The sequence below is a fragment of the Medicago truncatula genome, chromosome 8, assembly GCF_003473485.1.
Source record: "Medicago truncatula cultivar Jemalong A17 chromosome 8, MtrunA17r5.0-ANR, whole genome shotgun sequence".
Classification (NCBI taxonomy): domain Eukaryota; kingdom Viridiplantae; phylum Streptophyta; class Magnoliopsida; order Fabales; family Fabaceae; genus Medicago; species Medicago truncatula.
In genome coordinates this window covers 30,392,916-30,465,004 of record NC_053049.1, presented here as the reverse complement: position 1 = coordinate 30,465,004, position 72,089 = coordinate 30,392,916, and the positions used below count along the sequence as shown (strand labels likewise).

Sequence of the window (72,089 nt, the reverse complement as noted above, 5' to 3'; positions counted from 1 at the left end):
TCTAAACTTGTCTAAAAAAAATCGTCCAAAAATTTAAGAGTTTATAAATAATTAAACAAACTTTGTTGTAAGAGGGACTAAAATTAGAAGTAATTTTTTTTTTTGTGGGGACTAAAAAATCTATTAAAATTAAGTAAGGATTACACTTAGAAGTTCCCAATTATATGAACCAAAAACATATTGAACAAAAAAAAGTATTGTTCTAAAAAAACTGACCCATTTCGTTTTTCAATGCAATATTGATTACTTTTTTTTTAATTATAACTTTAATTAATACTATTTTCGACATTCCCAATTCAATGTATTATACTTTGCATTTATGATAATAGTAAATGGATCAATACTTGACAAGAACATTTAAAACCATTTTTCTCCATTCTTCACTAATACATTTTTTTTAATAAATGTGAAATGAACAAAATGTTCACTTAAATTGGAACGAAGGGAGTAATCTTTTTATTTTATTACAAGAATCTTACCTTTTAATAACTACTTTTTTTTATTCCTCCATTTTATCATTTCTTACCAATCAAATAACTTAATATTTTTAAGAATAAGACAATACTTTACAACTTTTTTTTATTTGTATTGATGAAAGTGGAAGGAAGAGCACATTCATGTCTGTCTTGACGCCGCTGCTTTATGATAAGGGCTTGTCTAACATGTGCAATGTTACACAAGTTAAAATAACTTATTGCAGTAACTTTTTTTTAAAACAACAATTATTTATTCAAAAGTTTTATATTTAATATTAAATGTACAAGTTCCAATACAAAATTTCTATTTTAAACTTCTTAACATGTGCAAATTTGCACATGATAGAAAAACCCTTATGATAATGATAATGCACATATATTTAATAAGGATGATTTATTATAATCATTTTTTTTTATATGTATAAGTGAAATTTTCAAATATCACAAAATTCATTCCTTATGTATCAATTTTGGAACATGTTGTTGGAGCCTTTTTTTTTTATTATTTGAACAAATGTTGATGACTTTTATGTTGGGGTCTTTGTGCCAGAATTTATTATTGGAGGAATTATTGTTGGATGCTTATGTTAAAGATTGAAAAATATTCCGCTGCAGTGTATTGACATTTTAACAAAGTTGATTTTATTAAATAGTATTTTTATTCTATTTAAGAAATTTTGAAAAGCAGTGTGACATTCCCGTTTGACGGTTGAACTCTGATTATTTTATTTAATGTTTAGCTATTGAGATAACGGAGTGTTACAGCAACTAGGTTATCTGATTCTGTTTTTCAATTTTAATTATTTATAGAAGTATTGTATGATTCTGTTTTTAGATATCAATGAACTTTAGATGATTATATGAGAGCAGAGGAATAGTGACCAATTAGTTGAATACTAATTTATGCTAGATTAGTGTATGTATATATGCTACCAGTGCTGAATATTTTCCATTTGTGATGTAATTTTATTTGATATGAATGGATTTGCTGATAAGAGATATGAAATAATCATATGCTTTATCTTTAGAGTGTTATTTAGTATCTTTCAAATGGACTTCTTTATGGGCCATGTCGCCAGCTATTTAACAATTGATACTCACTATGCAACGTGTTTGAACAATTGCATTAGTCATTAAAATAATTTACCATTGATGTTAATTTCACTAAGACTTGCGGTTGTTTTTGGTAAAACGTAAAATTTCATATAACCATTGATGTTAAGTTCGTTATATAATTCTGTTTGAGCATAAGAAAGCATCCGTGTTATTGAACTCCGTTGAACATGTATGATATTGCTGCATAGCGTGTTGAGAACAGAGCTCATGTCAATTTCCAGAGTTTTCTCAAATTTGTGTTTCAACCACCCTAACATGTAATATATAATCAGAGGTCTGTCCATTATTTTTTCTGGCAGCAGAAATGTGATACATTATGGTCTATAATTTTTGTTTCTTAAGTGTCATATTTGCATGTCTTATATTGATCCCTTACGCTCCATGGTGTTAAATAGTATGATAGTAATGTAAATGAATTGATAACAATGGAATTGATAACATCAAGTTTACTTCTAGATAATAGCAAGTTTTTTAATGAAGTGAGTTAGGCTTGCATAAGGCGTATAAGTTCTAGTTGATACAATAAATTTATTTATGTTAATTATGTGTTTTCTATATGTTCTTATGTTGTTTTCATAATTATGCCAGGGATGTCTGGGCAAGACAAGGATGAGGGTAAGGCTCATGTTGTAGAGGACGAGGAGGATGACTACCTTGCACCAATTTAAATTGAGTTTGGGTGAAGTTGTTGCGATACTGGCGTTTTTTCTGTGTTATTGTAGTGTTGTTGGTTTATTTGGGTAAAGTTGTTGGGATACTGGTGTTTTTCTAGACGATCTAGTGGATTGTTGGTTTATATAGGTAGAAGGTTTGGAGCTGTTTATTTTTCCTGATGTGTTTAGGGTTTTGGGAATTATTAAATTTGAAATTTGGGAATTTTTTATTTATTAATTTAATGGTTTCCTAGGAAAAGTTTCCTTGGAAACAATTATTAAAATATTTAGAATGTTTCCTCGGTAGTTCCTCGGAAAACATGTGTCAGTTGTGTCAGTCTGTACAAAAGTTAATTTCCTCGGTAATTCGTCGGATAGCATCTGACACAAAAATTTCCTCGGGAATTTGCAGGAATAGATCCAAAATTTCCTATGAAAATGTTCCTCGGTAATTTTCTCGGAAATCACAGTTTCCGAGAAAAATGGGCTGTTTTTCGAGGAATAATTCCCTAGGAAATTCAGTGATTTCTTTTAGTGCTATAGTTACTCCTTCCACCATTGAAGCTGAGTATGTTGCAGCAGCTTCATGCTCTTGTCAAGGAATTTCGCTAAGAAGAATTTTGGATCACTTGAGCGAAGTTCAAAAAGAAGTAATTGTAATTCATTGTGATAACAGCTCATCAATTAAGCTGTCTAAAAATCCAGTCATGCATGAAAGATGCAAGCATATAGACGTCAAGTTTCATTTCTTGAGGGATCTAGCTAAAGATGGAGTTATAAAACTGAAGCGTTGCAATTCATAAGATCAATTGGCTAACGTTATGACAAAGCCATTGAAGCTTGAAACTTTCTGCAATTTGAGAACTAAGCTTGGTATTGAAGATGGTTTAGATGAATTAGACTAGCATACTATATGTAAACTGATTTATGATGTTTCTCATTTTAGCGGAGGGATTGTTAGGAGCTAGTGCTTATGCTTTAAGCATGATTAGTGAGAATTGGAGTTAGTTTTGCTTAGTTACTTGTAAAGCAAGCTAGCTTAATTACTTGGATACTTTTGCTATAAATAGGTATCAAACTATTGTATTTCCAACTTGAATGAATAACAAATCGTTTTCCGTTTACATGTTTGGGATGTCCAAATATCATTGTTGTATAGTGAAATACAAGCATTTTTATTAACAAAAAAAAAAATGAATATTCTTATTTCATCAATTATGATAGATAATAAGGTTAATAGTGTTTTTCACCCCTGTAATATATGTCATTTTCGGTGGGCTAAGTCCATACAGAGCTTGCTCTGGCTTTGAATGGGGCCCCCGCAAGTGGGCGGTGGGATTGGTTCTCTCGGATTAGTCGATTCTTGATCGGATACCGAGTTTTCAAAAAAATAAATAAATAAAAAATAAAAAATATGTATGTCATTTTTGGTTTTCGCCCCTATAAAATTGTCGGTTTGATTTGCACCATCGTAAAATTTTTATTTTCCGGAAAACACCTTTAATAGGCCATTCAAAAATCAAAATTTCTTGAATTTTTTTTTTTGAAAATGGCCTATTAGGGGTGTTTTTCGAAAAATAAAATTTTTACGAGAGTCCAAATCAAACCGAAAATTTTATAGGGGCGAAAACCAGAAATGACATATATTACAGGGGTGAAAAACACTATTAACCCTAGATAATATTCTTGAAATCTTAGCTGAAAATTAACATTCTTCTCGAGCAAGTGTTCTCAATCCCGAGTTCAAAAAGCCAACAAGTTCTACGGTTTCGTTTTGATCAATTCGCTAGCACCTTCTTTTGTTTTCATTCTTCCAATTTTTAAATTTTTTTTAGGGAATCGTTCATTCTTGAGAAATGCTAAGGACATACTATCTGTCACACTCTTTTTATCACACACTCTCATTCACCGGTCCACGTCACCAATATTTTAAAATGATTTACCAGTTACCGGTTCTGCCTATTTGACAAAAGCATAAAAATGGTTACTCTCTCCAAAAGCAAAGGGCCTTAAAGGGTTCTTTTTCATCACTAATATTTTAAAATGATTTACTAGTTACCGGTTCTGCCTGTTTGACAAAAGCATAACAACCACAATCTGCAAAAGCCAAAAGCCTTAAAGGGTTCTTCTCTCTCTTAAATTCTTACTACCTCGACAACAAAACCTTCAAAAAAACTTCTTGGATCTGTTTATAAAAGAGATAAAACAAGCAAACACAATGGTTAAAAAGATATTTTTTCTTCCATGAAGTGAATCGATATGTATTGCCAGTTTAGATGGAATTGCCATTTCCGTCAATCAGACAGACATTATTATATTTTTTAACCCATTGACATTCACCCAGGAAAAACAATGGTTGTTAGAACACTAGCTTGTGGGGACGAAACCAAATGGTGCATTAGAAAGTGTAGAAAAATTGAATCTCTTATCAATTATTTACCACCACCAAACAATTATGGCTTTCAATTAATAAGCCTAGTATACATTCAAAACCGCTACAAAGTTTCAAAGGTCAAACAAATTAACAATTTTAAAAGTTTAAGTCTTCAAGAGAAAGGAAATTTGGGGTAATAATTCAATTTTTTTTAACCAATAATACCATATTTTTATATGTTTGACCCCACTATAATATTCTTCTTTAAAAAAACTCCATTTTAATTTTTTAGGTTGCTCACACATAACTTAATTTATACACTTGAGACAAACAATATAAACTATTGTATTATATTTATTAAAAATAGTAGTACTACATTTACTTTATACATTAAAAAAATATTAAAATAAAATTAATGGTCACAAACTCACTAGAAGATGAAAAGTAATTTTGCAAATTGGCCTAACGGTAGTGTTTTGTAATTGTACCAAACAAAAAAAAAAGATGAAAAGTTAAGTAGCTAATGAACTAGGGTGTGGAGAAATTTCCAACGGGCGTGGCTTGAATCAAGAAAGTACAATAACAAGGACTGGAGATACTAGATGGGGATCATATTATGGTACATTACTAAGGTTGGCTTCTTTGTTTCCTTCTGCGTGCGATGTGCTTAATATGATTTTGGAAGATAGCTCAAACTCAGACCATCGAGTTGAAACTCGTCTATTGTTGAATAATTTGCAGTCTTTTGAATTTATTTTAAACTGCTTTTGATAAGAAATATATTGGGAATTACTAATGATTTATCTCAAGCATTGCAAAGAAAAGATCAAGATATTGTAAATGTTGTGTCATCAGTTAAAGTTTCAAAGGATAGATTGCAAAAGATGAGAGAAGATGGTTGACATAATTTACTATTTGAAGTGTCATTGATTTGTGAGAAGCAAAATATTGACATTGTAAATATGGATGATGCATTCGTGTTACAAGGAAAACCAAGGCGTAAACTTCAAAAGGTTTCAAACTTGAATCACTTTTAAGTTGAGGTATTTTATCATGCGATTGATAGACAACTTAAAGAGCTTAATAATCGATTCATCGAGGTGAGTAGTGAATTGCTTATTTGTGTAGCAAGCTTAAATCCAAGAGATTCATTTTTTGCATTTGACAAGGAGAAGTTGGTTAATTTGGCTCGATTTTATCCATCAGAATTTTCTTCTTTGAAGGTTACAGGAATAGGCAATCAACTTGAAAATTATATCAAGGATGTTCGTTCATGTGAACAGTTTTCTTTGATTGTATATATGCATGTACTCTTTTATATATAAAATATTGATGTAGCATTAAAATATCAATAAATTTTTTCTTATTTTTAATATAAAAGGAAAGAGGTCTCAAGCTAGCTGATATGGTAAGCAGGTTTAAGAAAAAAAAAAAAAAAAAAAGCATTTTTTTTAAAAAAGATTATGGATTTCACATCAGTGGGTAAAAGGGCTGATGTGAAGTATACATGTTTAACTTCAGTGTCTATCATAAAACTGATGTGAAAACCTGCTGTTAAATTTTAAAGAGATCGTACCACGTCAATAAAATAAAGGCCAGATGTAGAAAAATAGATTTCACATCAGTTCGTACCTGATGTGAAAAGATGTGAACATACTACATCATATCACCTTACATCAGTTGCCACCTGATGCGAAAAGTGTTTTTCAGCTGATGTGAAAAATCTTTATGTAGTAGTGTATATTGCTTATCCAATGGTTTATTTACTTTTGAAGTTAGTATTACTTTTACCTGTGGCTACTGCAACTGTTGAAAGGAGTTTCTATGCTATGAAATTTGTGAAGAATCAAATGCGCAACCGTATGGGAGATGAGTTTTTGAATGGTTGTTTGGTAACATACATTGAGAGTGATATATTTGATAGTGTTGAAAATGAAAAAAATCTTGCACGCTTTCAAAATATGACGCCACGAAGAGGGAAATTGTAATTCTTCATGTCTCTAGTTTTTTGATATAGTCATATACTTATTGTAATTTTCACTATTTTGCTTAATGGTAATGACTTCATCATTTTAATGGTTATGGTTTTATATATTTTTGTTTAAATATTTATGATAAACGATCTTGACCCCACTTTCTGAAATTCCTGGATCCGTCCCTGAATGGAGTTTGCACCGTAGGAGCTCTTTAGAACGAAGGACCAAGGAAAAGGGTAGTATGAAAGATTGTGCAATGAAGGGGACAATGATGATTTTTTTGGTTACTTTCATTTGGGACAATGATGATTTGAAACACATTAAAGTAAAACAAAAATATATAAAAAAAAATGCAGGAATCATGTACAAACGGTAAAAAGGTGAAGGGTAGAAAAAAAATTAGATGATATGGCACAATAGTTGAGACTCTGTCAAAAAGTGTGTGAGAGAGAGTTTGTCCATAGCATTGCTCTTCATTCTTTTCTTCCAATTATAATATTGTTAAATAAAAAATGAAAGTAACACAAAAAAAAAAAAAAAAAAAAAAAAAGCAAAAATGGAAAGAATTATAATCATCCGGTGGACATAAGAACATAGTTTTTCATGATAGTGCATCAATTTGCATGAACTTAACATTGTAATTGTAAATATATTATTAATTAAAGTTTATAATCATATCTTATTCTTGTTTATAATCATATCTTATTAAAGTTTATAATAGGAGCATCTTATTCTTGTTTATAATCATATCTTATTAAAGTTTATAATAGGAGCAGAGCTATAGATATTATTTAGGCTTAATTGCTCTTTTGGATCCCTATCTTTCTAAAAGTTGCAGTTATGGACTCCTAACTAATTTAAATACAAAACAGCCCTCTATGTTTTGATTCTTTGGCAGTTTTGGACCCTCAAGGAAAAAAGAAAAAAAAATTTGACACGTGACACCTCACTTAGGGTGCCACATCAGCGTTGACCGAGTCAACAATGGACTGGAGGTCTAAAACTGCTAAAGAATCAAAACATAGGGGGCTGTTTTGTATTTAAATTAGTTAGGGATCCATAACCGCAACTTTTAGAAAGATAGGGATCCAAAAGTGCAATTAAGCCTATATTATTTATTATTTATGAAGATATCATTATAGGCTTGGTGATGACCATGAGATACAACGCCGTCATTATTTCCAATATGCCCACCTTCACGGCACTATCCACCAAGAATTGGACCAACAATAGGCAGTATTCCCACGATGCCTACAACAGGAAGTCCACCACCACCAGGCAGTCCTCCACCAGATCCTACAACAGGAAGTCCACCACCAAAAGGCAGTCCTCCACCAAATCCTACAACAGGAAGTCCACCACCACCAGGCAGTCCACCAGATCCTACAACAGGAAGTCCACCACCACCAGGCAGTCCTCCACCAAAAGGCAGTCCTCCACCAGATCCTACAACAGGAAGTCCACCACCACCAGGCAGTCCTCCACTAGATCCTACAACAGGAAGTCCACCACCAAAAGGCAGTCCTCCACCAGATCCTACAACAGGAAGTCCACCACCACCAGGCAGTCCTCCACCAGATCCTACAACAGGAAGTCCACCACCAACAGGCAGTCCTCCACCAGATCCTACATTAGGAAGTCCACGACCACCAGGCAGTCCTCCACCAGGAAGTCCACCACCACCAAACAGTCCTCTAGATCCTCCTTGGGAGAGTTTTCTAGTAGCAGAACACATGCTTAAACCCAACAGCACAAAGATAGCAATGCTTAGAACTTTCGAAGTTGCCATATGAAATTTTGTTTGAATCTTACACAACTGAGCCGTGGTTTCAAGATTCATGAGACAAGTATTTATAGGAATGAAATAACAATTTGAAGAATTTTAAATCTTAAAATGTAAATTATTTAACTTGAATAATTTGAAGGCTCTAAGCGGTAAAAAAAAACTTAAAGATTACTTTATTACAATTAAATAATATAAAGAAGAAAGTACTAAAAAAACTTAAAATCAATTTGTCATAATTTTTTTTTTTGAAGAAGTTAAACTAGCTCACTCAAATTGATATTAGAGAGAATCGAACTTGAGACTTTGAGGAGGAACAAACTCCAAGATCCCAAGCCAGTTATAATTAAATAACTTTAAAGGACATTTAATCTAATTTAACCTTTAAAATAACCCTTTAAAATTTATGTGTGCATTAATTATTTCTTTACTAACATATACTTAAAAAAATGCTTGATGGCATGACATTGTTCATAATTTATACATATTAGCGTAAAAAATAGTGGACAAACGATCACAAAATGTAAGTCTCAACGCTACGGTGATCATAAAACTCATGCTATTGTGTATTGGTGGATTTTCAAATATTAGTTTAGTTTATATGGTTAGCGAACATTAATTCGTCATTATAGCTAGAAATATCATATTTGTTTGTTTAATACGCAACATGCTAATATTCTATCTGCATTTTTTTTTGTCAAGTAGTCTGGTGACTGGAGTTCACAAATTTAAAATGTGAAGAAGTGAATTGTTTGAGGTTCGAACCCCGTTCCCTGCATATATTATATAATGTCTCTACCAATTGAACTAAGCTCTATATGTATCCTTCATTACAAGAACTTCAAGAAAATAATTATTCCTCACTCCATCTATTAGGTATTCCATTTGAGATTTACATGATTAATAAGAAAATAATTAATTGAGTTAATTTTAATAGTAAAATATGTATTTTCTCTGGTCACTATGATAAGAAAAAAAATGATCTTTTTAGATTCATTGAATAATTAATGTATCTGGTCTACATTATAGACCAGATGCTTTAATTATTTAATGATCAATTTATAGTGTTTTTTTCCTTATAATAGTGACATGAGAGAGTATCATTTAGTAAAACAACCTTATTAATTGTAGTTAGTAGAATAGTTATAGATGGTTGAAATGCAATAAATAAGGGTATATGAATGGAAAAGAATAAAAAATATTGTATTGATATTATAAAAGAGACAAATCATTTGAGACAAAGAAAATTAGAAAAGAGGACACCTAATTTAAGACGGATGGAGTATTCAAGAGAAAATATTTTTTAATATTTTCATTTGTGATTAAATAGCGATATTTTTGTAAAAAATGACTAATGCATTGTAAAATTTTGTAAATTATCTTATATTAAGGGACAAATAAAATCAAGTTATTGTGCTTAAGTTGTTTAATAAGCTCAACCAAGGGTGAATCATTAGGAAAAACTCAAGTTCAATTATTCGTGTAACAATTCTTGATCAGACTTTACTTATCTTCCGACGGAACTCCAGATCATTAGAGTCCCTTTCCCTAATTATCAGACGGTTAACACAAAAAAATATCAAAGGACAGTTAAAAAGTGAAAAATGACTTTCTTATAAATAAAGCAGAGGGAGGAAAGTGTTTTTTGTGTTAAAACCCTCCACTTTCTATGATAATGAAATTTTAATAATCTAAAATTTGATTAAAAGATAAATTAAGTGAGATCAAGAATTGTTTCACTCACGAATTCAAACACAAGCAACTCCAAACAATTTGTTGTCATTTAGTAAAGTTTATTAATCTCTTGAAAACAATCACTTAATTAAAGGAGTAATAGTGTAATATTGATTGTCTACCACTTACATGCATAGATTATTTATTATTTATTATTTTTGTTTGTTGATTAATTCGTCCACACAGATAGAGAAAAAATTATAGGATATTGTTTTGAAGATGTTATTTTCTTTTAATTTAGGTAAATAATACCTAAACCTATACATCTATGAAATTCGTACTCTAGCTAGTTTTTTGACGCCGTATTCTAGCAAGTTACGGAGTTTAGATTTCGCAAATTATGTACACTAAATAAAAGAGCAAATCTTCCGTGTTAACGAGGCAAAGGGTTAATTTTCATTAAGAAAAGACAAAAGAGTCTAGGAAAAGGTAAAGAGTTAGACTATCCATAATGGATTGTTTAAGTGGGTCTTACATGTACATGTCATTTATTTTATAAATTTTTAATGTTAATATTTAATAAGCACTCAATCTCTCTAACACAGCATCACAACAAAATTTACTTGTAGGTCTCCCTACCAATCATGGCAGCACATACCTATCAGGGTTGTGATTTCGATGCCGGTGATTGCAATCCCGGTTAGGGTTGCGGTGGTGGTGTTTGTTGACCTTTTGAAGAAATTAACTAGTTTATTTTTAGATAGTTTTATTAACAACTTTAGGAACTTGTGAAACTTGTTTTTTTTTTGGATGGTTTTATAGATGACTTAAACTTAGAGACTTTATGAAACTTATGATTTTGTGCGTTAATTTTAGTTTTTGATGCTAAGTTGAGCATAACGTTTTATTGTGGTAATTTGGTATAATTTGTCGTTGTAATTAAGTCATATTTTACATTATTGATCTATTTACAATATTATATTACACTACTAGAAAAAGCAAAATTAGCGAGGGAAATTAGTGATGGAAAAAATGAAATTCCTCACAAATTCTTTGGTCGCAAAATTTAGTGACGGAATTAGAGAGAGATTTCATGTTTTCCCTCACTAAATATCTCTCACTAATTTTTGTTTTTTTAGTAGTGTTAGCTTATATATGTCATGCATATAATAAATTTTATATAATTTTATTTTTAGGTAAACTCGTTCGAGTTCTCGAGTCGAATTTACGAATCGAATTTACCTAAGCAAAACGAATTGAGGTAAACTCTCGAATTGCAAAACCTTACTTATAAGTATAATGTGTGTCAATAAGGATCTAAAAAATTTACAATTTTACATACATAGTCGAAATGAAAGGAAACAAAAAGAAATTAACATATACCCATACACCCAAATGGGTTCTACCAATTATCTTTTAATTTATTATATTTTGAGGAGTTCAATTTACATCTATACTATTAATAAAAAGGTACATAATCTTTTTAATGTAACCTATTTTAAATATATCTAAATTATCTTCAAACAATTTTTATTTGTCAGGTAGTATAATGGCTAGAATTCACCTTATAAGGAGAATAAATGGGATGTTCGAGATTCGAACACCAACCCCTGCATATAATAATGTATTATTCTACCAACTGAGCTATGCTCATGGGACACCTTCAAACCATTTTACTCTTAAGTAGATTGATTATGATTCAATTGCTGAAAATATACATTTGTTAGCTCTCTTTCTTAATCCTCGTATTTACGTTATTGAATATTGAATCTTATGACTAAGTGTATTTATTACCATCAAACTAATCTCATATACCATGTCTTATATTCGTTGCGTCCATAATGAGTGAGTATTTTGTAAAAAATGTATTATTCTAAAACCTGACCTATTTCGTTTTTTAATATAATATTAATTACTTTTTTTCAATTATAATTTTAATTAATACTACTTTCATCATTCTCAATTCAATATATTCTACTTTGCATTTATGATAATGATAAATGGATCAATACTTGACAAGAACACGTAAAACCATTTTTCTCCATCATTCACTAATACATTTTTCTTAATAAGTGTGAAATGAGCAAAATACTCACTTAAATTGAAACGAAGGGAGTATTCTTTTTATTTTATTACAAGAATCTTACCTTTTAATAACTACTTTTTTTTATTCCTCCATTTTATCATTTCTTACCAATCAAATAACTTAATATTTTTAAGAATAAGACAAAACTTTGCAACTTTTTATATTTGTATTGATGAAAGTGGAAAGAGGAGCACATTCGTATCTGTCTTGACGCTGCTTTATGATAATGATAATGCACATATATTTAATAAGGATGACTTAGTATAATCATTTATATATATATATATATATATATTCTGTTCTTAATATATGTGAAATTTTCAAATATAACAATTATTGTGAGATAATGCTTCAAATCAACCATGTTGGGGCGCTTGGATAAGAATGTCAAAGATAGTAGGGGAAATAAGTTTGTCTAAGCAATAGTTACACCATTTTTTGATGTAAACTAACTTATTTTAGTATTTTAATCAATACTTCAAAGATACTCGTTAATATTTTCCGTAAAAAAATTGTTAATTTTGTGAGGCGAATTAACCGTATATATATATATTTTTTCGATAAATTTACAGGTTAGAGTTTTTTCTTGAGTGGATTCAAAAGTTAGTGTGTTAAGCACATTTGAAATGAATAAAACTCTTTTTCTTTTGAAGCAGTTCAACTTTTGCATCTTCTTACAAAAATGCAAAACCCTTACACTAACCATTCCATTCTTCATTACAGACGTTCTAGAAATTTCAAAGGCCACATGCAAACTAAAAAAACAATTCTTTACAAATTTTACCGCGAAATCATTAATTATTCATTCCTATTCAAGATTATTTTCGAAAAAAAACCGTTTTAAATAAAAAGTAAAGCAAAAACATACATTGTAACATAGTTGTTTTTATATGAAAATATGGATGAATCACGAGAGTTGGTGATGTAGACTTTACGTCTTGATATTAGTGATCTACACACCTGCTTTTTGTATGCTCATTCACTAAATAGGAAGGATGAAAGTGTAACCTCAAAGAAACTCTTCTGTAAAAATAAGATATGATGTATGCATATTTAACTATGATGAGCTGAACAAGTGATCATACGTGAGGGTGAACTGTGTGAACTCATACAATCCAGTTAGTTGATATCTTGATTGAAGTTGTTGTTAAAATCGTATTAGGATATGTGTTACACGTCGGTGTATTGAATCCTGAGATAGGAGGAGGCGTCTTTTTAGGTAAAATGAGCTGCTTGATGTGAGGAACTGTGAAGTCACTTCCGATATTCAAAAATGCTCATATGCTTATCTTTTGGGATGATGTTGGAAATAGGTTCGATGCCACTTCATCCCCTCTACCTGACATATAATTATTTGTTCAAAAAGTTTTCTTGAAAACAATTGAACTCAACAAGTAATCTAGGATTCAATTTAAATCCTTATGAATGACTCTTACTTGATAGGTTTACGTGTAACAAACTCAAAGTTGTGAATCGAAGAAACGTGTAGGTTTTCAAAGTTGTGAAAATATATATGTATATATTATGAGCTTTTTATACATCATTCTTTTAATGCTTTTAGTAAGAGCATTGTCTTGTGGGGAAGGATGTGATTCTAATAGACATAGTTTTGTCGAACGGAAATGAACTTATTTGTATACTTTGACTTTACAATTTATAGAATAAAAATAAACCAACTATTAGTATAAATTTATGGTTAAATTTTTAGAGGTTCGTTTCTCTTCGGTGTCAATTTGGATGGATAAATTTAGCTTCTTCAAACAAAAAAAAAAGGTTAATGATATAGTATAGCGAGAATATCACGACTCGGGATAAAAGTTTTCTAGATAAATAGCATCACTCAATCTCACGTGCCACACTTTTTTTGTTTTTTAATGGACAAATGTCATGTAGCATTATGTCACACAAGTGTAATCCATGTTGAACGTGAATATACAAAGCTAAAATGATAGGCTTTTTCGCAGCAGGCAGCTGCGCTATTTCAATGCAATTTCATTAAAATCCAATGTGATACCAAACTTATGCTAAATGAATTCTTGATTAAAATTGTGTTGCAATTGCAGATAACTTAAATTTGTGATGTTACAGTTGAAATTACAATTGCAAACCTCTTTTAAAAATTGTGGTAAATGTTTTAATTTTGTTCCAATTTGCTAGAAAGAAGCATATAAAAGAAACGGGATTGCAAGATTATCTTTCCAATTGCAATAATTTTTTGTGGTAAGTGTTTAAAAGGAAGCATTAGAAAGTGTTTTGCTAGTAAGATTAGTGGAACCTACAAATAGTTGAGCGTGTATTTGAAATTACATAGGAATGAAAAGAAAATTAAGCAATAAGTTGCGTTGCTAATGCTACTGCAGATCAATCAAGAAGTTTACAAACGTCTCCTTCATCATGCTTCCGTCCACCTAAATATATCAAAAATGACATCCATCATAAATGTTTTTGAAGCAAGAAAGCTTCTTACAACTGCATACTAATCAAAGGTAACCAAGAACCAATGGCAGATCCAAATATATATCGGTGTAGGGGGAAAAATAGTCTATAATTATTACAATCTCTTACAAATACTTAATTTTATGAAGAAAGAAATCTCCAAAATAGTCTATATAATATAATGTATTTTGTAGCACTTTGTGTGCTTACTGCTTAGTATTAAAGAAGTGATCAAACTTAGAAGAATAAATGATTAATATTAGTACTAATTTATTATGTTTAATCTATTATGACTTTCTACGTTTATTTTCTTAAAAACAAATTAAATAACTATTATTTTATGAAGGAGAAATAAAATTTATCAGTGATTTTTAAAGGTTTTTTCTTTTCTTTGTGGGGGCAAGATCGCCTCCAAACACATTTACATTGATTGTTCATGCCAGAAACGCCTAAAGGCAAATAAGGAAAACCTCATCAAGTGTTAACAAAAAACTAACTAATATGTTGCATTGATGACAATTGTCATAAACCACCTAAAAACTTCTTTGACAAGTTTCTTCCGATGTTTTGAATCTTGAATTTTGATAACTTCTAAAGTGAAACCACCAATTTGAAATTTCCCTGCACTCTTTATTTGATGATTTGGAACGTTTCAAATCTGCAACTATCTTCAAGATTAGCTTTCTTCGAATTATATTTATATAATTTTCAATGACAGTCTTCTTTGAGTATATATGATTCGTTTATGATACAACCTATTTTGAATTATTGTGGATGTAGTACAAATGACTTGGTTTCGACTACAACACTTGAGCATTTCATAAAGCCACATTAATTGTCACTTAACTTTGGCTTATTATCTTTTTTGAAATGTAATTTGAATTTTGGGTGTAATAGATGCCCCCAAAATGTTAGTTATTAAATAAAATTTGAAATTAACATTTTAATTTAAAGATAATTGGAAGTTGAGATGTTTCGACTGATTTCATAGACATCATCAATGTATACCATGCAATTCGAATGAATTTGTCTTTGATCAATCATTCAATTTATGCTTTAATCTTTGTGATGACTGCATGTACAAACCTTCTTGGTCTTGCTTGATTGACTTCTTTCCTGGCTTTAAAGGCAATCTATGATCCACCGATTTCGATCTAACCCTAGCATGTCTTTGTAATCCCATGCAAAACAATATTTGAGTTCTAAAAGAATTTGAATAATTTCTCTTCTGAGGTTTTCATCAAAAGTGAAATAATGTAAGTAGGTCTAGGTTTTTGACATTCTTTCGCCAAGTCTACTCATGACTGTGCATCAATACTAGTTTTTAGTTATGTTTATGTCGTTTTTATGGCATTTAGAGAGACAACTGCTTGTAATTTATGGTGAAATCAGACCAAAATAGGAACAAGAGCTCAAGAGAAGAAACTGAGAAAAAGATGAAAAATTCCTAAGAGTGAAGAATTGTGCCACGTTTAAAGTAGATCGTGGCACGATACGAGAACGTGGGACAAATGATTCAGCACTGGAAATTTCGTGGCACAAAGCAATATGCAACGTGCCACGATACGAGGTTTTGTGTGCTGCCACGTAGGATTAATGAAGGCATCGTGCCACGATTGGATCGTAACGTGGCACGATGGTGGGCTTTCTGAAACCCTAAAATTCTTTCTATATAAGCCAGCTGCGGCCAAGGATTAGGGTACCGATTTTGATTGCGATTTTGAGCATAGAACACACCAGGAGACCGAAGAACTAGCCCTGAATCTCATACCAACTCATAGTTGGTCCGAATTTATGTATGTTCACTCTTGTTTATGCTTATAATTGTTAGTTATGAGTAGCTAAACTCAGTTTGATTGAGCCATGATGAACCTATTGTACTATATGAATCAGTAGTTGATACTCTCTTTATTATTAATGTTATTCAGTCTTTATTCAGAATTACTTGTGTTCATTGCTTTTTATATGATTGTTTTGTATGACTATTAACCCTAGCTTCTTGCAATTACATGAATTGATCTTAGGAATTGAATGACTATTAACCCTAACTTTTAATCCTGAAATAGTAATTCTGTTTGATTCAACATAGGAACCTAGGGATATGAAATTGAGGATTAGGACACGTGAATTAACGTTCTTTTATCTCTTCCACGATTATTCAATCGGTTTAAGAGATTAAAATGTTATAACTTAGGAAAGGGTTTTGAGTCAAGAGATTGATCAAAACTATTTAGTTAATTTGTCGTAAAGATTGAATAGTAATTAAGAATAAAGGGAGGTAAAACTACTCATATAGAGCAATAGCGGATTCATCGGCTTAATCATTCATCTCCAATCATCTTTCAAACAAACTTTTTTTCTTACTTTTGTTACACTCAAATCTACTGCCTAGGGCAACCAAAATACTTTTACATATCCTAACTAATAACGTACTTGCCATAATTGGAATTAATACAGTCCTTGTGGAACGATATTTATTACTACTTCGATATTTTTTGATACACTTGCCAATATTCTACCATCTACTTCGTCAATGACTCTTGTGCTTCCAATTTCCATTTTTCATCAGACCAATTACTTTCGAATCCCAAAGGGAAATCATCAAAAATAAAATCAAATGATTCATACTCTTGCGATTTTTTTTTATCTTCATTATGAATAATTTCTGAATATGATAATTCATCAATAACCTTAGTGCTATTGTCTTTTAGTTCTTCATTTGAAACCACGTCTTTAGAAATTTGTGGTATGTCTCTTAGTTCTTCAAGATTGGCTATTAGAGCCATTTCTTCTTCAAGATTGGCTATTAGAGCCATTTCTTCTTCATGATTTGCTATTAGAACCACCTCTTTTGAAAGTCGTTCTCAATTTGTTTTCAGCTACATAAGACGAAATTCAAGACATGAAGCTCAAGCGTATCATAAAAGGATCCAATTGTTGTCGGAATCACAACCTACGCTTTCTTCCTCATCATCATTTTTACCAAACTTCTTATGACCATTGAATCTCTTCAACAATCTAGCAATGTTTAATATTCCAGCATGCGTGCCTTTGTAAATGGATTGATATGCTTCTACATGCTCCACACAACCTTCTTTGTCCCAAATAATTGATGTGTTGCAGAAGGAACATCACCAACAACATGTATCCACTCTCGAACTAACAATAATTTTGAAGTGTGTGAAAGACATGGATGATGGAGAACGTGATTCCGTAATGCTCCGGTAATGTATTGATGAATATGATTCTGGTATTAATAAAAGTGACAGTATAGTCCTAAATACTCGGTGTTTTTTCATTAAAATCTTTGATATAGAAAAGATATATGGTTAATGATATGAAAAGATATATGGTTAATGATATATATGGATCTGAGTTGACACATCAAATCTCACGGGGAATTGATAGTTATAGCGACAAATAGTATAGCAAGAATTTCACGACTGTATGGCTGCTAAATACATTTCCTACATTACACCCATCACCTCCCATGATTTTCGGACAAGAAGGCCTTTGATTGGCTAAAACTTTTTCGTGGTCCTCTCTAGATAAATAACATCACTTAATCTCACGTGCCACACATGAATTGACAAATGTCACGTAGCATTATGTCACACAAGTGTAATCCATGTTGAACGTGAATATACAAAGCTAAAATAATAGGCTTTTTCGCTCCCGGCAGCTGTGCTATTTTCAATGCAATTTCATTAAAATCCAACGGGATACCAAATTTATGCCAAATAAATTCTTGATTAAAACTATGTTGCAATTGCAGATAAGTTAAATTGGTGATGTTACGGTTGAAATTACAATTGCAAACCTCGTTTAAACATTGTGGTAAAGGTTTTAATTTTGTTCCAATTTGCTAGAAGCAGCAGCATATAAAAGAAACGGGATTGCAAGATTATCTTTCCAATTGCAACAATTTTTTGTGGTAAGTGTTTAAAAGGAAGCATTAGAAAGTGTTTTGCTAGTAAGACTAGTGTAACCTACAAATAGTTGAGCGTGTATTTGAAATTACATAGGAATGAAAAGAAAATTGAGCAACAAGTATGCTAGAGAAAATCAATCAAGAAGTTCACAAACGTCTCCTTCTTCATATTCCCGTCCGCCTACATATATCAAAAATGACATCCTAACAAAGCTATGTATGTTTTTGAAGCAAAAGCTTCTTACATTAAACTGCATACTATCAAAGGTATCCAAGAACCAATGGGGGTGGGGGGGTGCTTAGTATTAAAGAAGTGAACAAACTTTATTTTTTGGAGGAAAGAAGTTATCAAAGTTAGAAGAATAAATGATTAATATTAGTACTAATTTATTATGTTTAATCTATTATGACTAAGATGATGGCTGCTCTGCTAGGGTTATAATTATTAGCATCGACGCCGTTATTTAGCATTTCAATACAAATTCATGATTTATGATTGTTATGTTATCGCTACAATCCAAATTTATTCCAATACAAGCTGATATCTTTTCCAATTGGTGGTATATTGGTATGCTGGAGAGTCATAGCAACTTCTTTTTTCTTTCTACACAAGTTCAGGTTCAGCAATCCAATTTGGTGCAAGCATAATTATCACGATTGGCGTACAAAGTCCATTACCGCAGCCCAACCATGGCTTTTGATTGGCAAACTGAAATTGCCGTTCCGGTGTTTCCTTCCTCACCTTCATCCTCCGCCGTGGTTTCTCCTCCAAAACCTCTCTCTTTTGTGCATGCTGTTAAAGTATCTCAGGTACAATTCAGTGAAACGCTTACAACACCTTCAATTCATGGAGACACTCTTTCGATTGAGATTACGCATGAGGCATATGTGCGAGGGTTAGAGGCTTGTAAGGTTAACCTTTGGGGTAGACTACTACTAAACAAAGGGGATAAGCGATACTGCTCCAAGGATATTGTCACAAAGCTTCAGAAACTGTGGAAGACAGCGTGGCGATGGCGTATGCTTTCGTTGGGGCGTTGCTATTATGAGTTATCTTTCTCCACCTATGAAGACTTGCGAGCAGTATGGGCATCAAGCATGATCAATTTGAAGCCGAGTGTGATGCGTCTATTTAAATGGACGAAAGATTTTAACGCACATACTCAAGTTTGGATACGACTGTGCGAATTGCCACATGACTATTGGATAGAGAGAACCTTGTATGAAATAGTGGGGGCTATCAGAACTCCGTTGATAATTGATAATGTTACTAAAAACATGTTGATTGGTCATTAAGCCAAGGTTTTGGTGGATTTAGACCTTTCTGAGAACATTTTTATGAAGTTATGGTGGAACATGAAGGTTATGCATTCCTAGTGGAAATTGAATACGAGGGGTTGCCTGACTTTTGCACTCACTGTAAAAGTATTGGACATAATGTAACATCTTGTCGGTGGTTATATTCGAAAAAATTTGACAAATTAAACAAGAGAAGGTTCTTCCAGTTGATAAAAGGGAAAAAAAATTGAACTTTCACAGAAGCGGTCCACACATGGATGGAAAGTAAAGGATAATCCCTCCAGCATAGGCTCCTCTACAGCCTTTGAGGCTTCAATACAAGCTGCTCCTTCTCCCCATCATCAGCAGGAGGTGCACGCAGACCATGGAACTGAGGTTGTAGATTACTCAGCACGAGCAGCCAACAGACCATATTGACGCGTAGGTAGAGAGTCATATTTATGTTATTTCTATTGATACAACCCCGCAACATATTGAAAAGTTTCAGACTTTGCTTCATATGTCGTCACATAACGTCTCTAATGAGCTAGTTATGCAACAATCACTATTACATGACATGACCTTAGTGCAGGCTGCCCATGGTGTCCATTCGGTTCTCACTTTGGCTACAAACTTTGTGCCAAGTATTCAGAATATTACTACTGGTCATGAAGACCCGGTGGATCCAATTCTACATAAGGAAATGAATTTAGTGCAAGATTTATTAGCTCAAAATGCCTCAGCTGAAGTTTCTTTCACTCTCTATTTGTCGAACGCACAGAAGCAGAAAATAGTTAAGGTAACATATCAAACCCGATCTAAGGATCCATCTCTATCACCCCCATGCTTGCCTAACTACCGTTTTTCCTACGATTTATATTGTTTATTTTCTTTTTCTGCATTTTTTCGGAGAGTTTTGGCCTAGTCCCCCCCTCTTGTATATGTATTTTCCTTTTTTTAATAATATATATGGAATAGGCGGTAGAAGATGGAAATTTCCTTGATGTCCAACCTACTTCTTGCCATATAAAAAAAAAAATCTATTATGACTTTCTATGTTTATTTTTTTAAAAACAATTATTATATAAACAAATTAAATAGCTATTATTTTATGAAGAAGAAATAAATTTAAGCAGTGATTTTTAAAGTTTTTTTTCTTTTCTGTGGGGGCAAGAACCCCAAACACATACAAATTGATCTGGCCATGCCAGGAATGCCTTACAGCAAATAGTGAAAACCACATCAATAAAAAATAATGAAGTTATGAGACGATGTCCGAGAATAGTATGATACTTTACTTGTGGTGATATATGCTCTTTTATTTTCATCTCTCTTATAAAAAAAACATCCAAAATTAAAAACATAATTGGATTTTGAAGATAGCCTGATTTAGTTTGAATTGAGAACTGCTAGTTAAGTTGGATTATTGAATTTTGGTTAAAATTTATTTTAAGTCATTTATCTTTTTGTTTTAAAAGCAAAGGGAATTGCAGGAAGTATACTATATATTTTAAACTCAACGCAACAAATTATGATAGCCTCTTTACATGCAAACTGACAAATTCAAAGGTACAAAGATTACTCTATCACGAATCCATCACCAATTATTCCTGCACAATTTGATCGATTCTTAATTAGTTTGCTTACGATTAAAGTTTTTTTTTTTTTTAAGTGTGAAATTTCTCTTTCATGAAGTTCTCTATAGTCCAGTGGAGTTTCCAAATCCACCTTAAGTTGCTCCGTTCAAGCATTTTTTTTTTTTCAAACTAAAATCCAGACCTAAAAATATGCAGTGTCCAATCTCGATCCAACAGTTATTGATGTGGTGACTACGCGAATTAAGTAGATCACATATTAGTATTTTTCATATTGTAAATATATTATTGTAGCAACATTAAATTAGTATTTTTCATATTGTAGTTCCAGATCAATATACATTCATTCAAGATTCAGATATACATGCAAAGTAAATATATTATTAATCAAAGTTTGTAAGCATCCTTACAACAGTATCTTATTCTTGTTGATCTATCTATATATATGAACCAACCTATATATATATATAATATGGTTACGAGGAGAGCTAGATATTATTTATGAAGATATCATTATAGATTTAGTGATGACCATAATTATATTATACATAGCCTCTTTCATCAGGCAGGACTCCATCTTCAGTACCAGACAGTCCTCCATCTCCTCCTCCACCAGGAACTTCTGCACCACCGGGTTGATAGCCGTCTCCACCAGAATTCACACCACCAGGCAGTCCTCCAAGTACTTTTTCATCACCCAAATCTCCTTCACCTGGTACACCACGAAGTCCTCCGGGCAGTGCTCCAGATCCTATACCACCAGGAAGTCCTCCAGATCCTTCTTCATTAGGACTTGGAAGGGAGTCGCCCTCGGGATAAAAGCCGTCTCCATCAGGTTTGATATATTCACCAGGCAGTCTTCCATCACCCAAACCTCCTTCACCTGTTACACCAGGCAGTCCTCCAGATCCAGTGATTTGTGGAACTGGAAGGTGATCACCTTGGGGTTGAAAGCCATTTTCATCACCATAGAGTTTTCTAGTAGCAGAACACATGCTTAAACCCAACAACACAAAGAGAGAAATGCTTAGAACTTTCGAAGTTGCCATATAAAATTTGTTTGATTCTTACACTACTGAACTGTGGTTTCAAGATTCATGAGAAGGGTATTTATAGGAATGAAATTGGCATTTTGTGATGCGTTGTCTTGCGGAAGTGATAATTAATACTACACTTTTTTTTTTCTCAATAAATCTTTGAGTTTGCTACACTTTTTGAATTACACTCCCTAATAGATCCTTAAATTACTCTTCATCCTCTTCTCTATTAAGTTATACACTACACTTCCTTAGTAAGTAAAAAACTAGAGTAAATTACGATATCATATCCTAAGAGATGCTTTAATTACAAAAGTCTTCCTTATTAAAAATTAAATATATATACTACATTTTATTTAATTTTAACTTAAATAAATATGTTTATGATATTTACTAACTTCAAACCACCATTTAAGGAAAAAAATAATTTCTTTATAATTTCAATGTCCATAATTATTAAATTTTAATATATTGTAATTGATTTAATTATTTAAATATAAAATTTATTTTTAAATAGTCATATTTTACCGGTTTTAGTAATTTTTACATTACTTTAATTTTATTTTGTATTGTTTCATATTTATATTGTTTTATACTAGATGTTAATGATATTGTGAATTAAAAATGAAGAAAAATATATATTTGAATTTTGATTATATTAAAGAGGATGTGTAATATTCCAATTGTTTTGTACTTTTTGTTAGATTTTTGTCGCTTGATTGTTAGAAATAAAATACTTATTAATAAATGAATAATTCTTGATCGACATTACTTCGGTCAATCTCAAAAATGCGAGAGACCCCTTTATGAAAACCAGAGGGTAAACATCGGAAAAATGCTATTAATGAAGGAACTTTATATTTTAAAATAGGTTTAAATATGTCTTTCGTCCCTGCAAATATAGGCCATTTGAATTTTCGTCCCTGAAGTTACTAATCATTCCAATCTGCCCTTGCAAATATTAATCATTTGACTTTTGGTCCTAATTATGTTTTTTTGCTAAGGTGGGCTGTCATTGGCGACGTGGTGCCCATGTGGCAAGTGATGATTGAGCGAGGTGGTTTGCTTAAATAGGTCTTTCATCCCTGCAAATATAAATCATTTGAATTATCGTCCATAAAGTTAGTAATCAAATGTAATTAAGACCAAAAGTCAAATGATTAATATTTGCAGGGGCGGATTGGAAGGATTAGTAACTTCAGGGACGAAAGACCTATTTAAGCCTTTAAAATAAGATGGGGGAATAATGTAATTCATGCATCTCTCGAAAATGGGGAATGCAATTTTTTATAATATGTTATGTTTAAGAATGGAGGAAATGTATGTTTTAACACAAGTGTTGGATTATATGGGGAGCTCGATGGACCATCTACATGAGGCAAGAACAGCCACACAAGTGAGTGAAATACCACACATTCACCCAAATATTTTAGGAAATGTGTTCATGGATTCTCTCACTTATAAAGTGCTCAACATCTATGTTTTTAACCGATGTGAAACTTCTAGCTCATACTTTTAATCACAACAATCTCCCCCTCAAGTGTGAGTCCATCAAATTCATGATACCCTCAATCGGAAGTTGTGTCATCCGCATGCACATTCACTTGTACCGTTGTTGTAGAGGCACCAATGGAACCCGCCACCAAGGAGTTGTTTGAACCCTTGCCGAACCACGTCTTTGATACAATTGTTGGGTCACCAATGGAGCCGAGGGGTCACCCACATTAGGAAAAATAAACCACAAGTGAGAGAGACACAACACTTTTATCCAAAATCTTAAGGCAGTGGGTTTATGAGTCCTCTATCTTATATTGTGCTCAACCTCTACTTTTCCAATGCATGTGAGACTTCTAACTCATACTTGCTTAGGTGTGGAAATAGGCTAGGCCGGACCGGGCTTTGTAAGACCTAAGATTGACCTACTTAAAAAATTATAGGCCTAAGTCTAGCCTATTATCCGTCATAGGCTCATTTTTAAGGTCTAACTTGACCTTTTTAATGCCTGATGAAGCCTGAAAGCATATTTAATAGGAATTTTGCTCTTCTCCCAACTGATTTTTCTCATTCCCAACCAAATTTCCAAAATTACACATCCGTGAGTTAACTCACGCTAGTGTTAATTCTGCGTGACTTAATTCACGCTGCATAACTCACGCTAGTGTTAATTATGCGTGACTTAAAGCTTGTACAAATTGAATTGGTCACACATATGTCATTTGAGTTTGTAAACGTTTTCAATTTAATTCTTCTATTAATCAGACATTAAAAAACGATGATGTGGCAGAAGGACTAAATCGAAAACATTTAAAAACTTAAATGATTTATATGTAACCAAAACAACTTAAGGGACCAATCTGCTACAAACCTCGAACTTAAATGATTTATGTGTGTTCAAAATAACTTAAAGGACCAATCTATTACAAACCTTAAACTTAAAGAACCCTTGATAAATTTTTTATTATGGCCAATTACAATCATCCATGTTATAATATAATTGTAAAGTCATTATATCTAGGTCAAAATTGGTCTAAGGCTAGTAATACATAGATAAATATAAGGGGTCATAATTGCGTAATAAAATTAAGAAGTCCATATAAAAGATAAAAATTAAGAAGTCTGAAGTAAAATAAAAAAAATTGAAACTAGAGAGATCAAAAGTGTATGTTATACTTTTTTTTAATTTAAATTAACTTCTTTTCAACCAAAAAACATTTAAATGTGATGATACGACTCTCTTCTAGTTTAACCAAAGTCCTGGGTTCGCATTCAGTTTTGAGGAAACAACATCGTTAAAATTTTTAGGGAGGGTTTACCATTCATTTGGGTCCGAGAAATCTTGAGGAGTAAAACTTTTAAAGAGAGCTTGTCGTTAACTTGGGTCTCAAAAATCTTGATGGATTAGTATATGCAGTTGCACGCGAAGATATCCAATTTACAGGGGAAAGGAAGCTTTCTTTTAAGGAAGCAAGAACTTGTTTTTTTAATGGTGGAAGCAAAAAACATGTTATTAATGTAAACCTAATTAATTTCCAGCTCTTGTTTCCGTGTAGTGATGGATTTTCGAATATTAAGTTTTACACGCTATGCAAACATTAATTCACTGTTATAGCTAGAAATAACATATTTGTTTGTGTAATACGTAACAATTAAATAAAAAAAGAGAAATGATATTTCAACAACGAATTTTTGATAATTTTTGTGATAACTTCTTTCTCATACTCACATTATGTTTTTACTTTCTCTCTATTGTTTTGATTTTTGTGCCAATATTTAATTTTCTTTGTAAAATTTTAATTGTCTTAAAAGTTATCATGAAAATGAATGTTCAAATAACACTACTTATAAAAAAAATTGGTATCTGACTCAAAGATGAACTAATTTGAGGTGTCTATTTTATCGTCCATCTTATGAAAACTCTATTTAAAGTCAACAAAGTTTTTTATGGACTAGCCACCAAAATTGACATATATTGGTGGTATTGAACCTAGCTAAGACATTGAGAGGAACTTTTTCTCATAAGATGTTAATTCTTTGACATATATTGGTGGTATTTATGTTAATTCCTATCTAAAAAAATGCATCGCACCAATTTCATTCCTATCCTCTTGCCTTTTTTTTTTTTTTAAGGAAAAATTTTCTACACTTATTTGATGCTACACGTTTATTTTAGAAAGTATGAACATATCAATGATCACGTTTGATGCCTTCTATTTTATACTTTAATTTTTTGTACACTTTCTTTTTTAAGGAAATATTTTGTACACTTATTTAATACTAAAAAAATACATCGCACCAATTTCAATTCTATCCTCTTGCCTTTTCTCTTACTTATAAATGTTAACTCATCTCGTTATACTTAACCTAATTTTAACTTAATTTTTCCCTCCACACCTTTGCATTTAATGTTTATCTAAAGTAAAATAAAATTATGTTCCTAATTATATGATGTTTTTTTGAAAGGAATAACTGTTAACTCGTCTCGCTATACTTAACATAATCTCTTACTTATAAATGTTAATCCGTCTTGCTATACTTAACCTATTATGTTACGTTACAGTGTCAAGGATGATGTCATGGAAAATTATGTTATGGTACAGTACCAACGTCTATGCTTCTTAATATTATGAAATACTATATGACAATCATAACATTCATCTAAACTATTTTGTTACCTATTACCTTCAATATGACCCGTGCGTTAGCACGGGTCGATGGTCTAGTTGTTTATTAATTTTGTTATGTCTGTAGCAATTTAACCTAATTTTTTCCCGCTCATTTACTTTATTAGGTTTGCAATTATTTAACCTAACAAATTCCATCTAAAAAAATGCATCGCACCAATTTCATTCCTATCCTCTTGCTTTTTTTTAAGGAAATATTTTCTACACTTATTTGATGTTGCACGTTTGTTCTAGAAACTATAAGCATATCAATGATCACGTTTGATGCCTTCTATTTTATATATTTTTTTTTGACAATTTTTGTACACTTTCTTTTTTAAGGAAATATTTTGTACACTTATTTAATACTAAAAAAATGCATCGCACCAATTTCATTCCTTCCTATCCTCTTGCCTTTTTTTTTTTTTTTTACAATATTTTGTACACAATACTAGAAAAATTCATCGCACTAACTTCATGCCCTTTTTTTTTTTGACAATATTTTGTACACATTTTTTTTGAACCAATTTCATTCCTATCCTGTTGCCTTTTTTTTTTTACAATATTTTCCACACTTATTTAATACGTTTACAAACAGAATACCCTAATTTCCATGTAAACTTGGTTATATATACCAAGCCCTAAACATGTTTCTCTAAAAACAAACCCTAAACCGTGGTAAATTTCACACACAATACAAAAATCATATATTTTGATATTTAGAGCTTTGCAAATAAAAATATGTGACCTTATAACTTATTTTTTTCACTATTACCAGTTATATATTGCATTTTATTATTCGTATGTTAATCTCTTTACAATAAACTCGAGCAGAGCACGGGTCAAAAATCTAGTGATTGTTATAGATTAGTACTCCACGCGTCTCTTATTATAAGGACTTTAGAAGAATTAAGGGTAGTAAAAAAAAAGTTGCTGGAGTAATAAATTTGTCAAATGTGTTATATTTTAATATTTATCCTATATTATAATTGTTAATATCATAAGAGAGATAAAATAGTTATGTTTTTCAATGTAAATTAATACAGTAATATTTTTGTATAGAAATAATTAATGCATGTGAAATTTTGTAAATGGTCTTATATTAAAGAGAAATCATGTTAGTTTTATGCTAACTATCTGATTCTTATGGGAAGAGGCTTCTGATAGTACATAGTTTGGCCTATTTGTTAAAGTTTGATCAACATTTATTTTATTCATAGATTGAATTTGGGTTCTCTCAAATAATTTGTCTTTTGATAAAGTTCATTAACCACTTAAATTTAATCATTTGGTTAGAGAAAAAAAATTGTAATACTTTGTCAAAAAAAAATTTGTAATACTTCTTGTCTAAGTTTATTGTCAAAAAGAAATCATGTGAAGTTATTATTTCCTATTTCGTATTGATGATAATGAATTGATGTTTCATAAGGATAATTTGTAACTCTCAAAAAGGATAAATTAGCAATTTTATTATTTTCATTATATATCATATTTTTTAAGAGGTATATATATCATATTCTTAATTTGTATGAACTTGTTAAATATCACAATTATTTCCCTAAAAAAAATATCACAATTATCATGGGAAGATGCTTCAAATTGACTATGCTGGTGTGTATTGATAAGAATCTTAAAGATTTTAGAGGAGATAATTTTGATGGCCGAGTCTATATATCTATATTTCATAATAGAGCTTCTTCAATTAAGTGATATTAAAAGGTTTTAAATTTTTTTCAAAGATGATATTATAGGGACTAGGGTTGAATTTGTGGGCAGTGAATGTATACACTGCATCATCTCTCAATTAAACATTACGCACTCTGCCCAAAACAAGTGTTGTATTTGATAATTTACACAGATTAAAGTGATACTCAAAACAAGTGTTGTATTTGATAATTTACACAGATTAAAGTGATACTATGATAACTAAAAGAAAGAGCAGCTATTTTATCAAATTATCTTTATTAACTACTTCATCCATCTCAAATTTAAGTCGTTTTGGCAATTTAACATAAATTAAGAAATATAAGTCGATCTCTATGATAGAACTGGACTCTACATAGATAGCTATTATTTTATATATTTTTTTTATTACAAAGAGGGCCGAAGCCCGGAAGGAAAAGAGAACTAAATAGGAATCAAACGGGGGATAGAAATCCCTATTACATCAGCTGCGAGCACGTGACTAAATTGAGCCGGACAAGACTCAAAAATTGTAATTTCACCCGTTAGAGAGCATCCAAAATTTGCTAGAGCATCTGCACATTGGTTAGCTTCCCTATAAGAATGCTTCACCACAATCTCCCAATCTAGATTAATTAACCTCTGAATCTCGAAAACCAACGACCTCCCGCTCGAGCTACCATGCCCCTTTCCATTAATACAATTCGCAACTACTAAAGAATCCACATTCACTTCAACGGCCCGGAAACCCAAATTTCTAGCGTAATTCAAGCCTTCAAGAACTCCCCATAATTCTGCTAAATAAGCGCAACACATCCCAATACTTTTAGCGAATCCCCCTAGCCATTCACCATCACAACCTCTAATAATACCTCCACAACCGGCTACACCATTACTGCTACAAGCTCCATCGGTATTCAATTTAACCCACCCCTCCGCCGGAGGCTTCCAACCAACTAGCACCACACTCCGGGGCATCTCCAAGATCACCTTATTAGCCTGCATGGCAAGTTGATAATCATGAATACGCTTACGCACAACCTGATACGGATTTGTTGGTCTAACAAAGTTCTCTTCATGAACCTCCTTATTCCTCCAATACCATAAACAATGACAAGCTATAGCCCAAAAATCTTTCCAATCAACCTCAAGCATCCACCCCTTCTCATTCCTCATATTAAAAGTTATCCACTGGTAAAGATCCCCTATAAAGAATCTATCTCTCATCGAACTTAATAGATAGATAGATAGATGCAAGAGAAAAGTTAGTGATTTAGTAGATCCCACTGAGCTTTCATATGTGTAGGTATCTCTCATAAATAAACAATAAATGAAGCAAAGCTGAACTCACAAGCTTGATATTTATTTAGGAATTGCTTTTCTAAAGCATGGCTAGTTGTTGTTAGAGCATCCATAAGGATTCATGGTTTAGCCCATAAAACACTAGGTGAGCAAAACAATAAGTTTATAGTTATATGATTTTTTGTTATTATCTTAGTTTCAGATATAACTAGAAATTAATAGTATCTAAGATAAGTATAATTTTTGTTCAGATTTGCAACGCTACCCGCTTCTACACATTTTTTCTGTGTTTCGAAAATAATCAAGGTTTAGCCCATAAAACACCAAGTGAGTTTCTATGTTTGTAGTTTTTATTATAAATAATATTTCTTTCATAGTTTAAGATATTCAAGGGATGTTAATGATTTTTTTCATGGATTTCAGTACAAATTTCATGTATCTGAGAAGTAGATTGCCATGTTTTACCATCATATTGATGGCTTTTTTAGCAAGTGCACGGTTGTTCTTTCTCTTTACTCTCTAATGTCACTCTACTTTTTGTGCCATGTATTTTAGAAAGAATGAACAGAAGAAGAGATAGCTAGCAAGATTACTTGATGTACAACTTATTTAGTAAGATGAATTTCTAATCACCAGACTATTTGATTAATAAATAAAATAAAAATAATATATGTGATCAAACTTAATGCAACAAATATTAATAGCTACTTTGCATGCAGACTAAAAGATCACATCATATATAAATGCAAAGGTACAAAGATCATAACTATATATCATGAATCGAACAAGAGTTATCCCTTTCTGCACAATTGGATTGATACTTAAGGGTAAAGATAACTATATAGCCACTTTCCATTTTTGAAGATATGAAATTTCCCCCGCAACAAGTTTCAAACTCCACCTTAAATTGCTCCTTTCAAGCAGACTTTTTATTAGTTTTAAAAAAATTAAAATCCCAATTTTAAAATAAGCATTGTTCATCCAGAAGTCCTAACTCAACTGACAAAAATGCCGAAATTGTTAGGCCGGATGCATGACCGGGGTTCGAACCCCGGTACCTCCACTTGTGTGTGTGAGTTTATAATGGCTTTGCCATTTCGTCTATCTACCAAAAAAAAACAAAATAAGCATTGTTCGATCTCAATTCAACGATCACCTACATAATAACAGCTACGATGCGGGGATTATGTGACGAGAGGGAATTCAATGTTTACATTTTACTAATTGATTCTTCTTCGTCAGTAGCATTATGGATATGTTTGGCATAATATAATAAATATTGAATAAGTTAGCAAATAGATGACATGTTAGCAAATGGAATGTATAAGAAAAAAAATTAGCTAATAATTGAATATGAAGTATTTGGTAAAAATTATTGGCTAAACTAGTTAATAAATATTAATAGACACAAACTAATGAGTTCCAAAGAAAAAATTGAAATGAAATAATTAGCATCTTGCAAGTACGGACCTCCAAAAGTGAAATACAAACATTTTTATGAAAGAAATTTTAGTATTCTTGTTTAATTAGTTATGATAAATCACCATTTTTTTTAAGCCTAGCTCAAAATATTAACCATCTTCTTAAACAGTTTTTTTCAATCCCTATAATTTAAAAAGTCAATCATTTGATCTACAATTCAATTTTGATTTATTAGCTTTCACCCTCTTTAATTTTATTTCTTCAACTTATAATATTCTTAGTTTTAAATCTATGGTGGACATGTACTAATTTTTTTTTTCTTCAACCGTATCAGTGGTGCATCAATTTGAATTCATTCAACATTCAACTTTAATGCAAGGTTTTTTCAAAAGAAAACTACAATGCAAAGATAATTCATATGCCCTCACAACCATATCTTATTCTCGTTTCTTTATATATATATATATATATATATATATATATATATATATATATATATGGTTAGGAAGAGAGCTAGGTATAATCTTTACGTAGATATCATAGTAAGCTTAGTGATAACCATCATGACCAACAGGCCAACACCATATATAAAAACAAGTAATTTTTCTAGCGTAGCCACCACCACCACCTCCACCGGGATAACCTCCTCCACCTCCACCATCACCACTTCCTTCACCAGGTCCAACAGGAACATACCCAACGCCTCCTTTCCCTCCTTCACCAGGAACATCACCACCTCCTTCGCCCGGTCCACCAGGAACATACCCACCACCTACATCACCTCCTCCACCAGGAATATCACCACCTCCTTCACCCGGTCCACCAGGAACATGTCCACCAACTCCTTCACCCGGTCCACCAGGAACATATCCACCGTCTCCTCCACCAGGAACATGTCCACCAACTCCTTCACCCGGTCCACCAGGAACATATCCACCGTCTTCTCCACCAGGAACATGTCCACCACTTCCTTCACACGGGTAACCTGGGACACATTCACCGCCTCCTACCCCAGGAACAAATCCACCACCTCCTACACCCGGGTAACCAGGAACAAATCCACCACTTCCCGTACCTGGTCCATCAGGACCATATCCACCGCCTGCTTCGCCTCCTCCTCCTCCTCGAGAAACACCATATCCATCACCTCCTTCGCCTGGTCCGGCATATCCATATCCTCCACCTACATCCCCAACAATGAGTTTTCTGGCAGCAGAACTTATGCTTAAGCCCAACAACACAAAGAGAACGATACTAAGAACTTTCGAAGTTGCCATTTGTAAAATTGTTGAAATCCTACACAACTGAGGTTTAAGAATTCATAAGACTGGTATTTATAGGAATGAAACTAGGCCATGAAGTAGTGCAAATGCGCATTTTGTGACGTGCCGTCCCACATATTAGAATGGATAATTAATACAAGATAGAATGATACTATTAAAGACTAATTAAAATGAAAATAGAAAAACTTGTTGATATAGAACACCGAAGAATTTGTACCGATAGTAGCGCAACATAGTGTGATTTTAACGTGCATGATAGATTTTTTTAAGGGAATTTCTAGGGTACGCTCACAAAATGAGGTGTACCAGTACTTCTGTTTCTTAATTTTATAAATGGACGATCATTTTTTATGTAGTAAATAGCTATTTATCAATATTTATATTTTATATAACAATATTTCATAAGAAAAAATATCATTTAATTGTTTATAAGAATCATAGTAACTTTTTTTTACATATTATCGTAAAAAATAATGAATGTTCTCAATTATGAGTGATAAAAATTTAAAAAAATAAAAAATTATTTCACTGACACTTTTGATGAATGTTCTTCAAAAAACAACTCATTTAACTATGAATTTAAAGAGTGAGTGTATCGGTACACTCAAATATAGTAGGTGTACCATAGAATTTAATGTTTTGGTGTACCAGTACACTCAAAATATTGGATGTACCATAGAATTTGCCCCAATTATAATATGATCAAGCTCTTGTTTTCGTGTATTGATGGATTTTTTCAAATATGAAATTAAGTTCACACGCTTAGAAAAAAGATCAATTCGCCATTTTAGCTATAAATATCGTATTTCTTAGTGTAATGGAGAACGTGTTAATTACCCTTATGCTAAATATAGTAAATAATGCTGGGTGTCTACCACTTGCATAAATTGATTTTCAAATGTCGGAAAAAGATGAGTGGACACTAAAAACTCCTACACACCTTGGGATAGGAAAGAGATTTATTTATTTTGGGAAGAGAAAAGACGAGAGAGAGTCATGTAATAAATGTGATATGTTGACGACACTAGCGTATCCGCAACCCTAAGTTAGGGTGCAAACATTTTAACTTAATTATTAATATACACACACATTAATATTCAAACTCATATCCATTCATTTGATCAGGAATTTCCTTTTTAACGGAGATCACATCGGGAAATTCCTGTCTCTCCTTACTTGTACATTTTGTGCACCAAGGGCCCTTCCGCTCTTATCAAACATCACGAGTTCACCAGAAAAACTCATGGTATTCGTACTTGTCGACAAGCACCTCCTATCAGTCACCTTCTTTTTGTAGATGACAACTTTCTCTTCTGCAAATCGACTACAACGGAAGAAAATTATCTCAAAGATATTCTCTTGATCTATGAAGTTGTGTCTTGTCAAGCCATGAATTTTAGCAAGTCAGTCGCGACTTTTAGTAAGAATATATCTCATAAGGTAGCCGCTTCTATCTCTATATTGATGGGTGTCACAAAAGTCATTGGCAACGGTAAATATCTTGGTCTCCCTTCGATGATTGGTAGGAGTCAGAAAGCAATATCTAACTACCTCAAAGATTGAATCTGGAAAAAATGCCAATCTTGGAGCTCTCGAGATCTCTATCACAGGCACGTGTAATGAAGTTCTCATTAAATATGTTGGTCAAGTTATTCCACCTCATTGTATGGGTGCCTTTTTCCTTCCTTCCACCTTATGTGATGAGAGTGAACGAATAATGAATTCATTCTATTGGGTTTCTTAGAAGAATGGTCGTGGATGCATTAATTGGATGAGATGGGATAAGTTTACCTTGCACAAAAGTTCAGGTGGACTCGGTTTCTGAAACATGGAAGCTTTCAATTTATTTATGCTCGGTAAACATTGTTGGAAACTCCTGAATAATTTCAGCTCCTTACTTAGTCGTACCCTAAAAGCCAAATATTTCCTTAGGAGGGATTTCTTGGATGCAAATATTGGTCACAATCCAAACTTTACATGGAGGAGCATTTGGAGTTCCCAAAACCTTATCACTTTGGGTGGACGACAAAATAAATTAGAGGTGTATGTATTATTGTTTTTGGGAGTCAAAGAAAATTAGAGGTGTATGTATGTATTATTGTTCTAATGCGTTTCAAGCATAGTTTTAAAACTCGGATCGGTCATTGACTCGGTGAAGTTACTGGGTTACTGAGTCATTGGTTGAACCATTGGGTTACTGGTTGAACCGTATGATAGAACCGGATTAAACCGGTCTTATAACGCGGTCATTAAAAAAAATTATATGTATATTAAACTAGATCAAATTGAGTGACTTGACATGTAAAAATTTATTTAAAAAAAAAAAACTCATGACATCTATACAAATGTAATTTTTTTTTTTTTGACAAATTAACATAATTTTACAATCTCATTATAAAATAACATAAGTATGTAAAATATTCCCTATCTTTTTGTTAGTTTTGTTTAATATATTTTATGATTAATCAATAACGTAATAATTATAAAAGATATAGGTGTATAAAATTATTTTGAAGAAAGGTGTACAATATAAGTAATATTTAAAAAATAAAGTCTTGACTCTTGAAGCAAAATTGAAAAGGTCAAGTAACAGTAATTGTACAAACATAGTTCCCATATGTTTACTTTTACGATTAAATTAAAAAAAGAAAGGGAGATAAAAATTTGATAGGTCTTAAATGGTACCCTTAGATATCAAATAAAGATGAAGTTAAAAACATAACCCTACGTTTCTATGTTGCAGGCTTGCAGCCGCTGCTCCCTTACACTCGTCTTCTATTCTCTCTAAATCAAAATCTACACTCATCCAAACAACTAGATATCAAATTAGAAAGCACATATCAGATCTAAAACAAGTTGATTAGTTTCAATCTGTTCATGCCATCTTTATCTTCTTTCCTTCCGTCGTCGATCTCTCTATTATTTTGTTCTCTTCCAGCTTTTCTGATTTTGTATTGCCAATCGTTCTGATCTGTGATTTTTTTTCCAATTTTTCTGATTTTTTTAATGACCCGGTTCGGTTCATTAAACCGGCTGAGTGGCCGATTTTTACCGGTTTTTAACGAGTCATGCCGGTTTTGACCGGTTCAATTGCATGTCCGATCCAATAAACAGACCAAACCGGTCATATCACCGGTTTACGGTTCAACCGTTCGGACCGGCCGGTCCGGTCCGGGTTTTAAAACTATGGTTTCAAGTACCCGTTATACCTCTTTAATAAAAAACTTGCTTCTTATTAAAAAGAAATATATACATTATGTGTCCTAGTCTTACATAAGATTCAAGCTAAACACTATGATTATTAGAGGTATATATTTCTAAGACACTTAAAAAGGACCCCTTTTTTACTAGAAGTTTATATTTTCTTTTATCTCTTCAAAATTCTCACTTTAAAATTTTATTTAGTCCTATGGATTAATTATTAGAGGTGGAAATTGAGTTCAATAATCGATCATCGATCCAATCCATCAAATTTGAAAAATAAATAATGAATTTTCATGAAAACTCAACAAAATGCATTAAAATACAAATGTAAATTATTTACCAAACAAGATATGCCGCAAATAGAAAGATACAAACGTCATCAAAAAATAAAAAGAGAACAAATGGTTGCACCTCTGAAAAACAAGAACAAAAGGTTGGAAACTCTAGAACCTAAGCAAATAAAACAAAAATCAAAACTCAAAATATTTCTATATAGCTATGAGGATGAGTATACAAAAATGAAATTGATGAAATAGAATGATCCTTTCAAAGAGACTAAAAAGGAGTGCATGATCTCTACGGTGGAATTTCAGAAAGCCTACGATTTGGTAAGTTGGAGTTTTTGGGATTACATGCTTTAAAGATTCAACTTCGATGAAAAATGAAGAGGTTGGATGAGGGCTTCTGTATTTTCGGATAATTTGTTGGTATTGGCGAATGGGATTCCCATGGAAGAGATGAAAATTAGTAGCGGGCTTATGCAAGGTGATCTGTTAGTACCCTTTTGTTTTATTGGTGGAAGTCTGGAAGAGAGGTCAGGGGTTTATTGGATATTGTGGTGCAGTTGGGATATTTTATGGGTATCAGATACATGACTCAAAGGTATTGGTGAATGGTGAGCCATCTACAATATGAAGATGACCCATTATTTATTGGAGAGGCGTGCATGGAGAATTTGTTGTCAACGAAGGCTCTCCTTAAATCATTTAAATTGATGTTCGGTTTAAAGGTTAATTTTTCCAAAAAAAGTCGGTTGTTTAGGTTTAATGTCAACCAAAATTTCTTAGAGGTTGCGACGGGCTTCATTAATTGCAAGGCATGGAAATTTCCTTTTATTTAACTTGGAAGCTAGTGGTGGAGGGTTTCAAAAAACGCTTAATTCATAGAAGAATAGATTTGTGAGTCTTGGAGATTGAGTGGTTATCATGAACTATGTATTGCATGAAACCCTAATTTTCTATTTATATTTCCTCAAAACTGCTAGTTATGGAAAATAGTGTTAAAATCAACAGAAATTTTTAGGGGAGGGTCGGATGGCGGTAATAAAATAAGTTGGGTGAAATGGGAGGACATTTGTAGATCGAAGAGAAGCGAAATACTTGGGGTGAAGGATTGAAGATTTTGCAACAAAACACATTTAGCGAAATGGAGATGGGGGGCTGACGTTATTCAGATTATAATCTAAATTATTAAGATTATGCTTTTTGAACCGTTTGGAAAAAAAACCAGGTACTAGGGTAATTCGTATAGGTTTTTGGTGAATTTTGAATTATATAATCTGAAATACTGTAGAAATGGTTTGGGAAGAAAATAGGGTGGGAAAATAAATTCTCAAATAAAAAAGGTCAATTGGATACATGCAAAGGGGTATTCAAATACCACTTACTGCTTTAGTAAATAACACAAGAAAGGTGGTATTCAAAGATCAGACAATGGTTCTTATCATAATTGGACAAAACCACTCAATATCCATGCAAGACAACAACAATATACATTAAGCATAACTCAACAACGTAAAACACATAATAAAACATGACATAATAGATCACGAATCCGACAATCTAACTTCCTCATAGGTCTTGAGTCGAATCAAACTTTCTTAAATATCTTGGAAAGTTCTGATTAATGAAGTGTCAGACCTGATTCATCCTTTACTACTATAATATTGAGAATATGGGTCTCACGTCCTCGTCGTTTCTGAGCTTCATTTGAGTGAACTGGACGCTTCCATCCGAGTCGCTCGACGAACATTTCTACTCAATATTTTCTACCCCCTGTGTCTATGTGGTTGAGTCAACAAATGATTTGGTTCAACTAACCCTTCAAGCTAGATAGTGTGACATCAACCTGGACCCTAAACATATTAGGTTTTCTCTCGTTGTAGTAAATTGTGGCTAACACATCAATTGATAAAAGTTTATCTGGCTGACAATATATATAAGATAAGTGTTCATGGTTCTTTGTTGTGTTTTACAACAAATGAATCAAACATCAATTTATACAAGTTTATGTGCGTCGTGGACCACATAATTTGTCGTTGCAACCTGAACCACACAACAACAAAAAACTTGCAACAATAGTTAACTACCAGTCTTAGCAAGGACAATTAATTTTCGTTGCAGTAACGATATTTAACTTCCATTCCTGTCAATTAAAGAGGTAGAAACTCAAATTGACAGAAAATTAATTTTTAAATCTAAACTATTAATATTAATGTTTTTTGGAATGTGCTTTTTGAACCGTTTGAAAAAAAACCAAGAACTAGGGTGATTCGTGTAGGTTTTTCCTGAGTTTTTAGTGAATTTGAATTATATAGTCTGAAATATTATAAAAATGGTTTGGGAAGGCACGTGGGAAGCAAATAGGCATTTTTGATATGGCTGCAGGGCACGAGCAAAATGTGCAGGGTAAAGAGTAGAATTCATAAAAAAAAGGTCAAGTGATCAAATAATCTAAATGAAAAAATAGGCCCAACTCATGATGTATGGCTATAAAAAAGACCAAGTAAACCCAAGTGAAGCAAAACGTCTAGAAAATCTCTCTTTGCTTCAGTCGAACAATGTTTAAATAACAATTACATTAAAGAAAATTCAAACCAAATACAAAACTCATTCATCATTTACAATCAAATTATAAATAACCAAATAAAAAAATATTGTCTTCGTCACAGTGCTTTGGATTGTATCATCCTTTTGGTCATCAAATATGTAGTGGCGGGCAATATCTCAGTAGGTATTCGTATATGCAGGTGCGTTGGACTGCCTCCTCCTTCTGGTCATTGTATACCGTAGGTGTTTGTATGTTTGACTATCACGAAACCCCTCATGAACCATGTTTATGCAACTTATGATGATCATCATTGAATCAAGACTATCCTTAACATGCTCCTGCTCAATGACTACCTCCTTATTAGCCGGCCTTGGAGGTTCTCCCACGATAGGTGGCAGTACATTCAAGTGAGATACCCGATAGAACTAGGCCATGTATCCTGGTGCGTGCTGCCATGGATCCTTTAAAATCGAACCCCAATCAACCTCAAATATGACGTACAACAAGAAATTCTGGAAAGCCTCAACTAACTGGGCTACACCAAGAGCAGGAAGAACTGATAGATGTCTTGGAATGTCCTACACATGCCTGCATTTCCTCTTCAAGTGGCGGTACACCTTTCCTCGACTGCACATAATCCAACCCGAGTACTATAATATCTTTTCAAAGTCATACACCTCCCGATGATCATTGTATGGGTTAAATATGACTTCGTCCACATCCAGGCAATCAAGGATTGATTTGTAGGGCTCCAGTGAAGTGTGTCCCCTCCTAGGAACAAAGTGGGCAGCGTGTTGCATGTATGGTGAATATTCTCGATGCACCTTATATGAAAATAAGTTTGTGTGATGCTCCAGAAACCATGACTTAAAAAACAAACACAACTATAAAAAACATATTATAATTGAAAATATAATATCAGAAACAAAGATAAAATCAATTAAATTATTAAAGTAGAATTAATTGCTTGTATTAGGGTCAAATATCCGCCCCATGACCATTCATGATGTGTGTATAGCGTGTCAAGATCCTACAGCGCCTCAAGAAATATCACATCAATGTGTTTGTTGCTTTTGTCGACGAATATTGTACATCCAACAAATGGAGCAAGAAAACCCTCAGTGATAATTTCATTTAGTTATTTCTCTCCTCCTCACTCCTCAACTAAGGACTTCAACGATGAAATACTTATATGTAGACCAAAGAGTTTTGCAATTAAATTATAAGCTTAATGATGGTTGAACCCACCATCGACTTTTTGTATATATATTTCTCTTTAAGAGTAGTGTTAGCAACACTCTTCTGAATATTTTTTTCACTTTTTTATCGGGTGAACTTTTTGAGTGAACTTTATTGGTTCTAATCAAAAGTTTATATATCATTGTGACAAATTACATGGGACTTATCACTCTTTATAAAGTCTGACTTTTCTTCCATCTTGTATATCTTGATTTCATATCTTGTATTTTTTTTTTTTTAAGGAATATCTTTTGTTTTTTGTTCTTGTTCTCTTTATAATCTCATTTCAGTATTACTTCAATTTCATATATAATTTCATATGTAACTTTTCAACGTGAACAAAGTTTGTCTTTGTAATTCTTTGTTCTTTAATATGAATGTGCCAGAGTTACCATCTAGTATGCTTTGATTCAAGCATTGTGGATACAAAACCTTAACTTATTGCTTGTTATTGTCGACAATATAGTTAGACGACTTAGGATTTATTGTGATAACTGTCAGTACTGTAAGACCGTTTACTTCTCTAAGAATAACAAGTACTCCAATTGTATTAAACACATGAATTTCAAGTATTAGTCAAAGAAAAAGTGCAAAAACAAAAAAGTATCATTTGAGCATGTTGGCATAGATTTAATGCATGATAACGGATTCGTTAACAAAGGTTTTCCGTCAAGACATTTGTTGGCATTATAGACAAGTCCTTACAAACAATATAGTATGAATTATGTATATGCATTATGCTTTTAATGTTCGTATAGTATAATCTTCTGAATTCAATTAAAGTTATGTTTCTCCTGTTCTTGTTTGTCCATATTATAAAGTATACATTATTGCTTAATTAAGTGTCATGATAGGAAATGTCTTTCAAAAAAGACATGAAAGAAGCCAATTATACATACCTCTATAAATTGATTTTTACTAGCTTTGAACCAAATTATGCTCAAATCTTAATTTTAGAACATATCTTCAATTTTATTGGTACGACCTTGTTTATTGCCTTGAAAAAAGTTGTTTTTATAACAAAAAGATAATTCGAAACGATGATACTCATGCTTCCAAATGTACCATGGATTGTCATATTACCTATGATAGAGTAAATTTTACAAATTAAAGGGGCCAAATATAAAGAGTTTTTTAAAAAATTCTTATATAATAAACTTAGGAGTTAAATATATTTTTAATTTCTATAAATTTATATTTCTCTATAACTATTATATAGAAATCGAAAGTGTCAATAAAATTGATAAATATATTGCTTAAGAGACAATTTTCATAATTTTTGTTTTTCTTACATTTTAAATAGATTTATTTGAGAAGATTAAAAACATACTATCTGAATAGTTAAAAATAAAATGTACTTAAATCATTCAAGATAAATAATTTTTTTGAAGTAATCGAAGAGGTCACATCCTTCAAGTGGTTCCACCCCTATTAGCATAAACCAATGATAAATAATCATAAGTCTTCAAGACCAAGGCATCAATTTGCATTCATTTAACATTTCACGTACATATAAAGATAAATTTTAGTAATACTAGTTTATAAGCATCCTCATAACCATATCTTATTGTTGTTAATATTAAAGTAGTTAGGAGGAGCTAGGCATTCTTTCAGAACATTGAATTTCATCATAAGCTCAAGGATAATATCCACCGTGGCCGCCACCTTCGCCACCTCCAGCACCACCACCATATCCACCACCATGGGCACCTCCACCACCTCCGCCACCTCCAGACCCACCACCTGCGCCGCCACCACCTGCTGCTCCACCTCCATATCCACCACCTGCTCCTTCACCACCACCGTACCCGCCTCCATGTGCTCCACCAGCACCGCCTCCTCCACCACCTCCACTTCCACCTCCACCTCCATATCCTCCTCCATGATCTCCACCATATCCACCTCCTGCTCCGCCTCCTTCCCCACCTCCATAACCACCACCAGCACCCCCCGCACCACCTCCTCCCCCTCCACCACTACCACCACCGCGACCACCAGCATAACCACCTCCATGTTCCGCGCCTCCACCATACCCTTCCCCACCACCTTTTCCAGCTCCTCCACCATATCCACCACCTTCAGCTGCACCACCACCACCTCCACCTCCACTTCCTCCTCCTCCACCACCAACAACAGCATCATCTCCATATCCAGCACCACCACCTGCACCTTCACCTCCCCCCGCTCCTCCTCCATGTCCACCTACACCACCATGTCCTCCACCTCCACCACCGCCATAACCTCCACCTCCACTCACACCAATGTCACCATGGAAACCTGCACCAATGCCATGATCTACACCAAAGGTGAGGAGTGTTCTAGCGGCAGAGCAAATACCGAAACCTAACAACACAAAGAAAAAAATACCAAGAACTTTCGAAATTGTCATTATGGAAAATGTTGAAATGTCATATCCTTGAGATGGGTATTTATAGGAATCAAATTGGGATGAGATTGTAAAAGTGCGTTTTGTGCTGTCACATGTAGTAGAAGTAATGATATAGATATGACATAAATTGAAATCGAAGGTTTGTTTCTATAGTGCACCTTAGAAATTCTTTGTGCCGAGAGAGTGGCCCAAGCACATGCAGAGAAGAGAAATGTAATTGTCCCCACAAGGTGGGATACAAACAAGTACATACTCACACTATTAGACCAACTGTAGTGTGATTTTGCTGTAATCCATTAGCTCGATCGAATTCTCATTGTGTTGGGCAAAGAGCTTTGTTATTTTTTTTTCAAATGAAAGGGAAATGCTAATAAATGCCCTAAAGACACTCTTCAATGATCGAAAATAGTATGTTAATGATCTTGAAATTTTTGAATTTGTATGTTCAATACATTGAAAATTTAAATGTTAGAACTTTTTAGTGAATAATTTCTAATTGATAATCTTTAAATAGTGTTTTTAGATCACTCGTTAGCAAAACATTTCTTTGTTGTTGTTTACCTAATTTCCGTTATCTCATATCACCTTTAAAACAGACTCTAAATCGTTTCATTTCTATATTGTGCTTATTTGTATATTTATTTTATTTATTGTACAGTTGCGAAAAGACGAGCATTCACGTGTCCGTCTCTCCGCTCTTTTTATTGCGCTAGCGTTTGAAAATTATGAACTGTGTTTTTAGGAAATTTTGATTTTGAATAAAAGTAAAAATATAAATATTTTTTGCTTTCAAATTATAAGAAATTAAACTAACCATGATTATATATCTATCTATTTCAATGACTAGCAATATAACAAAAAAATATAATTTAAATTCTTTTTTTTAATGACCCCAACAACAATCTTTATATAGAATTAGTTGTTTAAATGTATAATTAAGATAATGAAAAAGTAAATATAAATATATATACTCATCTAGTTTGTTACACTTTTTAAAGGATAAAGGAAAAAAACTTCGTTGGTGTTCACAACACCACACTTAAAACAAAAAAGCTTTGTCTAATTGAAAGAGAAAATCAAGAAAAAGCTAAGAACATGATTTATGAACTCATTGTAAAATCCTCAAGAAGTTCAAAAGAAAGTAAAAATAGAAAAGCAAAAGGAAAAGAAACAACTCGGAGGTTAAATTTTACTTCTTAACCCCCCTTGAGTTCAACCCTTGGATCAAGTCTTATATGCATCCTTCCAAGCAATTTGATTACTCTTCGTTTGATTCTTAGTCAATACAGGGTGAATAGGACTGATGGATGGGGATGATCAGCAACTAATTAGCACCACTCTTATCAACATGTGCTTCAAATTATTTAAAGGAGCCAATACTTGAATTCTTTGTGTTATTCAACATATTTCTAAATTGTTGGCTTGTGAACATGCTTCGGTTTTTTTTACCACAATCAACCTTATCAAGAACTTTCTTTGGATGAAACCAGCAACAGTCAGTGACATTTTGGACAATGATCTTACAATGTGAACAAAAATCTGGTAACCTTTTGTAAACCACCACCAAGTTGAAGGCAAAACCCTCTCTTTCTACCATAATTTCTTCAAAAATGTGTGGTGATAAATCCATAACCACAAAAATACGGGCATACTTTTGATGAAACTACGAGAAAATAGATCAAAATCGTGTTCATCTTATGTTGAAACCAGACTCCGATATACACCAAAAAGACTGTAAATAGTTTTGAGGATATTAGAAATTATATAAAGTTATTTTTATTAAAACTCATGATTATTTATTTCTCTATAACAAGTTGTGTACTTTCAATGCAAACTCTGTAGTGCTCATTCCAAAATATCCTAATATATTTTTATTTCGCTCACATGACCATTGTTGTCAAAATTCAAACTTAGATCCTAAAATTCAGGATTTTGCGGTTTTATTCACCTTCAACAACTGAAATCCATAGTAGAATTCTAAAATAAGCAAAATTCATCAATTTTGATTACAATTTTACAATTTCTTATAAACTAAGTCATTTATGACTATATACCATTTATAACATGTATTTAGTATTTTTTTTTGCTGGTAAAATCCATCGATTTTGATTGTGATTTTACAATTTCCTATATTTGAACAACCATGTTGGGCAACTTATGTGACAACTTCTTTTCTCTCTCTTTTCATTGGTCAAAATTAATAGAGAGAGAAAAATGAAGAAAGAGAATAAGAGTATAGTGTGAGTATGAAAGAGTAAGTTGTCAAAAAGTTGTCACAAAGTGGTTGTACAAATATCATTTATCTACAAAAGTCCTTGAGTAAAATCCTTCGATTTTGATTGCGATTTTACGAATCCTAATTTTGCTATTTCCCCGATTTTGACAACCTTGCACATGACTATAGTAATAGTAATATGGCTCACAAAACCTTGAAAAAAAAATTAGGCATTTAGGCTATGTTTGATAAAAACAACGGATAGTTGATAAACTAATTGATGGCTGAGAGCTGATAGTTTATAGCTTATAACATATCACTAATAATTTTTTTTGAAGAGCATATCACTGATAATTGATAGATGTTAACTGATAAGTTAACCGAAGCGTTTGATAAAATTAACGGTTCAACTATCTAATAAAGTCATACAAGTTTATAAGCTATACTATAAGCTAGTTTATAGTCTGTCAAATAGACGCTTGAAGTTTGTTTTGACTTTTGAACAACGAATGCGTTCAAAATATGTATTTTGATGGGGTATATGAGGTGTCACTTTTTGTTCGACAATTTTGCTCTCCTGATCATTACTATTATTTTGAATGTTTTTTTCAGATTTTGTGTTTTTTAATAGTATTTGGTTTTCTTTGATTTCTCTAAGCCTACTCATCCCATTCTATTTACGTTATCTTCTTCAATTTCGGTATGTTTTTGTTCAACGGGTTACTTCAAGAAGAGGAACGATTTAGTTTTGAGCAATGCTATATATCAATAAAGATCTTATTAAGAAAAATTCAAGAATGACATGGTAAAATAATCATCCTTAGATTTTATTAAAAAATTGTCTTCAAATTAATGTTAGCCAATAAAATCTCAGCCTAGACGGAAATCATGGGATGGTGGGTGTTATGTATTTTTGTTTTATAAAAGGTTAATAAATGAGATTGAAATCTAAGGATGATTATTGTGTCATATCATTTTTGATAAAATTATTTTTGATATCTAACATTTTCCTTTAGTAGTTTTTCCTTCTATCTATAAATCCTACACTATCCCTTTTACACAACTCACTTCCATGTATCTATTACTTATCCCAAAAAACAAATCTCTTTATAACAAATATTGCAAAGAAGCGTAAGGTAAAGCTTAAATTCAAAACACCCATCATGCGAAAAATCTTCCAAGTATATAAAATAGGATAATTTTATGTTAGAGTTTTTTTAATTCTTTAATTTATTTTTTTTGTGTATTGAAATTTTAATTCATTCACTCTATCATTTTCAAATATTTTTATATAAATAAATTTTAAAAAAAGTATAGCTCAGATTATCTAGTCCATGATTGACTCGGGTACCTACATTAGTTGTATCTAAGGGTGTATACGAGTTAGGTTAGATTGGGTTTGGTCAAACCTGTTATCCAATCTATTTAACTTTCAACGGGGCGGGTTAGTCACCCAACTCGTATTTCATATCAAACCCAAACCAAATCAACCCAATTGTAAATGAATTGGGTTCGCGGGTTGTGCGTCTAAAATATAAACTTGATAAAAAAAATTATTATTTTAACCTAAATCTATTTTTTTTTGTCCGTTATCTTCTACTGAAAACTCGTTTTCGTCCTTTATCTTTCTAAATTGTTTTAGTTTATCTTTTTAAAAAGTGATGGTTTAGTCCTTTTGGCATACCCAAATCAATGAATATAAGGACTAAAATCACCCTTTTCAAACAGATAAAGGACTAAAACTATTTAAAATAATATAAAGGACTAAAATGAATTTTTAATAAAAGTTAAAGGATGATAAATATATTTAAGCCTATTATTTTTTAAATTCGAAAAAATATTGTGGTTTAGAATGAGAATCTATTGTAAATGAAATTAGAGTTAGGTTGGGCCCATAATTGTTTTTGATAGAAATTGAACTTAGATAAAAAATAAATAAACACATATTTCTCAACTCTTTTTACTTTAAATAATAATAATATAAGAAATCAATACTAACGGATCGCATCCACGAGTTCAAAAACTTAAACTCAATTATCGAACCAAACTTTGCGGATTATAGTGAATTAGGTCGATTAGAACCGTCAATGTTCAGGTTCGGGTAATTAACGGGTCGTGTTGGTTCGTGTATTCTTATTAATAAACTTCACTTACAAAAATAGAGCTTTGATTTTTATTTTATTTTTGAAGGAATAGAGTTTTGATTATTGAATGTATGTTTTTAATTGGTGGCATAGCGCATATCGACATAAATTGATTGAAATTATACCATGCAATGACATATTATAAACCATTATAAATCTTCGACTAGAGAATCAATTTGCATTCATTCAACATTTTTCACGTACATGCAAAGATAAATTTTAGTGATAGTTTATAAGCATCCTCGTAACCATATCTTATTCTTGGTATTATTATAGTTAAGAGGTGCTAGGAGTTCTTTCATAACATTGAATTGCATTGAATCCTCAGGGCTCATATCCACCATGGCCGCCACCTTCACCACCTCCAATACCACCACCATATGCTCCTCCATGCGCACCTCCACCACCTCCGCCTCCACCAGAGCCACCACCTCCACCACCACCCCCAGGCGACCCACCCCCATATCCACCACCGGTTCCTCCACCACTACCGTATCCAACGCCATGCGCTCCACCAGCACCACCTCCTCCACCACCTCCACTTCCACCTCCACCTCCGTATCCTCCTCCATGATCTCTTCCATATCCACCTCCTGCTCCACCTCCTTCTCCACCTCCATAACCACCACCAGCTCCCCCAGCACCACCACCACCACCTCCACCTCCACCACTTCCACCTCCCCCTCCGCCAGCATATCCACCGCCATGTGCTGCACCCCCACCATATCCTTCCCCACCACCTTTCCCAGCTCCTCCACCATATCCACCACCATCAGACCCACCACCACCGCCTCCACCTCCACCAGTTCCACCTCCCCCTCCACCAGCATACCCACCGCCATGTGCTACATCTCCACCATATCCTTCCCCACCACCTTTCCCAGCTCCTGCACCATATCCACCACCTTCAGACCCACCTCCACCGCCACCACCTCCAGTTCCTCCTCCACCACCCCCACCACCACCATCACCTCCATATCCTCCACCACCTCCAACACCTTCACCGCCACCAGCTCCTCCCCCATGTCCATCTACACCACCGGCAGAACCTCCACCTCCACCACCTCCATGACCTCCACCACCACTCACACCAATGTCACCATGGTAACCTGCACCAATGCGATGATCTACACCAAAGGTGAGGAGTGTTCTAGCAGCAGAGCAAATGCCGAAACCTAACAACACAAAGAACAAAATACTAAGAACTTTCGAAGTTGCCATTGGGAAGTGTTTGATATCCCACAACTGAGGTTTCACTATCCTTAAGATGGCTATTTATAGGAATTCAGTTGGACCAATAAGAGTGCAAAAGCTCGTTTAATTGGTCCTGTCCCATGTAGTAGAAGTATAATGATATCGACATATAGAATAATATCTTTTAAATTAGTTTCTATATAGAACTACTGAGAAATTCTTTGTGCCGAGAGTGGCCCAAGCACATGCAGAAAAGAGAAATGTAATTGTCCCCACAAGATGGCATAAAAACAAGTTCATACACTATTACACCAATTGTGGTGTGATTTTGCTGTTTCCCATTAGCAATATCTTATTCACATTTTGCTGCGCAAGAGCTTTGTTATTTGAAACCTAATTTCCTTTATCTCATTTAGCACTTGCTTCCTAATCCTTTGATCTAAAATATCAGTAAGAAAAACTTCAAATATAATTAAATATACCTACTTTAATTTGATGGAATTATTTCAAAGATATTTCTCAATTGATGTAAGTTTTTTCCATAAAAAGAAAGAAAAAAAATACCAAGATTGTAAGTGCACGTTCCCTTCAATAGTTAGGATAGACTGAATTTGATTTGTTGTAAAACTAAGTTTATTAGAATTGAATCTATGAGAATCGCTAAAAGTTTATAGCATCTAAACCGAAGTAAAATAAACCTATGCATAAAAAACCTTCAAAACTTCATGTTTTTTCAGTTTTTGTCTATATTGATTCCACTAATCACCATATTATGTTGAATGAATCATCAGTTCCAAATTGTTTTAAAAACTTTCTAGTGTGTGTGAACCGACTCAGTGATTCGATTCATGTTCTTTAAAATGGCTTGGGAAACTTTATGGCTCTACTGAATCGATTCACAATGTTGAAAATCACTTCCGAGAAAGTTTTTGGAGTGAGTGGATCGATTCATAATACTTATATGAATCGAATCACACGTTGAAATTTTTTTAAACCCCCTTTGTTTTCAAAACATTGTATAAGTTATAACCCACACATTTTTCAAAGGAAACTTTCTCATATTCTTTTTTCAAAACACTCAAATACTTTGTGCAACTCTTAGAACTTCGATTGTGATAGAAATTCTTGAGGGATGCTTTTTAGGTAATCATTATAAGAATAGTGAGATTTTTAGGGTTCTTCAACTAGATAATTAGTAGGGCTGACGTCTTCGACTATAATCTTGACAATTTTTCTCTTAAAAGAATTGAAGAAAAAAAAAATTAACACCACTTATAGTGATTGACAACTAAGTTGTAGTTAAACGTGAACAATAGTTTAAACATGACTTTTATCTACGGACCAATAGACACTTATTAGAAAAATTGATTCTTTTAGCTTTTTTCTACGAAAAAAGAATATTTAGTGACGAATTTCGACTTTAGGTATAAGTTTTTTCCTTTTTAAAATTTGGAGTCCCCTCTAAGTTTGAGGCCATGTGCCACATTATTTATTTATTGCACTTACACATGGCCCGCCCTGATAATTAGATGCCTAAAGTAAAAATATTCAGGTTAATATCTCACCTCTAAAAGTGGGTTTTCAATCTTGAAGGTCATGGATACTTGTTGGTGAGTGACAAAGATAAGAGAAAATCAAGGTGTTGATTTGTCAAGGATCAAAGATTGTGCAAACTCAGTGGTGAATTCAAGGTATTCATGGGGTCAAGAATCAAATTGGTGATTCAACAAACACTACTAAAAAAATTAGGAATAGAGTAAAATCCATCTCAAAAGTGAGAAAAATTTGTATCTAAACATGTTTGAGACGGAATCAGAGACGAAACTCAATATGTCATTATTTTCATCGTCGCTAAGCTTTTAGAGATGAAATTTAACTTTCCGTCTCTAATCAGAGACGGAATAACTTTGTCTCCAATTAGTAAAATCCATCGCTCATGGGTTTAAAGAAAGATGAGATAAATCTGACACCGTTGGAGATGAAACCCACTGTTTCTAATAAAAAAAAAAAAAAATATCCCATCTCTAAGCTCCGTTACGAACTCTATAAATTTCGTCTCTAATGACTAATATTTTGTCTCTACAGAGACGGATTGAAGTTTCATCGCTATATATATATATATATATATATATATATATATATATATATATATATATATATATTCTGCCTCAATATTTCAAATATTTAGTGTTAAAATAATGTTTAAAATATTCATTGTGTTTTCCATATCTAAGTCTCAAGAATGTCATAATAATATTTTGATGAACATCATATTTGAAAAAGTTACATAAAAGTACACTCATGTAACAAAACATCGCCACATAACATCAAAATATAAAGTTGTCCAATATATATGTGAAGAGAACATAATTTGTTTGATCTAAGAAAAATATGATAAATAAAATTAACCAAACTAAATTTCATCTATCTCGTCGTTACTATTATCACCCTCTCCTTCCGCTTGAATTGAAGACATATTGGACACAAAATTCCCAAACATTTGGTTCAAGTGCTCCATCTTCTGTTTTATCATTTCTTGTTCACAATTTTTCTTTTCAAGTTCATCCATTATTAAGGCTTCATTCTTAGCCTCCATAGGAGCAACTTTTTCCAAAGAAACTGCGTAGAAATTAAAGGTGGTGGTCTCGAAGATTCTTTAACAACAACACCTTGAGATTCTAATCCAAATATGTCCCCCTTCTTGTTAATGCCTCCGACAATTTCCATGTAAATACCATTGTCAATCTCTTCGGTTGGTTGTTAGCTACTATCGTCAAAACTTTGAGTGTTTCTCAAACATTTGAATTTGATACATTTCCTTAATAGAAAGTTGCAATTAGTAATGTAATTTAGATTTATGAAAGATCTTTTTAATGTTAGCTTCATCATTTGCAAGCCACTTGAATTTAGCCTACAAACAAAAAAAAGTATCATGAAGCTATGTATTTGAAAAGGCAGATCAACTCTCAACCTAAGTAACAAAGAAGCTTATTTCATATCATATAACGCAAATAGGTTCAACGAGCAACAATTTCAATAGAATCAAATTGCTATATTTTCCTATTTATGTAACTTCCTCTGTTTGTATATCCACTATCCAACCATATACTATCAGATTTATTATGGGTACTAACACTGTTGCGAATTCGATGAAAATCACACCAATAACAAACTTGATGTGTGGAGCAAGGGATAGTCAAGCAACCAAAACAAAGTGTATGGAACAATTAAATATAAGTCAAAAGTAGAAAACAACGGCGAGAAGAACACAAAGAAGAGAAGAACACAAAAGAATTTGTTGACCCAGTTCGGTCCAAATTGACCTAGTCTGGGGGAGAGAGCAGCCCTCCGATCCACTATATGATGAGTATTGTTACAAAGAGAAATCAATGGGTTACAAGAATAAGTCTCCCGCCTAATTCTACCCAAGGTCCCAGCCTCTTCCCGTAACCAAGAGACTCAATCCTAATAGTGTTTCCCAAGGTGAATCAACCCACAAACCCTAGTGTTTGTTCCAAAGAGACAAACTCTATACAAACCCTAGTTTTGTTGTTGCCTTTCTAAACCCTTGTTTCAGCCCCCTCTATCTCCAAGTTTGCTCTGATACAAGGCCTATATTTATAGTAAAAGTATCGCTTAAAATTTGGAACAAATCTGCACTCAAAAATATGTTTTTGTTTTTCGCTGCCAGCGCACCATCGTGCCACGATGCGATCCCATCGTGCCACGATTTTTCCAGTGTTTTGCCTCAAAAAATGAAACCTCCATCGTGCCACGTTGCCCAGCAATCGTGCCACGATTCCTGCAGATCCTGATTTTAAGTTAACTCTCACAATTCTCCACCTTGACTTCAAATCAGTGATGATGCCAATCATCAACATCCTTGCTGCTCTTTCCCTTGCTTCCCACTACTCCAAGTAGCTCCACAAGTTTACACCTCTTAACCTCTTCAGCCATCGGAATGTCTTCCGCCTTCTCGAAGATCCTTGTAGTCCAACTACGCTAGGAATTTCAGGTAGTTCTACAAGACTATACCATAACCTCTTCAATACGAAACATCTCCCGCTTAACTTGAAGATCTACTTGTACCCAATCACCCTTGGCTTTTAGAGTAATCCACAAGTATACACCTCATAACCCCTTCAGCCCTCGGAATGTCTTCTGCCTTCTCGAAGGTCCTTGTAGTCCAACTACACTAGGAATTTTAGGTAGTCCCACAAGCATTTACCATAACATCTTCCGCTTCCTTGAAGATCACCTTGCATCCAATCACCCTTGGCATTCTTTTAGAGTAATCTCGCAAGCCGTGCTATACATTCTTCAACTTCATGAAGAAATCCCTTACTCACCATAGAGCATAGCACCCAAGGTTCTTCATAGTCGTACCATTACCGGTGTGTTCAACTCCACCTCACGCTGAGCGTACTCTACCTCAACTAGCAAATGCGTACATCCAACTATGTCTTCAACCTTGAAACTCCACCTCAACAGGTAGATCATGAGTATTCTTACTACCACCTCTCCAGGTTGATGTTGAGTGTTTAACGTCTCTCCAGACGACCACCGCTCCACTAGGCATCAATCCCAAGGTGAGACACATCATCTTCTTCATCCTCCAAACAACACCACACCATCAGAGCACCTGCATCCTCATAACCCTCAGAGACAATTTGTGCGGAGTTACCATTAACCTTCGGACAATCCTTCTTGAAGTGACCCATCTTGTGATAGTTAAAGCATTCAAACTTTGACTTGTTACCACTCTTTCTCCGGTTACCTCTACCTGCACCATTCCCTCTTGAGACACTTAGGCCCTCACCGTGTTCATGAGTCAAGTCCTTGGACTTGGTCAACTCCTTGGTTCTCAAAGCCGCTTGAACTTCTTCCAAGGTAACAGTGCCTTCCTTGCCATATAGCATGGTATCTTTGAACGATTCAAAAGATTTCGGTAGAGCACACAACAAGAGTATAACTTGATCCTCATCCTCAAGTTGCACCTCAATATTCTCCAAGTCATCAAGGATTTTGTTGAACTCCGTAAGTTGCTCCATGATGGCCTTTGACTCTACCATCCTGAATGAGTAGAGTCGTTGCTTTAGGAATTGCCGATGAGCCAAAGACTTTGTCATATACAAAGATTCCAACTTTGCCCACATCGATGCCGCGGTTGCTTCCTTTGCTACTTCTCTCAAAACTTTATCCCCGAGGCACAAGACAATGGCACTCCTAGCCTTGTCCACCATCTCGGTCTTCTCCACTTGTGACATGGCGACCGGTAACGAACCTTCACCCTTCAAAGCTTTCTCACACTTTTGCTGTATTAACACCGCTTCCATCTTTACCTTCCATAATCCAAAATCGTTATCTCCGGTAAACTTCTCAATATCCCACTTTGAACCCATGGTACTTAATTATCCTTTGACCTTTACCCCACGGTGGGCGCCAATTGTTGCGAATTCGATGAAAATCACACCAATAACAAACTTGATGTGTGGAGCAAGGGATAGTCAAGCAACCAAAACAAAGTGTATGGAACAATTAAATACAAGTCAAAAGTAGAAAACAACGGCGAGAAGAACACAAAGAAGAGAAGAACACAAAAGAATTTGTTGACCCAGTTCGGTCCAAATTGACTTAGTCTGGGGGAGAGAGCAGCCCTCCGATCCACTATATGATGAGTATTGTTACAAAGAGAAATCAATGGGTTACAAGAATAAGTCTCCCGCCTAATTCTACCCAAGGTCCCAGCCTCTTCCTGTAACCAAGAGACTCAATCCTAATAGTGTTTCCCAAGGTGAATCAACCCACAAACCCTAGTGTTTGTTCCAAAGAGACAAACTCTATACAAACCCTAGTTTTGTTGTTGCCTTTCTAAACCCTTGTTTCAGCCCCCTCTATCTCCAAGTTTGCTCTGATACAAGGCCTATATTTATAGTAAAAGTATCGCTTAAAATTTGGAACAAATCTGCACTCAAAAATATGTTTTTGTTTTTCGCTGCCAGCGCACCATCGTGCCACGATGCGATCCCATCGTGCCACGATTTTTCCAGTGCTTTGCTTCAAAAAATGAAACCTCCATCGTGCCACGTTGCCCAGCAATCGTGCCACGATTCCTGCAGATCCTGATTTTAAGTTAACTCTCACAAACACAAAACTGCATGACTCAATCTATAGTATATCATATCACGATATTCATTCACAAAGAAACAATTGTTTCAACCTATTTATGTAACTATCTGCATATTCCCTATGCTACCAGATAGCAATTTTTTCAAAAGATTTGTGATAATTGAGTCCAATATTAAAACCGATAATCGTATATTAAAGATTCAATCTTTTCTAAAATGTGATCAGAAATTCTCTCATAGCAAAGCAAATATCTTATTTTCTTAGTTTGTGAATTCAGCAAATTTCTAAATGTTAATCTCGGGAAAGAACTGTGTTAATCCTTTGTATTAATAGATTTATCTTGATACAAAGTTCCTGTAACTTTTGTGCAGAATTGACAAACAAGTTTTTCTCAACAAATCGATTTTGAATCAAGTTTGTAGTTGGTCAATTTCATATCTTTATCTAAATTGGTTTCTAAACTTTCTATCTAGTTTAGATATCGGTTTATCAGTTACTTGTTATAAAAGTGACTCTTTCTACATGTTAAAAATTGTTGAATACACTTTCAAGTAAATATGACAAGTTTTTTGATACTCTTTCTACCTTTTGTAATTTTCAGTCTAGTTCTGGAGCACATGATTATGTGTTTCTTAATAGACCATGTGATGTTTTAGCTAGACACTATTAATAAAAAAATCTAGCATAAAAAAAAGTATTTATCTCTTATTCAGATCAATTAATTATTGATAGCATTTAGAGGGAATTGCTTTTTGATAGGTTTGCAACACTAAGTGCTATAAGCTGCGAATTCCATTTGCATTCATACTATTTATTTAAACATAAAGATGAACTTAAAATATGTATAATTCCACCAATTGTTTGCCACTTTCATTTCCACCATTTGCAACATAGATAGATATACATTCAACACGATACTGGTTTAATTTAAGGATGACTATGGCAGTCTATGGAAAGGATAAGTGCCGACATAATTAATAAGTGTGTGGATAATGGGCTGTTTTCTAGCGGAAATTAATCATTGATAAAATAAATTTGGTGGAAGTTTTTAGAGAAAAAAACTTAACTCATTTCATTAATCAATACAATTTCAATATATCTGAGATATAATCAAATTCTTGACAATTATCTAACAAAAGACAATGACGCTTTGATTCACAAATGAAAATATTGTTGGCTACTCTTCTAATAAAATTTATCCTAGTGCTTGTTACAATTTTAAAGAAGCTTTACATGCACACAAGATAACACCAAATTCATATTGGGAACTTGATTCACCGGCGACTTCATAACTACTAATTTACAATCTAGTTCAACGGACACGCTAAAATAACCCAAATTTCAAAGCCAAATTAATGCTTGATTGATAGAGGTAATTTTATTCTTGCACAGACAACATGGAAATATGGCAGTCATGTTGGTCACAATTTTTCACCCTTAATTATATTATGGTTAATAGAATTCTTTCTGTGACTTTCCTTATACAGTAATATGAATTAATACAATTGAGAAGGTCCTAAATAATCTCAGCGATAAATAATCTCTAACTAATGTAAAAGATACTAATTATTTATACAATGAATATTTTATGTTCTAATAACGGTATATCACACAAAAAGGTATAGCTACGCGCAAGTACACATTCTTATATATAAAGATATTTCTTTTTAAAAAAAAAAATTAAAAAATTGGAGTATGTAGAGATATTATTATGAGAAATTAACATTTGAATTATGTTGGCACTTTAGATCTTAAACAATCATATATTATTAATAAAAAATAAAGAAGGAAGAAAACAGAAAATACAAAGTTATGGGTAATAAACCGAAGAGAATTGTTCTTCTCCCTTCTGTTTTTACTCATTTCCGTCCAACATAAGTTAACTCACACTAAGAAATACACATATGTGAATTAACTGTGTTGAAAATCCACCTGTATAAGTTAACTCACCCTCATCTTTTTTACGGAAACCTACGTTTGGGCCAACAAAGATTATCTTGAGCATTGTGACCATGGTGGCCTAACCTATCAGCACAACTTTTACTCCGTCACTCAATATATGTAATAAGGGAATTTCTAGAAGACACTCACTAGTTTGTATGAAGGAGTCTTTTAGCAACACATACTTTATGATGTATTTATCCACTTTTTAGTTATAACTTGTAAAAAAACTCTTTTATAAAAACTAATGGGTGTCTTCTAGCAAATCGATGTGTGTGTGTGTGTGTGTGTGTGGCATAAATAGGTAAATCATCCCTAACGTATCTTTTTTGTTCTAAAACAAACCCTATAAGTTATAAACGTTTTGATTTTGGTCTATGTCGCCATCTTTTGGTTTTGGTCTATGTCGTCGTCTTCTGTTACAAAAACGTATATGTGGCAAACGGAGGTTGACGTGGTTGTGTGTGATGTGGTAGATGATGTTGATGTGTCATTCTAGATGTTGAGTCACAAAGTTAGAGGGACCAAAATGAAAAAACAAAATTCGAAAAGGAGCCAAAACCAAAAAACGATAAAATAAAAAATTATAATTTAAAAACCTTGGTTCTTCATGTCTTTTTTCCTCCATTTTTATCTTTGCCGCACACATTCACCATTTATTCTACTCATATCTTCGAATTCTACTGAAAATTCACAAATAGATCATAATACTTTAAAATTCTCATGATATCTACAAACAACAGTGTTGATCCTAGTGGCGGGGAGGATTAAGATGAGAAACATAAATACTTCCTGCACCATCAATTGTTACAATTCAATCACACATTCAATATTTTATTGGTACACTATACAAAGGGGATCATGAAGTGTTGTTATGTTTAAGATCACACATTCAATATCTTAAAAATAACTAGCAACATTAGGTTTGACACCACTTTTATGATCACAATTGCTGCACTTTTAGTAGTTTTCACATTTGTAGTGCTTGGATATGATTGAGTTATAACAGCACTTGAGAGTAAAACCACCATTTTTTTTTCAGGAATCAATGTAAGTATATGCACCTTTTCTTTACTTTACGCATATCCATTGAAAATGAAGGAAGAAAGACAAGAAGAAGATGGAAGAACCAAGGTTTTTAAATATGAATTTCCGTGTTCTAATTTTTTGGATTTGGTCCCTCTACTTATTTTCATTTTTTTTATTTTGGTTAATTTTGTTGTTTTTTTTGTTTTGGTCCCTCTCACTATATGACTCATCATCCACTTTATCAAATAAGCCTCATTCGCTACGTCATCCACTGCCACATCATCCTCTGTTTGCCACATACATATTTGTGTAACATAAGATGATGACATGGACCAAAATCAAATCGTTATCACTTATAGGGTTTATTTTAGAACAAAAAAAATAAGATATAGGCACGAAAACAAAAAAGAGGCGAACTTACGTGGATGATTTGCCACATATATATACACATGATCAATTGAAACCAAACTGTCAAACTTCATATGTGACACTGACGATATTTCTTATTGTATTAGTGAATTACAAAATCGACCGTTGGATTGAAAGATATTATAACATAGATCATATTTATGAAATTTTACATTAACCGGAAATCATATGATATGTCAATTAGATACCTTAAAATTAATGTCTTAAGAACTTTTAAAAATGAGTTAATTTTGATGTATTTTATTGACATACCAAAAAAAAAAAGTTATATTAATGTAAAAATTTGTAGACATAATCTATGTATAATTTCTTTCAATTCAACAGTCGATTTTTTAATATAGTTATACAGTAAAGAATTATTGACGATGTCATTGTTATGTTTGACACCATGGTGTCAAATTAATCTCATCCCTGTGTGTGTGCCAAAGAATCAAAACATAGGGGGATGTTTTGTATTTAAATTAGTTAGGGGTCCATAACCGCAAATTTTGGAAAGATAGGGGTCCAAAAGTGCAATTAAGCCTTAATATTATAACTTATTATTTTATAAATATAGTGAAATAGATTACATAATTTTTTAAGAATATTTTTTTTGAAGGAACAATTTTTTAAGAATACAAAAAGTTGAGTAATTATTATGAGAAAAAATATGAGGACTCTAGTCATTTAATGTTATCAAAAAAACAGAAATAAAATTTGGGTAATCTACTAACCAACCCAAACCAAACCGAAAACTAGTGGGTTTGTCCAAACCCACCCATTAATATAATGGGTGGACATTTTATCTCAACCAAACTGAAGTACCCTATATAATTCGAGTCTTGAGTTTGGTCAAACCCACCCACGATACATCCCTAATATATACCACCAAAAAGACAGACACTTACTGCATGGAAATTATGAATATTAGTGAACTTAGACCCTCATGCCTTTAAATTTGAGCAGTTTACTAAAAAAAAATTATATGTAAATATCTTCACAATATTCCTGCAAGGGCTAGTTTGACATATTCTCACGCATAACCAAGGGCAAAGCTATAATGATAAATATTATCTTAATTTGGTTCCAATTTAAGAGTACCTAACACAAAACAAAAATTGAACATATTTGTTATTGTAACTTTTTAATGTTTTTTTCAAATTTATCTTCATGAAAAATTGTAAAACATTAACCATGTTTACTAATATTAAAGGATAAATATATTTTTTTTGTCAGGTAGTCTAATGGCTAAAATTCTCCTTATAAGGTGAATAAGTGGGGTGTTTGGGGTTCAAATCCGGACCCCTGCATATAATAATGCATTATCCTACCAACTGAGTTATGTTCACAGGACAAAGGATAAATATTTTAAATAAGAGTAAAAACAATAAATATTTAGAAAGTTTTAATAATTCATTTGTTTTAAAAATCTCAGTTGACAGGGACACATTATTATATGGAGGGATCGGGGTTCAAATCCCACACACCTCACTTATTCACCTTAAAAAAGGTGAATTCTAGCCACTAAATCACTTAAAAAAATATATCTTACAGAAAGGAGAGTTTAATTTCATCTAGCTACTTACTAGCTAAAAATATTAATTAATTCATTCCAATTAACGGATCACCATTCACCAATAGTACTAATGCTTTTAACTAAAAAAAATAAAAAAAATAGCACTAATATTCCTAAATGGTGACTATTCTCCCTTTTTTTCTTGAGAAATTCTCCCGTTTATTTCCTTACTAAATTTTAGCCCTCATTACATTTCTTCTTGTAAGTCTATCAAAAAAGGATGGATTGTAGCTAGTTTGACCCAAAATCACCTTTAAATTGTTTCTCTCTCTCTTGATTAAATTAGTGATTTTCACATAGTCTTATTTGTATGTTTTTGTGATTTAGTCGTTTTAGTATGGCGTTGTTTGTTTTGAATTGTTATCTTTGTGCGATATTTTTAATTTTATATTTCTCGTTTGAGTGAGTGTCTATTACTTTGATGTCTTCAACGCTGCAGATTCAGAGATATGTGTATTTCAGACATTTGAATATAAACATATTTGTAGGTCTATGTACTTTGTCATTTTATGTTATTAACTTGTTGTGAGTTTGTTTACGGATTCATATTTTTTATTTTTAACTTTGAATTTTGGTTGCATCAATGTACTCTATTGACTTGAATAAATAAATATCATTTTTTTTTTTTAAAAAAAATTAACACCAATACATTCATATGCATTTAATTTTTATCATTTGGGTGTTTAGAAGAACGCACGCAATGAGAGATAGCATTGACAATAGCGCGCTCCTTCATTTAGATGCTTAAGCAAATCTTGTTTGTATCTAATACTCCCTTCGTCCTTTAATAAGTGACCTATTTGACCATTTCACACAGATTAAGAAAAGTGTAAAGATAAAAGAAAGAGAGTGATACTTTTACTGAGTTGCCCTTGTCATTATTTTGAAACTTTTTCACTTTTAAGTAATGATTACTTTCTTTGTTCCACTACAAATTTTAACATGGGGACCACAAAAAGTATTTATAAGGGGTAAATCTGTCAAATTTTGCTTAGAAATCTGAGAAGGTCAAGTATTGTGGGACAAATATTTTTTACAAATAGGTCACTTATTCAGGGACAGAGGGAGTACTATTTATCATTTATTTATTTATTTTATGACTATCTAATACTATTTTTTGTTTTCCCTAAAAAAAATACTATTTAAGTAAATAAATTTCCTCAATAACTCTTTCTCCTTACAATTCGGCATTTTTTTTTGGTACATGATTTTTTTTTTAATGTTAAAGTAAAATAATAATTGAAGAAAGAATATGCTATTTGATGCATGTGGAACCCGCAAATGATATTACAGAGATAATGCTTATAAAATCATTCATTCATATAAATGAACACACACATTCTTGGATGCCACAATGGAAGGTTGCTTATTAGGAGAAGTTCCTTTTATGGTGGATGTTGTGGTATATCCTAACTTTATTACTTGGATAGCTTACCCTTGCTTTAATTTGAAGGCACCTGAGTACCTACCCCTATATCATTGCCCACAATAACAATGGAGAAGTTGCTCCAAATTCATGAGATTAGTGTTAGTAGTGGATAACATGCAAAATGGTGGCATATGGGGTCTATCCATCTCTTTCTGCTGGTATATAGTGGATTTCCCCTTTATCACGCCTGTCTCATGATATCAAAGCGCCGCATTCTTTGATTCTAATTGCCAAAATAAAAGATTTGTTTCAAATATATTTTGTGTTTTTAGAAGATTGGTACCGAAAATATAAAATACTTGATGCAAATATATTTTTGGAAGAAATATTTGATGCAAATATATTTTTATACCATATGTTTCTAGAAGGAAAATTTGATGCAAATATATTTCTAGAAGGACGATTTGATGCACGTATATTTTGGCATGTTGAAGAAAAAACTCAACAGATGAATGGCCATATAAGGAGGTTCAACCCTAATAACAAGTCAGCGAAATCAATATTGAAGATCAGTCTTTGTGTTTTATTGTACACAAAGAAGAAGTTACACTATACTCCTCCGTCTCAAATTATAAGAAAAAAATAATTTCACACTTTATATAAAAACTAAAACATAATAGTTTGTAACATAGTTTCTTGTATTATCCTACAAATAAGTTTTATATAAAGATGTAAAAACATTTTTTATTGATTATTGGTTATAGAGAAAATAAAAGGGAGAGCAAATTAAATGTAGTTTGCATTTAATTTTCCTTTGAAAAAGATGATTTTTTGAAATAACAAAATTAAATATGATAAAAGTTTATCTTTTTTGCTTATAATTTAAGACGGAGGGAGTACATGACAACATAGGAGCTATATATTTTTGCATTAATTTCTAACATATTAAATTGGATTAACTTGAAAACAAAAACAAAGCCAAGCATGACTAGTGTAACGCCTCCGCTTGGTGGGCATGTAAGGCTCGAGGTTGATGAGGGTAGGAAGTGGTCCGACTCCTGGAAGCTTTTAGGCAAAACCGAATCACATCAGAATGAGAGGGATCATGAAGTCATGCAAGTATGAGACTTCATGGTTGAAGGAAGGCTAATAAGAATTGTTTGGTACTACCTATATCAACAAAATGCATCTTCTTTTCAATAGCTCATTCCATAAAAACTCCACAGTTAAGTGTGTTTGACTTTGAGTAGTATTTGGATGGGTGACCTTCTGATAAGTTTTCCAGAAAGCGTGTGAGTGAGGACAAGCACACTGAAAAGACCCGTGTTGATTGTGGGGTCAGTCGACAATCCTAAAAGCAGTCTAGGATAGATCATTATATATGTAGCGGTCTGTTGTTCTTTTCAATGTTGATGGATTGCATTTAGTTCAACAATGTGTTATGGCAAGATATGATGCTCTAACATGTAGTACGACATCTTGCAGTCGGTTTTCACATACTTTGGAGTAATGGTTTTCGCGTATTTTTTCAAAAGTTTTGAATATGTTACTTGTGCTCCAAGAAGCATGTGTTTCTAGAAGTATTCTTGATGTCGGTTTAAGTTGTCGTGTGTTTGAAGTTATTTTCAAAATAGATTTGGGACAAATATATTTTGCCTTTCTAGAAGATTGGTGACAAAAATATAAAAGATTTGTTACAATATATTATGTGTTTCTAGAAGATTGGTTCCAAAAATATAAAAGACTTGATGCAAATATATTTTTGGAAGAAAGATTTGATGCAAATATATTTTTGTACCATATGTTTCTAGAAGGAAAATTCGATGCAAATATATTTCTAGAAGAAAGATTTGATGCACGTATATTTTGGCATGTTGAAGAAAAAGCTCAACAGATGAATGGCTATATAAGGAGGTGTTTACACTGATTTTTGGTAAACAACCAGTAAATCTTAGGGACATATTGTGTTTGTTATTTTTCAAAAATTTATCGTTGTTCTTCAAGAACATGAAAAAGTATGAATATAACTATCGAATTTAACCTAGTTAAATTCGTCGAAGTTACTTTCAAAAGGAAAAAAAGAAATTGCTTGAAATAAACAAGTAAATTGCAAAGACATTTAAGAAAACAAACTTAAATTGCATTGATTGAATGTAAATTGGTACACATGTTCATACATTGCAACTTGTGACTCGTTTCTCTCTTGCATATGGATAGTTTTTAAGTGTAAGTTTTGTGTATCATTGGATTGTGACCCCTTTCCCTAAGGAAAAACTACTATTTATACTAATAGAAGTAACTACCTGTAGCAAGATTTGAAACTAAAACTGCTAAAAGCGAACAACATATAGCCGTTCGATTTGAATTTCGAACATCTACTTTTGGATGTATCTGTTGCTTGTCCTTATCCAAAACGAACTGCTCTTCGATATTTTCTCCTGTCGAACTGGAATTCACACTTCGAGTATTTCCATCAAATCCAACCTTCGATCAAATATCGAGATAGGGAAACTATATTGTTTCCTTTCGATTTTACAAAGTCAACCTTAATTTGACTGCATTTATGATAGCTTTAAAATTATAGGCTAACAAGAGGCTCAACCTAATAACAAGTCAGCGAAATCAATATTGAAGATCAGAGTTTTAAGGTTTCTTGTGTTTGAGTCTTTGTGTTTTATTGTATACAAAGAAGAAGTTACACTATATTTGAAACTTAACTAAACCTGTCGAAAACCAATCTTCGATGAAACATGCTTCATGTCAAAAGCTTCTTCATCTTTCCTAACAATAAGCACATCAGGCAAATTCAACTAATATGAATTCCGGGTTCCACTCCCGGCTCTGGAATCTTTTTTATGCTTTTTTTGTTATATTTTTTATACCATATATGAAATATCCCGTGTTAAATTTTTTTCTAAGCAAAATGCCGAAATTGTTAGACCGGATGTCATGACCGGGGTTCGAACCCCGGTACCTCCACTTGTGTGTGTGAGTTTATAATGGCTTTGCCATTTCGTCTATCTACCAAAAAAAAAAAATTTGGTATATTATGACCTTTATTTTTTGTACAATATCATTTTAATTTTTTAGAATAAAATATCACTTTTGTTTGTTGCCAATGAAATTGTCATACCGCTTAATATTTTCTACTTTTCTCTCCTATTTGTTTGAAGATAAGATATATAATTATCTTAACTTTAAATATATTGTCCGCTTTTTCTACTACGCAAACACATGTAAATAAACAAAAGTGTTAGGTTAAAAAAAAATATTACTTTTCAATAGTAGCTATTACATGGATAAAAAGCGAATAAGAGAGGATTAGAACACACCGTAATTGTTATTTTTTAGAAAAATAGTTATAAACATAAGCTAATTAACATAAGATAATACACTTCAATTCATTGTATCTGAGATGCACACATAAATGAAAAATAAGAAAATTATAGTATCAAGCCTTTATATATAAAACCTAAAACTACTATATGAAGACAAAAGGTTATTCGATAGAAATTAGTGAAGTAATGCAAGTAAAACTTAAACTTGTAAAAGGTAAAGAAATTTAAAGAAAAATAAATTGTATTGCATTAATTTAAAGATGGTTTAGCAAATCTTTACGTATATTCTGACTATTGTTTCTGTACGCTGGTACTTTGAATGTTTGAGTTCTATAAATAAGATTTGTGACCCCTTTTTCCTATGAAAACTATTATATAAACATAAGAGAAAATAACTACTCAAACTAACGGCTATAAATTAATTCTCTTCGATTGCTTTAACATGCTTGCTACGTGTTTGTACCTTCTGAATCTGTCTCTTTAAGAAGAAGTTACACTTCATTTGAAACTTAACTAAACCTCTCGAAATCTATAGTCTTCAACGAAACATCCTTCCTCGTGAAAGCTTCTTCATCAGAGCAGGTATTACAATGCAATTACAATTGTCGATGATGTTTGTTGAACGTTCCTCACTAGCGTGAGGTGGTGTACCTGCAAAGACACGCAAACTAATAAGAAACTCAGAAAGATGAAAAATGAATAGAAAAGATGAAAGTGTATTATTGATTGAATGAATTAGTTACAATGTGTAAGCATCTATTTATAAGCTAATGAGAGTACATTATATCAATCATATACTAACTACATAGTATCACAACTCCTCTAACTGTCACAACAGAAAACAGCTGGCATGTTTGAAGTTTGTTAGGGTTTGCTTGAGTTACTTGCATCACAAGTAACTTCTTCTTCCTCTTTATTTTGTAACACAAACATTCAAGTAATTATGGACTCATGTTTGAAGAATATCTTGGAATGAGAAATTCGTACATTTTTTTAATATGGTGCTCTATTTATAGATTCAAAAGAGATATAATCGTGTGTGCATCGTGACAATAATACCATTATGGTGCAAATATCAAGTAACTGTTTGATGGCATGGAGAGCTCTTATGGACTTTGAACGCCTTATTCAATGCTTCATTGTCTTTACTGGCACACATAATCTTTAGATTCTTTGAAGAGCTTTATTAAATTCTAGCTTCCCTTTGCGAAACTTTGGATCATAGGATTGGGTGCTAAGCCTAATTCGAAACAATTATTTTTCAAAAATTAAGTTCATTCTAGATTATGTATGATTTTTTACCGGTGATGTTCGAGGTAGTAGGTTACTTTTTATCATGTGTTAAAATTATTTTTTTTAAAAGGAACCATTCCTTTTTAAATTGAAATGGGTATATTATGACCTTAATTTTGTGTAAAATTTTATTATATTTTTTTAGAATAAAATATAACTTTTTTTTGTTGCCAAGTGTCAAACCACTTAATATTTTCTACATTTTTCTGATATTTGCTTGAAGATAAGATATATAATTATCTTGACTTTATATATACCGTCCTCTTTTTCTACTGCACAAACACATGTAAATAGACAAAAGTGATAGGTTAAAAAAGAAAATGTTACTTTTCAGTAGTAGCTAGTCCATGGATTAAAATAGAATAAGAGAGGATTAGAACAAACCGTAATTGTTATTTTTTAGAAAAAGAGTTATAAACATAAAATAATTAACATATCTCTACATTATTAACACACTTCATAGTATGTGAGATGCTCACATAAATGAAAAATAAGCTAATCATAGTATCAAGCCTCTATATAAAACACGTTGCCGTTCAAAAACTATCTCTTTAACAACCAAAATTTGCTGTAAAAATTACTTAACATTAAAAGTCTTTTGAGAATGTAGAGGGAGAAGAAATATTCCTTTATTTTTATAAGTCAAAAAGAGAAGAAATCTTTCTTAAAAATTCCAACAATTGAAACTAGTTTTGGCCAACGGTAATTGCAACTGAGGCTAGATGAATGAAACTCTTTTTTTAACGAAGATAACTGTCTTTTGACATAAATAAGTGAAGTAATGCAAGTAAAATTAAACTTGTAAAAGAGAAAGAAACTAAAAAAAAAAAAAAAAAAAGTAAATTGCATTGCATTAATTTAAAGATGGTTCAGCAAATCTTAACATACATTCTGACTATTGTCACTGCGCTGGTACTTTGAGTGTTTGGAATCTGTAAATGAGATTTATGACCCCTTTTTCCTATGGAAAACTACTATATATACATAAGAGAAAATAACTACTCAAACCAACGGCTATAAATTACTTCTCTTCGATAGCTTTAACACGCTTGCTACGCGTCTGTACCTTCTAAATCTGTCTCTTTAAGAAGAAGTTACACGTTATTTGAAACTTAACTATACCTATCGAAAACTAGTCTTCGACGAAACATCCTTCGTGCCGAAAGCTTCTTCATCTTTGCTAACAATAACACTGGTAGCTGTGAACTTAGAGAATTTCACAGTTGCAAACATCATTCTACATGACGAACTATGCAAAGAGAAAACTCAGGCTAACACACAGACAGTCAGAGCAGGTATTACGATGCAACCACAATTGACAATGATGTTTGTTGAACGTTCCTCACTAGCGTGGGCTGGTGTACATGCAAAGACACTTTAACATTCAAGTAATTATGGACTAAAGTTTGAAGAATATCTTGGAATGAGAAATTCCTACATTTTTTTAATACGGTGCTCTATTTATAGATTCAAAAGAGATAACTATTTGATGGCATTGAGAACTCTTATGGTCTTTGAATGCCTTATTCAGTCCTTCACTGTCTTGACTGGCACACATAGTCTTTAGATTCTTTGAAGAGCTTTATTAAATGATAGGGGAAAAAGTGCAATTAAGCCTTTACATTATTTAAATTATGTTTGATTCTAAATTGATTATATTGCCCATTCATCTCAGGTCTCAACACAGGAGAGTTTATTATTGACTCCATGAAGGTTGCACCAAAGCATCTACTTAAAGAGTTTCGAAAATTAAAGGGTGCACACAATACCTCACTCGTGATCTTAATATTATTTTACTAATGATATAGTATGTCATCCTAACCAGATAAAATGCTTCAATCAACCTTTATGGTACAATGCTTGATTTTTGTCTGATAAAATGCTTGAACCAAATTTTATTTACTTCTCTAATCTCAGCAATGTGATTCTCCTGCATCTATGCTCTTTAAATGTGTTTCGATTCTGCAAAACGAACGGATTTGTTTGTTCAGAATGCGATTATGTGTAAATTTAGATTCGATCTTAACTAAATTGTTGGAAACTTAGGGTTGAAGAAATGGATATTTGTTTCTCGATGGTACAAATGCCGATCAGTTTTCCGTCACGCACAACCAAACTATTGCTGCTTCAGCTCCGACAGTGGTGGCTATCAGAGCCGAAAGGATACTTGTGTACATTGGTCGGGGCTGATTTTGTTATGTAGTGCCACTGCAGTAGATAACTTTACCTGAAATATTGATAACTTTCTGAAATAGTTTTAAGAGCTATTAGAAACCTCCAATAGTGTAAAGGTATCCTTTCTGTTTGCATTGATAATATTGCATACTCTGGTTTTAGATTGTTTGTTGTTAGTCGCAGATTTTGATTAATTTAAGATTAATTAAGCTCTTTATCCTATATCTGCTTATAAATGATTTTTGCCTTATGTTCTTCACCTTCAAATTTATAAACCAAAATTTAATTCTGCAAAATGCATCTTTGGGCTTTGTTTTGATTTTCTTGTTTTCGGCTGCATCTTCTTTTTCACATATTTCAGGCACACTATACGAAAGGAATCCGAGTCGCAAACGGTTTCATGCACATCTATTAATTTTGTTATATCTGTTGCAATAAATGTTTGGTGCTTCTTAGTGTGATTAAGTCTTTACTTGTTTTAAGGGTTAGCTGATTAAAAAAACTATTTCCCTTTTCTGTTTGTGACCTTTTGCATATTTAACAACTTTGTTCAATTGATAAATGTAGGACAACTAGAAAGAAAATAGTAAAATACAACATAATCATGTCCCCACCTTTTATACTTCCTTCCTATGGGATTTGGATGCTGTTTATTATTCTGCAATTTGCAATTTTTTTTTTTCTCTTGTGTCATTTTGAATGAATCTTAGTTTGGTTAGGGCTTCTTAAAACTATGAGATAGCTCTGGAGATATTTTTTGTATGTGTTATTGTAGTATATACTAGTATATAATTGCCTTCATTTAGCTCAAAGTGACCTATCTAGAACACTCTCATACATGATGTATTAAAAGTTAAAACTGTCATTGGGTTTTATACTAGTTTTTTTTCCGTCTTTGCTATAGCGTGTGGGTGGGGCCTAATTTGTTCTAATTATGCAGGATTTTGGTTCTATTGCAGCTATGGTGTTGGATTTATATGTGTTTGATGAATGGCTGTTTTGTGTTGTATGCTGTGTTGCACGGGTGCGGGTACGGTACCCGGTACAGGTATGGGATACGGCATTTCTCAAAAAACAAAGGTACGGGTACGTTAGGATAAAAAAAAAATTAAAATAACATAGCATGAGGAAATTATATTGCTCAACCGGCGGATTCAAACTTGTAGTTCCAGTAGGAAAAGGAACTTGTACTGGATTTGCTTTTTCACTTGCAATTCTGTCAAGTTCTTTCATCTCAGCAAGATATTCATTCGTCACTTTTGGACAAATAACTATCCCTTTTTCTTTTCTCGGAGCAAATGACATCTTATTTTAAAATAAGAACCCTTGTATGATATATTGCGATAGTTGCAGTTCCAGGTTGCATTATTTCCTTTTCCTTCACATTTAATTTTAAATGAAAAACCTCATTTTCTAAAAAAAAAAAAAATATACGGTTATGTGTACCCTGAGAGTACCACTGTCGTACCGTAACCGTACCAAGGTTTAAAAACAAAAAAATAAAAATAAAAATTGGTACATCATGGGTGCGTACAGTACGAGTGTCATACGAGTACCAGTACCTACGGAATACCCGGTACGGGTACGTTTTGCAGATTGGAGTACCCATGCTTCAGAGGTTGTATGCTACAGCAGGGTCTGGTCGTTGTAGTCTATGCTTGTTGACAATGTTGCAGCTCTGATATAGGGGATCTTTTGCTAACCTTCAAACCTATCCCAAATTTAAACCAATGGTACCCAATTCTCACTTCTCAAATGAGTTATTTGACTGTTGCTTATGTGCTTGTTTGTGCAACTGTGTAGTACCTGTCATCAATTTTTATAAAAATCTCAATTCATTCCTATGTTTTTGTTTAAAAATCTCAATTTCCGTTAATGTTTCTAGGTGCTGTAGCAGCGCAACATTGGCTTTTGCTTTAAGGTGTTAGTATTGTTTTTTTATTTAAAATTTCAATTTCTGTTAATGTTGCTAGCTGATGTAGCAGAGCAACATGAAGGGCAACATTAAGAGCAACATTAGCTTATTAAAGTGAACAAAATCACACCAATACAAACTATATGATGTGTGGAGGAAAGGAAAGTAGTAACCAATATCAAAGTGAACACAAGCAATAATCAACAATAACAACACCTAGATCTAATTTAGGAATCAAAGTGAAAAGCACAAAATCACAAGCAAAAGATAAAGCAAGAGAAGAGGGGAAAAAACACACCAAAGATTGTTGACCCAGTTCGGTCCAACTTGACCTAATCTGGGGGAGAGATTGATCTCTTCAATCCACTATCAATGGGTTCTTACAAAGAGATACAAATGGGTTACAAGAAATTAGCTTCAACAAGCTCACAAAGAACAACCCTAATTTCTACCCATTTTCCCAATCTCACCAATGAACAAGACACTCAATGATTTTCACTCACCCAAGGTGTTTACAATGTTTTCCAACCTAAGAGAACTCTAATCAAAGACCCTCAACCCTAAATTTACCTCCTTTGATTTCCCAATTTTCTCTCTCTTCCAGCTTTCCTTCAAAATATGCAAAGAACACTTATATAGCAGTCTTCAGCTGTCAAAATCGTGACACGTTTGGTGCGTACAACCCAAGATACGACCAACCTTATCCTGAAAACTTGCCCAGCAAGCCGAAAATCGTGTCACATTTTCTCAAAATCGTGTCACGATTGGACACCCTGCAAAATAGCTCTCGACATTACCAAAATCGCGACACGCCTATGAAATCGTGTCACGATTTCTCTGTTTTTCAACTTCACAATTTGAAGTCATAAACAACAGGAGGCTCATTTGAAGCTTGATTACCTAGTCTGTTTTTGCTGTAACACATGTGAAGTATGGATTAACTTGGGAGTTTTTTCTGGCTTATATTCAAAATTGTATTCTCAGTCCATTCAACATAGTTATTTGGATATTACTATAGCTTACATGTATGATATCAGTTTTGTACAACCAACTTTTGATTTGGAATGTTACTGCCCTTTTGATTTAGAGTGTTAGTAATAGCTTGTTGAATCTTTAGGTACTGCATCAGTTCTTACTCTTGGTTATTTATAATTGTTGCTTAATTTCTGTTCCCATCTCAACTAATGACATGTGACTATAGCATGCATTATATTGTTTATTTTGGCAGGACAAAAAGTTGAATACTGTAAAAGGATGTGAAAAGATTAGAAGAAAAAAGACAAGGAAAATATATTTGTAGAGCGTCAACAACTTGGAGCAAAAAGAATCAAGCAGAAAACAAAATGGAAGGCTGATAATATGGTTGGATGAATAAGAACAATGCAGTAAGATATTTTATAGAGTACATGTTACATTGGATGAAAACTTGTAATCGTTTTAGTATGTCATTCAAATTGTGTTGTGTATTTCTAATTGTGTTGCATAATTCATTTTCATTATGTAATTCAAACTTGTTATTAAAACTTGTATCTAAAATTGGTTAATTCAAATATGAATGAAGTCTAAACAAAGACAAATTTTGTAGATTCAATGATCTATATATTTCATTATTTTTGTATCTAATTATTCATTATTTTGAATAATTACCCCAACTCACTTAAACTTTGTCTTGTTTCAATGATCTATATATTTATTGTGGTATTTTTTTCCTAAAAAAAAATGTATGTTTTTTTTTTATATATATATTGAGTCTAAAAAGTTATTTATATAGTCCTAACAGCTTCCATTGCTGAATATTTTTTGTATCTGTATTTACGCACATCCATGAAAAATATATCCATACTCCTGAGTTGGGAGATGAGATATCAAGATTGCTAAATGTGAATTTGGTATTTTGAAATGTCACGGTGTGACCACATTAAAGTCACAGACTAGATTGAAGCTAACATTTGAAGCTTAAAAAACTGCTATGAAAAGGGCTATAAATGTACGGTGATGGTGATTCATCGTGAAAGCAAACAAACACTGAATTAACACTTCATCATATATTGCTTAACAAAAAAACACTTCATAATACATGAAAATATTTCAATATCAATAAATAACTAATACAACTTGGACTAGGACAAGGATATTTTAATATCAATAATGGTGTATATTAATAAAGTTGGATGATCATACCGGAGAGAGAGGCCCCCCATTTATTTATAATTATGTATTTGGGGAAAGGTTTTTTGGTTGTTGATATATTATTTTATTAACTATATCATGGTTTGTTACGAGGTTAATCTGAATATCAGATTAACCAACCCTAGATAGGTGATGAATTCTATCTTGTTTAAGTGGAGCCTTTGTAAGTAGGAACAATTCATGTATATTTGAGGATGTGTTTAGTGTAATTAACCTCGAGATAAGTGGATACACTTAACCTTTTCAATAGAGGTCCCGACATATAGGAACAACTTGGTAGCTATCAAGAAGGTGGTTACACTTTCAAAGGGTGGAGTGTGCAAGGGCTCCGAGGGTGTTCGAGGTTGAACGAAGTAATTCTTGCATGACATGAGAGATAGTTATCACGCCTTATGCACCGCTCTGAGGTGATATTTTTAGGGGCGTTCAAATCCAAACTGATCCAAAATAAAACCACAAATCGATCCAAAAAAACGAAAAACCGTAAAAAATCAAATATTTTGGATGTGTTTGAATGTTGGTTAGTAAAAACCGTTAAGATCGGATCGGATTTCAGACCACTTTTTCAAAACCGAACCCCAAAAGTAAATATTAATGATTATTTATTCTTTTATTAGTATTATATATTTAATTATTATGTTGCTTGTTGTTTTTAATCTTATATATTGTGATGAAAGTTAGTCATACACTATTTTTAGAGTCATTTTTAGTTGAGTTTTTAGTTAATTTTTACTAGTTTAGTTTTAATTGGGAGTCATTTCAAATAAAGTATCATTTCTGTTTTATTGAGTCAAATAGTATTTTCTTATTATTATTGGTCAATTAATGTAACATACTTTTAAGGCTTAAGAAAATGAGAAGAAATTAATGTGGCACTTATCTAACTTAATGAGAAAAAGGAGTTATGGGTAGTGTCATACCCCAATTTTTGACCTAAGACCCTGCATTCATACGCCATTTTGGCCCTGATCAGTCTCTGACTTTTCGGTGAAAAATTCGGCAGAGGGATATTTTAATACACCTCATTTTTGGTTCCGAGTCGGGTCCTCTTCTCTCTTTAATTTTATATCTTTTTTTTTTTATTTTTAGTTAAAATTTCCATATTTTTATTCTTTTTTAAATCATTTATTTTTTATTTTTTATTTTGTTTAGTCTTTATCTATTTAGTTAATTATTTAATTTTTGTTTAGATAAGTCCAAGAAGTTCAAAGTCTGCATAATCTTTTTTTTATTTTTGCATTCTTCAT

General features: G+C 32.7%; 5 protein-coding genes across 6 annotated transcripts; all 5 read right to left on the bottom strand.

Annotated features, from left to right (window-relative positions):
* Window positions 1–7,219: 7,219 nt before the first annotated feature.
* On the bottom strand, window positions 7,220–8,384 carry LOC112417402 (acanthoscurrin-1). Its single transcript, XM_024773041.2, has 2 exons — window positions 7,702–8,384; window positions 7,220–7,412 (listed from the first exon to the last, which is right to left on the bottom strand). Exon 1 carries the CDS (start codon window positions 8,382–8,384, stop codon window positions 7,800–7,802), a length of 585 nt encoding a protein of 194 aa, XP_024628809.1. The 3' UTR covers window positions 7,220–7,412; window positions 7,702–7,799.
* Window positions 8,385–21,920: 13,536 nt separating this feature from the next.
* LOC11430854 (pro-resilin) lies at window positions 21,921–22,427 on the bottom strand. The gene has a single exon (XM_003628754.3). It carries the CDS (start codon window positions 22,425–22,427, stop codon window positions 21,921–21,923), a length of 507 nt encoding a protein of 168 aa, XP_003628802.1.
* Window positions 22,428–31,466: 9,039 nt separating this feature from the next.
* On the bottom strand, window positions 31,467–32,281 carry LOC11421707 (glycine-rich cell wall structural protein 2). Of its 2 annotated transcripts, XM_039829418.1 has the most exons (2): window positions 31,872–32,281; window positions 31,467–31,808 (listed from the first exon to the last, which is right to left on the bottom strand). In XM_039829418.1, the coding sequence occupies exons 1-2, from the start codon at window positions 32,257–32,259 to the stop codon at window positions 31,531–31,533; spliced, it is 666 nt and encodes a 221-aa protein (XP_039685352.1). In that variant the 5' UTR covers window positions 32,260–32,281; the 3' UTR covers window positions 31,467–31,530. The 2 variants fall into 2 exon arrangements, with proteins under 2 accessions (XP_039685352.1, XP_003628801.2); XM_003628753.4 differs by having other exon boundaries at window positions 31,468–32,281.
* Window positions 32,282–40,989: 8,708 nt separating this feature from the next.
* Window positions 40,990–42,017, bottom strand: LOC11445295 (glycine-rich cell wall structural protein 1.8). Its single transcript, XM_003628751.4, has one exon. The coding sequence runs from the start codon at window positions 41,924–41,926 to the stop codon at window positions 41,174–41,176; it is 753 nt and encodes a 250-aa protein (XP_003628799.1). The 5' UTR covers window positions 41,927–42,017; the 3' UTR covers window positions 40,990–41,173.
* Window positions 42,018–46,424: 4,407 nt separating this feature from the next.
* LOC11437976 (glycine-rich cell wall structural protein 1.8) lies at window positions 46,425–47,613 on the bottom strand. Its single transcript, XM_003628750.4, has one exon. It carries the CDS (start codon window positions 47,504–47,506, stop codon window positions 46,610–46,612), a length of 897 nt encoding a protein of 298 aa, XP_003628798.2. The 5' UTR covers window positions 47,507–47,613; the 3' UTR covers window positions 46,425–46,609.
* Window positions 47,614–72,089: the final 24,476 nt, after the last annotated feature.

Coding starts and splice junctions, on each gene's coding strand:
- LOC112417402 (XM_024773041.2), bottom strand. CDS start 8,384: ATGGCAACTTCGAAAGTTCTAAGCATTGCTATCTTTGTGCTGTTGGGT.
- LOC11430854 (XM_003628754.3), bottom strand. CDS start 22,427: ATGGCAACTTCGAAAGTTCTAAGCATTTCTCTCTTTGTGTTGTTGGGT.
- LOC11421707 (XM_003628753.4), bottom strand. CDS start 32,259: ATGGCAACTTCGAAAGTTCTTAGTATCGTTCTCTTTGTGTTGTTGGGC.
- LOC11445295 (XM_003628751.4), bottom strand. CDS start 41,926: ATGACAATTTCGAAAGTTCTTGGTATTTTTTTCTTTGTGTTGTTAGGT.
- LOC11437976 (XM_003628750.4), bottom strand. CDS start 47,506: ATGGCAACTTCGAAAGTTCTTAGTATTTTGTTCTTTGTGTTGTTAGGT.